Consider the following 72,089-nt stretch of genomic DNA (forward strand, 5'->3'; position numbering starts at 1 on the left):
AAGCGCGAGAGCGCGGAGACTTTTATATATAAGATGTAATGTATACCTTATGAGAGCAGGTTCAAGTTCAAGTTGATTTTATTTAACCAGGTGAGAACTCAAGAAACCAGAATAAGTCTGATTTACTAGAGTAAGCTTCACCATTAGTAATACCAGCAGGGGTGATGACTGCTTTGCATCAACCCAATTTTTCTAATTCAGTCATTTTCAGTGTAATTTTCAAATTTGGCAAACTTAGGTTCATGACACCGGCGCACAAAGGGCTTCTCTTGTGAATGACGCCACAGGCTCTGTAGCATCCACTGTGAGTGATGCGGGTGGCATGGAGGAGCAAAGCTAAAAGCTCCGCCATGCAGGCGAAGCCTTAACGCCACCAACGTTCAGCTTCGTTTCGAACATGGCCGAGCACGTGAATATGAAGGTCCACGGGAGTCCAAGCGCCGGCGACGACCAGGAGGAAGTCAACTACAAGACAATCTTCCCAGTGTTTGTGGTTTGTATCAGGGACAGCTTGTCGACCTCTGAAGACACAGAGAGCTCCTGCTCTGCAGATGAGTTCATGGAGGAATGCCTGCAGAATGGCAAGAAATCTCCGGAGTTCAAGGAGACCTGCGAGATGCTGTGCAAATATTTCACGGTAACTTGCGGATTACATTGCAACGTGTTTTTTTTTATTATAGACCTACAGAAGACAAACACCTCTGAAGATGATTAGGGGCTGCATACACCTCTTTGTAAGAGCCGAGAGTGAACTTCAGTGTCATTTACTTGGCTCGGCAAGTAAATATCACCCTTACAATGTCACGTGTCTCAGACAAAGAAAAAAAATCTAATTTAAAAGTAATGCCTCATTTTATACCAAAAGTTAGGAAGAGCCACTTCAGGACATTCCAAGGTCTTTTTTGGACTCCTCGTTGGAATCAGAATCTTAATTTGAAGGATTTGACACAACTGGACACTGATAAATTGTATGAACATTTCTAGATTTGAAGCTTTCGTGACTGCAAGGATACATACTCTTTGGTTCTATTCGGTAAAGTCACGTAGGTAAAAAAAATAAAAGAACAAAAATCACGACGTTTCGGCCACAACACAAGCGGCCTTCATCAGGTGAAGGGACCAGCCTGTCTCGAAGACAGCCTGTCTCGAATACTCCAGCGCAGTCTTCGAGACAGGCTGGTCACTTCACCTGATGAAGGCCGCTTGTGTTGTGGCCGAAACGTCGTGATTTTTGTTCTTTTATTTTTTTACCTACGTGACTTTACCGAATAGAACCAAAGTGTATGAACATTATTTTGGGAACTGCTGATTGTACAAATAACATGGGAATCACAGAAACGAACACGCAGGCCCTTACCAGGCCCACGATGAATTGGGGGGGCGTCGCCACCCGAGGAGTTGCTTGGCGCAGGGAGTGCCAACCCGGGGTAGCCCCCGCTTCAGACAGTCCCTCGTGCGCCATCATCGCTAGACTCTGCTCGCAACTCCTCTGGGGGCATGTCACGTGGCCTGGTTGCCACGCCAGTGGGCCGGGCCGCGGGCCCAACAGGACCGCCCCCGGGTCAGTCTCGCTCTCTCTCTTGGTGTCATTCTCCCTTGCTTTTGGAGGACAGCCTCTTCAACCAAGCTTGCAGGGGCTGCTAGCCCGGTGGCCGCCGGACAACTGGCGGTGTCTCGCCCCCATGCACGGGGTCTTTCACGAGGTGGTGTTTGTTTGTGACTTCTTGTGTACTCTGAGAGTGAGAGAATATTTTGCGGCGGCAGGGCAGTGTTCCAAGTTGACAATGATTTCATTATTATTGTGCTGGTAAGGACATTTGATGCACGCCCTCCTATCTCATTCCTTTGTTACAACCTAGGAGAGAAAGTGCTTCATGTTCCCGATGCCAGCACGAATGCTCAAATTTACCAAGCTGAAGGATTTACCCGGTGGTAAGTTGAACCCAGAATTCGTGGAGACGCTCAAGGATTTTGAAAACTACGTTCTCGGAGAGGGAAGAGTGAAACACATCAACAAGGCAGTGCTCCGAGGCCCCCGTGAGTTCACTGTCACGAGTGCAAACCTGCCCTGCTACACAGAATGGGCCCACGCACTACATTGCAACATTATGTTCCTCCTCACTAATACAAGTCTTCATCGAGTTGCAATTTTAATAAAGTGTATTGATCAGAAATGTGTTTAATTGATATTGCATTTATATACCCTTTGTAACTCTTGAGCTGCGCAATTTTCGTAACTAGGAATACACGCAGTGCAAACTATCTATTTTTACAATTATATACCATACTGTGCACACGTAGCACGTACCACCGAAACTCCCTCTTCCACGAATGCCAGTCCATCGTTTCATTTGGTCGTTGTGCATGTGTCAGCTATAAAAATAGCGTTCTGAGATGGTTAAAAAATGGTATCAATAGGGTTGGGATCGAACCCACTACCTCCTGCATACCAGGCAAGGTAGTTAACATCTCGCCAACAAGGCGAGCCCTAAAACATGCTTGTATAGTTACATTGTTGGGCGTGATGCGCGATCGCCACTACTTTTAGCCGGTAGTACAGGCCCCGTGTCAACAGGAGGCGGAAGAGAGGCTGAGCCGGCTAGGTAGATGAAGCCGGCCCATTGGGCCCAGGTAATCCCCAGGGAGCATCGTGACCAAGGGGTGCGGACCCCAAAACCCCAAGAAGAGGGGTTTGGGGATGACGTCACACTCCAGGTCCCTCGGGAAGGTTCCAGAAGGAAGGTGTGGCGAGGGGCAGAGTGAACTGGGACCGTGTATAAAAGCCAGGTCCCTGAACGGGCCCGGCAGTTGTCGTCCACTCGAAGACCCAAGAAGCCACTTGGAAGACCCGGAGCTGGGGGCCGGACTCGAGGACCTTGACTGGGTCGGGTCAGAATAGCCTCCCTAGGTCCCGCTAGCCGGAGGACCCTTAGCGGACAGCTCTCCCAGTGTGTAGAGCACGCTAGGGAGGAGGACATACCTCCCCAGAATATCGGGTGAAAGGGGCCGTAACCCCTTTGTGTTAAGCTGTAATCATTTTTGTATAATAAACGTGTTGACTCCAGAGAAGTCTCCCGCTGTTTATACCCACTACATTTGTAATGGAGGAAAGTTTAGCGAGAAACATCCAGAGAGAGACGACATAGAGAGCTAGATAGAGAGAGGCCAGTTAAAACAAGTGGTGAGTGGGGTCTTCAGCCAGGATTCTGGAGTCTCCATCGACTGGGAGTTCCTGACCTCCAAGCAGCAGGGAATTCTAGGGCCTTTGCTCCGTGCAGACAAAAGCCCAGGATCAGATGCTGGAAGGCAGTCACGCGGAGAAGGGCATGATCAGTGGACCCCCAATATTTAGTATCAGACCAGCTGCGAAATGTAAAGCAGTGGTGGCGGTAGCAGCTGCCCTGTTCATAGATTCTCACCTGGCATTAGATTCGCTCGATCTTCCATCAGGTGTCGTCAGGCCTAGTGGGACCGAGTGCTAACGTATGTCCGTATAGTAATCTTCTTTCGCACCATACGTAGCAAAACTGTGCAAACGGAGAGCTTGTGTGTGATCTGGTCAAATAGAGTTGCAATCTCTGTGTGTGTTACCTCTGCCATCACTTGTAACGTTCACCGTCCTGTATTCGCGCTCCGGATTCTTAAATTTGACACATTCCATGCACGCTTCTTTTGCATGGGGTATTGTTAACTCCTCGATCGCGTGGGTTTCTCTGAGTGTTCTGGTTTCCTCCCACACGTATAAACACATTTCACCAATAATTGGCCGATAACATTCATATATAGAGGACGGCAGAGCTTGACCAATTATTGGAAGCTATGTCTCCTTACCACGTGGCTGCTGCTGCCTTCTCACTCGTCTATGATTCATCATTTTCGCCCCTCTTGTGTCGTCCTCTCTCTTGGATAGTGAGCAGCTAATACCGTGCAGTGGCGGCGTGTTGTTACCTGTTGACATAATTGTTGTAATATCTCTCTTTCCATGGCATTCGCGTGCACAGAATTCGTTCAGATAATGGGACTTTACACACAGCGTCGATATACGGTGCTTTTTCTGGAAGACTTTTCTGTTTCTTCCTGGATTTTACTGTTGCGCGTAGTCACTTTAAGATGTTTCTTGTTCATGTTTTTGTATGTTGCAGTTGCACCCGATTCAAGAGCCGTATTGCTCACAGGGCTATACCTAATAAATGAACTGAAACTGAACAGCACTTCTCCCTAAAGTGTCATTGAAGCCTATACGGTGTAGCCCCGCGGTTTACGTTCTGATAAGAGTGACCATCGGGTTAACGGTGTTTCGGTTAACGTTTTCCCGTGGGACCCATCCATGGTGTCGACGAACGTTCAAGCACACGGGGCGCCAATTTCGGCCAATTTGAGCGCTCATGATGTGTGGCTGAGCCATTGCCGTCAGCAAATCAGCGACGCCCATTTATGAGCAGTTTAGACCTCGCGACTGGCTTTGTTAACATTATGATTTTCTGGTTAGGCAGTGGAAACAGCTGATTTTTACTTATTTTCAAATTCGTAAGTGAATTCTATTCACAGTTATTTCGATTAACAGTTAGTTTTCATGGAACGGATTAAAAACGTAAAACGAGGAACTACTATCCAGGGGATTTTTGTGTTTTTTTGTTCATGCGTTTGTAGAAAATGTTCAGCCTATCTTGAATAGCATTCACACGTGAACATTTCCCCCTTTACACCGCAGCTAACGGCTTGTACCCCGCACAGGTGACATTGCAATGGAAACTGAGGTATTAAAATAATGAGACAATAATAAAGAAATATATCATGAATAACAAATAAATAATAAAAGGCTATGGTGATGAAATATATTAAAATCCTGATCACGTTAAAGTTTATTCTGCACTGAGTTGGGCTGAATCCCATCTCTGAGAATTTTAATTCATGGATGCGGCTGTTTCGTAATGAACATTACCGGCGCCTGCCCAGAGCGAGTGGAGACGTCCACGGTGGTTTGGAGATGTTAACTTCCTCGCCTGGTGTACAAGATGTTATGGGTTCTATCCCAACCCTGACGGCTGCTGTATATTTTGATTTTGCGTGACTCTCTCTCTCTCTTTGGTCGTGGGGTTTTATTCTCCGGGTTCCTCTGGTTTTTACCTCCACATTTAGAATCAACGTCACGTGTTCAGAGTATATTTGGCTGCTGTCCACGTGATGATAAGCCGCTTTGTTGAGCTATCATTGGTAATAGCCAGGTCGCTTCTGAAAAAGAGCTATATAGCTCAGTGGGGCCTTACCTGGTGAAATAAAAAACATATATAGTTTATTTTGTAGCAACAGATGTCACTCAACGAGATATGGGAAGGTAGCTCTGCAGTGTCCATTCTCTAACACTTCTGAACTACCCATAGTCTAACACTAAATATAGATTCAACACTACCCATACACTAACACTACCCATATACTAACACTACCCATAGAAGCAACACTAATCATCGACTAACACTACCCATAGACTAACACTGCCCATAGACTACCCATACACTAACACTACCCATAGACTAACACTACCCATAGACTAACACTACCCATAGAGGCAACACTAATCATAGACGAACACTACCCATAGACTAACACTGCCCATAGACTAACTCTACCCATAGAATCAACACTGCCCGTAGACTCAACAGTGCCTATAAACTAATACTACCCATAGACTCAACACTGCCCATTGACTAACACTACCCATAAATTAACACTGCCCAAAGACTAAAACTGCCCATAGACTTACTCATTTTTTTTTTTCGGTAAAGTCACGTATGTAGAAATACAATAAAATTTTATTAAAACAAAACAATCACGACGTTTCGATCACAACACAAGCGATCTTCATCAGGTGTCAAGAACAAATCATGGAGGTAAATACAACAAAAAGATGAGAGACGAGAATTCAACAAACCTGAAAAACATGTGAAGCACAGCTTCCGTTTTGTATGTGTAATATGTGCTTTGTTGAGCTGCCACTCTCTCTCTATGCCCCCCCCCCCAACCGTATTTCCTATTTAAGCTTCTGTTCATCCCTCCGCCCCCCCCTCTCTCTCTCTCCTTGCCTCCCTGCCCATCTTTCCTCCCTCCTTACCTCTTGGTGGACTTGTATATTTATTTCTACTGACCGTGTACCTCGTATTTTTTCACTCTTTCTATGCTGGTATGTGCAATCCAGAGGTTGAACACGATATTTAACACTCTTCTGAAATTCGTGGTCCGCCAGGAAGTGTCTAACTGTGTTGTTGGCCTGACTGGATGTGCTTCACTTAATGTTTTTTCAGGTTTGTTGAATTCTCGTCTCTCATCTTTTTGTTGTATTTACCTCCATGATTTGTTCTTGACACCTGATGAAGATCGCTTGTGTTGTGATCGAAACGTCGTGATTGTTTTGTTTTAATATAATTTTATTGTATTTCTACATACGTGACTTTACCGAAAAAAACAATGAGTAAGTCTATGGGCAGTTTTAGTCTATGGGCAGTGTTAATTTATGGGTAGTGTTAGTCAATGGGCAGTGTTGAGTCTATGGGTAGTATTAGTTTATACGCACTGTTGAGTCTACGGCAGTGTTGATTCTATGGGTAGAGTTAGTCTATGGGCAGTGTTAGTCTATGGGTAGTGTTCGTCTATGATTAGTGTTGCCTCTATGGGTAGTGTTAGTCTATGGGTAGTGTTAGTCTATGGGTAGTGTTAGTGTATGGGTAGTCTATGGGCAGTGTTAGTCTATGGGTAGTGTTAGTCGATGATTAGTGTTACCTCTATGGGTAGTGTTAGTCTATGGGTAGTGTTAGTGTATGGGTAGTCTATGGGCAATGTTAGTCTATGGGTAGTGTTAGTCGATGATTAGTGTTGCCTCTATGGGTAGTGTTAGTGTATGGGTAGTTTTAGTGTATGGGTAGTGTTGAATCTATATTTAGTGTTAGACTATGGGTAGTTCAGAAGTGTTAGAGAATGGACACTGTAGAGCTACCTTCCCATATCTCGTTGAGTGACATCTGTTGCTACAAAATAAACTATATATTTTTTTTTATTTTACCAGGTAAGGCCCCACTGAGCTATGTAGCTCTTTTTCAGAAGCGACCTGGCTATTACCAATGATAGCTCAACAAAGCGGCTTATCATCACGTGGACATTTATAACAGCAGCCAAATATAGTCTGAACACGTGACGTTGATTCTAAATTTGGAGGTAAAACCAGAGGAACCCGGAGAATAAAACCCCACGACCAAGGAGAGAGAGAGTCACGCAAAATCAAAATATACAGCAGCCGTCAGGGTTGGGATAGAACCCATAACATCTTGTACACCAGGCGAGGAAGTTAACATCTCCAAACCACCGTGGACGTCTCCACTCGCTCTGGGCAGGCGCCGGTAATGTTCATTACGAAACAGCCGCATCCATGAATTAAAATTCTCAGAGATGGGATTCAGCCCAACTCAGTGCAGAATAAACTTTAACGTGATCAGGATTTTAATATATTTCATCACCATAGCCTTTTATTATTTATTTGTTATTCATGATATATTTCTTTATTATTGTCTCATTATTTTAATACCTCAGTTTCCATTGCAATGAAACCTGTGCGGGGTACAAGACATTAGCTGCGGTGTAAAGGGGGAAATGTTCACGTGTGAATGCTATTCAAGATAGGCTGAACATTTTCTACAAACGCATGAACAAAAAAACACAAAAATCCCCTGGATAGTAGTTCCTCGTTTTACGTTTTTAATCCGTTCCATTAAAACTAACTGTTAATCGAAATAACTGTGAATAGAATTCACTTACGAATTTGAAAATAAGTAAAAATCAGCTGTTTCCACTGCCTAACCAGAAAATCATAATGTAAACAACGCCAGTCGCGAGGTCTAAACTGCTCATAAATGGGCGTCACTGATTTGCTGACGGCAATGGCTCAGCCACACATTATGAGCGCTCAAATTGGCCGAAATTGGCGCCCCGTGTGCTTTAACGTTCGTCGACACCATGGATGGGTCCCACGGGAAAACGTTAACCGAAAAACCGTTAACCCGATGGTCACTCTTATCAGAACGTAAACCGCGGGGCTACACCGTATAGGCTTCAATGACACTTTAGGGAGAAGTGCTGTTCAGTTTCAGTTCATTTATTAGGTATAGCCCTGTGAGCAATACGGCTCTTGAATCGGGTGCAACTGCAACATACAAAAACATGAACAAGAAACATCTTAAAGTGACTACGCGCAACAGTAAAATCCAGGAAGAAACAGAAAAGTCTTCCAGAAAAAAGCACCGTATATCAACGCTGTATGCAAAAGTCCCAGTGGGATGCAAGTCAAACAATAACAACCATAAGACAATTTAGATTAAAGTTATCAGTCTAACTCTGTGTACTACAACAAACAAATATGGCTAAGCCAAAACGTTTTCGAAATCACCAAAATGAAGCTATAAAATAATGTAACAGTGATCATAGGAACTGTGATTCAAATTTAACAATAAACGATATACATAACATGTACGACCAAACTTTGCAGCCATAGCTGGCTGCATGAGTCACTCCATAACAGCAGGAGTATCAGTAGGAGTATCAAATATTTCCAATGCACCTTTAAAGATCAGCACACTATAATCAAAACTCAAGATCATACTTTGCAGCGGTCATCCAGAGCGATACATTTGATTTCAGGCCACTGAATAGCAGTGGCAGCTAGGGGTGTACAACTCCTCTAGAGCAATTTTGAGTGAAGATCTCACAGGGAGTGATCCACCCAGGGGCTGTTACAACGACCTTTGTCAACAAGTGGGGGTCTGTGCAAGATACACGACTGTGGGGCCCAACCCTCCTTTCTCCCGAATCACTTTTACTGAAATAGCTACGGATGTTTTTTTTATTCCCGTATACAATAATATGTTAGGCTGTAACCAGACATATTTGTTGCACCGTGCATTGTGGTTTAGAGGAAGACAGTCTCACGATGACAGTTATACAACAAAAACACCCAATGATTTTAAGGTAACAATACTCTCAATTAGGTTATCCATGCGTCTTTGCTTCTGTAGTGAATCACGATCCTCGTGTATGAGGGGCTATATGATGGGGGGGGGGGGGGGGGGGCGGGAGGCTCCCGACTTGCGGTGAAGGGTGTGAGCGTTGTCTATGGTGTGAGCGTTGTTGGCGCCACTGAGTGGACAGAGCGCAGCTCCTGCAGCTCGTAGGTGTGAGGTGGAGTGTGTGACAGTTAACGGGCAGCCATGACGCTGTCAGTTGGGGCAGTTAACGGGCAGCCATGACGCTGTCAGTTGGGGCAGTGAACGGGCAGCCATGACGCTGTCAGTTGGGGCAGTTAACGGGCAGCCATGACGCTGTCAGTTGGGGCAGTTAACGGGCAGCCATGACGCTGTCAGTTGGGGCAGTTAACGGGCAGCCATGACGCTGTCAGTTGGGGCAGTTAACGGGCAGCCATGACGCTGTCAGTTGGGGCAGTTAACGGGCAGCCATGACGCTGTCAGTTGGGGCAGTTAACGGGCAGCCATGACGCTGTCAGTTGGGGCAGTTAACGGGCAGCCATGACGCTGTCAGTTGGGGCAGTTAACGGGCAGCCATGACGCTGTCAGTTGGGGCAGTTAACGGGCAGCCATGACGCTGTCAGTTGGGGCAGTTAACGGGCAGCCATGACGCTGTCAGTTGGGGCAGTTAACGGGCAGCCATGGCGCTGTCAGTTGGGGCAGTTAACGGGCAGCCATGACGCTGTCAGTTGGGGCAGTTAACGGGCAGCCATGACGCTGTCAGTTGGGGCAGTTAACGGGCAGCCATGACGCTGTCAGTTGGGGCAGTTAACGGGCAGCCATGGCGCTGTCAGTTGGGGCAGTTAACGGGCAGCCATGGCGCTGTCAGTTGGGGCAGTTAACGGGCAGCCATGACGCTGTCAGTTGGGGCAGTTAACGGGCAGCCATGACGCTGTCAGTTGGGGCAGTTAACGGGCAGCCATGACGCTGTCAGTTGGGGCAATTAACGGGCAGCCATGATGCTGTCAGTTGGGGCAGTGAACGGGCAGCAGTCACGAGGCTGTCAGTTGGGGCAATTTAGGGTGTTGGAGAGTCGATGTGAAAAGGGGTGAAATAGCATTTGGGGGAAGTGAAGCCTGGACAGGAAAGGGAGTGGCTAGGTTGTGAGACCTGCAAACTGTAACAGTTGTAAAGTAATATTTGATTAAATTGCTACCCATTCTGGGTACAAAATATACACGATTATAAGCGCATTCTCTTACTGTTTATATTTATAGTAAAATATAGACATTACATTTGGAGGCAGCATTTTTATTTATTTCATGAACCTTCAAGAAAAGAAGAAGTGATGCCTGCTCGTCCACTCCAGCTCACAAGGCCATCTGGGGAACCTCCAGTATTTGACTTTGCAAACCCAGACTGGGAAAGATTTAGCCAAAGATTTTAAATAGCAGCTCTATCGGCGGGGCTGTCAGACACAATGGCGCTACGGGGATTGCCGATGTATTTGGGTGATGATTCATTAACGGAGTTTTTTAAATTAATTTAAGAGGATAAAATGAAAACATTAACATCTGATTTGCATTAATCGAGTTTACACTACGAAGCATCTCCAAGAGCATCTAACTAAATGTATTTCTATAGTAAAAAGAGGGTAGAGGACGAATCAATATCTACGTATAGAAATAAGTTAGCATCGTTGACAAATAATGCATTCCCATGGCTGAATATTAATGCTGCTGGGGCGAGCAAATGTGGCTCAGATTCTGCTGCTGTGGCAGCCGCTCGTGGCAGTCGCCAGGGGCCAGCGGCGGCGGCGGCGAGACGGTCGCACCTGGAGGTGGTGGAGGCCCGGCGGGACTGCTGCCCGCCCCTGGTGGAGGCGATGGTTCCCTGCTTGGTGCTGCTGCTGGTGGTGGAGGATGGGGGGGGAGACTCCACGTTGACTGCCGTGTTGGCCGCATTGAACGGTGGGAGCAGCTTGGCTGCGATGGTGGGTGCAGGAGCAGTCGTGTCAATAATGAATTATGTAATGTTGGATAAATTATAAAAAAAATGTGGAAAATAAACCCGTGAATTAAAACATCGTAGCAGCAAATGGAAGTAGCTTAGGAATATTCGGATAAATTTAAACAACCGTAGAAATTGACCAACTCAAAATTTCAACATGTTTATTAATATCTTCGAAATTAAGTGTACCATGTATCGTAGGGACATATATTTTGGAGCGTTTACCATTGATCATAGGTACAGTACACCAACAGTTGCTCAGGAAAATATTTTGTTTATTCAACCAACCGAATTATTGACACAGACTGCAAAGGTTCAAGCTGCAACGCTAATCACAGTTTGAATACCACCATACAATCAAATGATGCTACCATGGACTAGTCCGTTCAGAACGGACTAGTCCATCTATGTTGAGAACATAGATGGACTAGTCCGTCAAAATAAACTGCCAAATCGCTGCGCGTGGCGCTAACGTTTTTTTTTAAATAAATAAATACCCCGTTTAAAATAAATAAATGTATGCAAACCGACACACCTGAAGACGACCGTTTGTGTTATGGTCGAAACGTCGTGAGAATTTTTATTGTTTTATATATATTTTATTATTTTGTTGTTTCCCTTCAACGTGACTTTACCGAAAGAACTAAGATTATAAAATCACATTGGCAGATGCCGACCCTCTCCCCAGAATTGACGGATCTAGAGATGCACTCTCTAGAGTCTCATATTGCAGCGCATTGGATCTTTTATCGGGTTACTGGCAGGTCGAATTGGATGGCTCAAAACCAAAATAAGCATTTGTGACTCCAGTTGGTCTAAACGAATGCAAAATTATGCCTATGGTGTTTTAAAATGCTCCTGCAACATTCAAAGGTTGATGAAGCAGTTTTGATCGAACTTAAATTGGAGTCTTGTTTGATTTCGTTGGATGATATATATTTTTTGTAAGATGTTGATGAAGATTAGATCCGATTACAGCAGGTATTTCAAAGATGGAAAGAGGTAGATGGTAAATAATTAGTAGTGGCTTATAGAAGCAGATCATTGACAGATCATGAGATGAGATATTGCGACCAGAAAGGAATTTTTAGTATTAGTGCATTTTACTGAAAATTTTAGACCATATTTGAATGTTAGATTATTCTTAGTATACGCGAACCATGCAGCATTACAGTATATTCTTCATTTAGACCGGCACTCTGGTCAGATGGCTCGTTAGGTGGAGCATTTATAGGAATTGAATGACTATAATTTATTTATCAGGAGTAAAACATACCAATGATGATGCTTTATCTAGAATACCAACGATCTTCTGGCTCCATGTGCTTGTTTCACTGGATGAATGCGATGTGGTTTGCCTCCGCCATCAACGGTAATGGCTATTCAGCAAGGGACGACCTTACCACGTGATTAAGGACGACCATTGAAATATTGGGTTCGCTATAAAAAAAAAGATGAAGAAATATCAAAATTTAAATAAAACATTTCGACAGATGAGACATTTAAGTATGTAGAGGGGCAGAGGCTGATAATGTATATCGATCCGTTGACAAAAGACAGGAAAATGATTGTACCGGAGGCACTGCGCAAAGTTGTGTTGTATCATGGACACAACCAAATTTATACAGGGCATCAAGGGGTACATCGTACAATGCTCACTTAAATAGACATTATTCCTGACCTGTTATGTCGAAAGATGTAGAACAATAGGTAGCACTGTGTACTAAATGTACTGAAAGAATGGGACTTCCGAATTGCGGCGCTGAGTGCGAGCGTTGTTGGACGAAGCCCCGCTCCTGCTGCTCGTGGGTGTGACGTGGAGTTGTGGGGCAGTTAACGGGCAGCCAAGACGGTTGTCAGTGGGGGCACTTAAGAGGCAGTCAAGAGGCTCTCAGTTGGGGCAATGTAAGGATTAGGAGAGTCGCTATAAAAAGGGGTGAACTAGCAGTTGGGGGCAGTTAAGCCTGGAGAGGTATAGGGAGTGGCGAGGTTGTGAGAGCTCCATACCGATTGTTACAATTGTGAAGTAATATATTTTGTAAAATTTGTACCCATTCAGGGTAAAAATATACACGATTATCAGCGTATTCTGTTACTGTTTATGTATAGTAAAATTTAGGCGATGTTACATATACATGTGTTCCGCTTTCTGTCTTTCACTGTAATTCCAAATGTTTACTTTTACATTCTTCTTTACACGGTTTCCAGTCTCTGTTCCTTATTCTTTGTCAGTTTTGCAACAGCACTCCAACCTTCTCTTGTCCTCCTCTAAGGCTGAAACAGCTTTGACTTTGTCTATTTTTACTGCAGTTTTTCCAGAGGCTTTGGAAGAAAACCACCTGTTTTCTGAACAAGTATAAGAACTCTTCAATGCAATAAAAATAAAATCCAACAAATGGGAGCTCATCAAGGCACTACACTTCAACTTGACACCCCTGCTGTCCCAACTACAGCACCGAAAGATACTCACCAACACGAATATACGGGGTTGTCCTTCATCTGGTGTAGTCATTGAAGGGGGATCAGGAACAAACTGACATTTTTAAATTAAAAGGTGAGTGGAATGGTTGTGTGGTATGTCAGTAACATGAAGGTGCGATGATAAGATGATCCATATAGGTGGTCCAAGTATTCCATGAACATGTCTAACCTGCGTTTGTCTTCGGAATTATTTTGGTATAAAATATAAACATCACGTTCCCATCCACACCATGAAATGACCTCACACGGTGCATGATTGGTAACGTCGTGAGATAACCTCACACATGATGACGTCATTGGGAGGTACACGCGCCTTGGTCGCGAGGGCCAGGTGCAAGGGGAATCCTTTTGGCACCAGCTGCCTCCAAATCTACGGTGACGCTTTAATTACTTTGACCACTTTCCATCAAGATGAGTACCTAACAGCGGCACAACTTTAGACTAAACTCCTGTTCATATTGAGTTATCTTCATGAGAGTTTTTGTGCCCCCACATTACAAAACGACGAACAGAGTTAATAGATTAAAGCTTTGCACCTTTATTTGGAAACTGTTAACACCATGAAGGGATTGCATTTTTTATTGATGTACAAGAATCAACCCAAGTCACACCTTTGTCGTTAACACTGCCTTTTAAGCAAAACGCACACAGTTTAGCCTGGCAGTGGGTCTAAGCAGTGGGTCAGAAGAATTTCCGATGCCTGGGACATCAGTCAGTTTTAAGCGACAAGCTTTGTGCTCGTGTTTGTGCAGTAAGTGAAAGAAATGGAGCAATGGTTTGGCAGCGAGAGGCGAATGAACACGTGCTGGAGCTGGTTGGGGTAAAATGACGACCAAAGGTCAAGCAGTTATGGATTGCGCTGTGGGATCTCGGGAGAACCTACCCACACCTGGAGGACATCTTTGAGCAATTTTAAATGGGAAGCAGGGGGAGGTGGCGCAGTAGTTGGCATATTTCGTAAACCATGGCAGTCAACCCAATGCTTTATCTCTCTCCTTGTTTTGTCTTGAGCTGCCTATCTTTGTAACTCCCCACCACGGTCTTTTTTTCTCAAGTTCTTGTAAAAGCCTTGCTCAACCCATTACATCTTATTAACTCAAATCTACTGCACCTTCAACAGTGCAGTTTGTTGCCGGCGCCTGCAACCGGTACGAGCAGCAGGAGCGGAACGGGCAGTGGCAGCAGTAGCAGCAGCAATGCCCTCACCGGCAGCGCCATCACTGGTAGCACCAGCACGATCAGCACCAGCACGATCAGCAGGAAACGGAGCTGGCAGTGGCAGTGGCCCAGGCAGCACCGGCACCAGCACCAGATGAAGCGTGCGCCCGTGTGTGTGTGCAGAGCCTGTAATTGTCTGCGCATTTGAACCCGGATGAAGTCACTACAACGAAGTGCTCCCTCAGTACCGCACAAGAGTCCGAGTGAACAAATAAATAAATGTGTAGCCACCAGTCTGAAACCGAACTCAACAGTCTGGAAGAGCAACGCATCTATCCTATCTGTATGGGATAGAGTGTTGCCCCTCCCCCTTGTGTGGATTTTTACTCCGGGTGCTTTCATTTCCTCCCACGTGCATGAACACGCATTCATTCTCTGAAAACAGCTGTGTGCCTGTGTTTGTGAATTGTGCAGTATTGTGAGATACAGTTGCATAGATGATGCCGTATGACAATTCAACATTATTAGTCCTCCCATGCATCTTGGGGTATTGCATTTGTGTCATGAGTATAACTTACTTCTGTGTCGTTCCGATCTTCTGATTATTCACGGTGGGAGGAAGTGACCATTAGGTCTGGTTCACAACTGCTTCTACAGATATTGCGACTTAATGATTGTGAAGTGTCCAGCTCAGAGACACTCGGAGACGGCGTGGAGGCAACACGTTTATTACAACTTTCCCTAATACACACGAAAGGGTATAGCTGCCCCTGTGTCAGTCTACCCTAGGGAGGTAACTCCTTATCCTCCCTAGCTGCACGGGGTAGCTAGCCACGACCGGACCCTCGCTTGGGTCCAGGTCTCGTCTATCGCCAGGTCTTCTCCTGGCATCACGGCTTCCGGCTTCTCCTCGTCAGCAGACCCCCCCCACCCAATCTGTTCGGGGGTCCGATTTATATTCCCGGCCTCGGGAGCTCTGTACGCCCCTTTTCCACGCCTCCCTTCTCGGGCTTCTTAGAGGGGTCTCGTCTCAGCCCCAGGGCCCCCTACCGTTCAGAGGCTGGCACTGCACGCAGGGCACTGCGCTCTTCCTCCACCGCTGTTGGCGGCGTGAGTGGCGCGTGTCTCGCAATTGCAGTGGCATCCACCGATGCCACTACAATTGTAACAGAGTCCCGTGAAAATAATCACAAAACGCCTCTATCCTCATCATATCGACCACTAAGGTTAAACAATTACAGTCTTTGTGGGAGGGTGGGCTACAGCCCGCATCGCCTTACTTATGGTGATGGTGCATGGCGTGGAGGCGTGAGGTGTAAATATCCTGGGTTGTTGAATATGTAGTTTGTTCATGAAGCCATCCAGACATATATAAACACAGACACAACTTTAATCGAGAAGATGGATTCAGATTGAGCAATCATTGGAAGGATGTGGTAAACCGCGCCAAGTTTTAACTGCTACGATTTTCACTCACCCACCCGGTTGTCGTCGTCCGATCACTAATTCGAGCGCTTTTACTTGCTAATTTCTCCAGCCCCATCCGTCCCTGCACGCCACAAACCTCTCCCCTCTCCTCCGTGAACTTCTAGAGCCACGACTCGACAAAATTCCACCCCCCGCCTTCACCCCCCCACTCCCTCCCGTGCCTATATAAAGCCACAACAGCAGACCATTTTCCCACCTGAAGACGGGCACTTGTGTTGCGACCGAAACGTCGTGTTTTTTAAATTATTTTTTCTATCTACGTGGCTTTACCGAAATAACCAGAGACTATGAGGAGAGACACGTATATTTAGTGTGATATTGCCTTTTTTAATGTCATGGCTCCTTGGAGACATATGCGTTCCCTGCAGGCCGAAGCCAAAACAGCACTAGAATGAGAAGTGGTTAAACAGAACACAAGAGACGTCGATAAGATGGACATGAAGAGAATAACCAGAGCTGAGGAGGGCCTTGAAGCCGTAGTATATTTGCTTCCCAGGAATTAACTTAACTCACGTAGCAATGAAGGATGCGTTCATGACAGGGCATGAAGTAACAACTCTTGCATGGGCAAGGAGTGACCGAGATAATTTCTGAGAGAGAAAGGGAGGACCCATGGCAAAACACTATAAACTCGCTGCTCACCCGAGGGAAAATACAGGGCAAATAGACAAGAATTGTCAATTTTCCACGACCAGAATAATCTGTATTCCAGGGGTACAACCAAAGTCACACCCGACCAACTTTGTCTTCCCAGTGGCTGACATTGCATGCTGCAGCAGGAATTCATATTAAGGATGAGTCGACGTAAAGAGAGATGAAGGCCGTTTCACAATGAGCATGGCTATAGACACACACCACACCTAGGGGCAATTAAGTGGGTCCGTGCCCACACAAATCGTGGGATGACCTCCGGAGGGAGGGGAGTTTCATGAGGGTTATGCCATCAGGCGCCAGGATGCCTGTGGAGCCAGAACCAGGGATGAACTCAGGTGGACCCAATGGATGCACCACGTGTGCAAAGATGGGAGGAGAACGTTGGGCCATAATGTATTTTAGGTAATTAATTACACGAGATAAAAATCCTATATAGACAGCACCTAAAATCATACAAGTCAGTCTTGCACAGACAAACTCTGGGGGCACCCGTAACCAGCCAAATGCTGTGTTTTGCAGAGGCAAAGGCTCTGTGTTGCTAGGTGTCGAGTTCTGCGCTGACAGACTCTCAGTATCGCTTAAAGTTTATTCTACGTTTTCCCTCATGTTTTGAGTCACTTGCAGAGTAAAGGACTTCGAGAAGTCGTACTGTACTAAGCTAAGAGTTGTGAGAAGCTAAGAGGTGTGCGAATGCATTTTCATATACTTACGTGATCAGTTTAACACGTAGGCTTTCGCGACCAATATCATCACACACCTCTATTATGAATACTGTGATCAGCTAAGACGTGTGAGAAGCTAAGTGCAGATATCGAGTGTGCATGAAATGTTGTCCAAGCTATAGTAAAAGTTACGCTGTTCAAATGACTGATATTCTGATAAGAGTTTCGATGAGTTTTGGAGAGTGAGGAGGAGCAGGAGACCTCCCGAGGGAGTGAGGGGGGAGCACCAAGGGTGCTCGTGCAAAGCAGGCAGCTGCCGACAAGGATTGAGGCGTGCAGATAACCTACCAACGTGCAGCGCAGCAATTGATGATTATGGCTGACCAAGAGCGTGCTGACTGGGGAGCCCCGAGCGCCCTCCAGAGTGGGTCGAGCACGATGCAGAGACATCGGCGCGAAGGAGCAGCAGGGCCGTGAGGGCACTACAGCTGTGGACCAAGCCTGCCGTTCTACACATCGTTGTGGGTCTTGAGGTTTTGTTCAGAAAAAAAAGAAAGAAGGAGAATAAAATAATAAAATAAAATAAGACAATAAAATTCTCACGACGTTTCGGCCACAACACAAGTAGCCTTCTTCAGGTGAAAGAACATAACTGTCGGGACGACAGAAGCTCGACAGAAGCTCTGTCGTCCCGACAGTTCTGTTATTTCACCTGAAGAAGGCTACTTGTGTTGTGGCCAAAACGTCGTGAGAATTTTGTCTTATTTTATTTTATTATTTTATTCTCATTCTACATGACTTTACCGAAAGAACCAAAGAAGATGAATCCTTGCAGTCACGAAAGCTTTAAATCGAAAAAGAAAGGAGTAACATTAACTGTACACTCACTCACTATTGTTAAGGTTGTGGGCCAAGAAGAACATCAGCTTGCATGCATCACGCGCCATAACAAGGGAATTGTGTACGGTCACGTTACCATGAGACAGCCTATCGTTGTACTTTAATCACGTGATTGTGAGATCCGATCATTGACGTTTTCTGACTATTCGATACGCATTTTCATGAGAACGCATTCTGTGCGAATATTTCCACTTTGAGGTGTTGTTCTGGTTTAAGCACGCGTTCGTGAGATGTTTTTACGATCATCCAGTACGGATTGATGGCGTATATTTGCATGGGCACTGTTGGAATTTCTGATGATAAGAGTTGTTAGATGTTAGGTTAAGTTAAAATTAAAGTTGCTTAGATGAAAACAAGATTTACGAATGCTTCTTTACTAAATTCGTTCGTCATTGTCGTAATGACGAACTGTATCCTGCGGTGAGATCTGAATCCCGAAGACTTGACACAATTTCACAAGTAACTATTAAAACGAGAATCATAAATGCTGAAGCGAGTATCATAAATTTTGAAGCGAGAATCATTGATATTATCACGATCGGTGATGCATACCCCCAGACAACTAGAGAGCCAATAATAAATCGCACAACGTAATAACGACACACACATAATCACACATACATATCCGTAGACAACACATAATCACACAACAACCGCCATTCGCCACCAAGTGGCGGTGACGTCACCACGACGCTTGTGCTAGGCTATGTGCACGTTGAGGCCACGTGAAGTGTCGAACGCCCGCTGGCAGGAGGTCACGGGGCAGACCCAGGTGCCATGGGTCGACTGACTGAGATAACTGAGATGAGTGGCCGATGCACCACCACCATCACCATCCCCGCCACCACCACCACTATCCACATCACCACCACCATGACTACGACCACCACCATAACCACCACTATCACAACCACCATCGCCATCACCCCGGTCACCACCACCATCACCACCATCACCCAAGACCTCCGGCATACCAGGCGAGGCAGATAACATATTTGTATATCGAGGTGTCTCTGTAAAGGCTTCTGAATGACTCTCCATTTAAGTTCTGTAGATTCCATCCTTTGTTGAATGTTCTTATTTCGTTAAATTTAACCTCAAAACACAAAAACAATAAAAAGACTCTCCGCCACCACGTATCTATCACCTGGGTGGGTGAGTGGGTGCGCGGGTGAGTGAATGGGTGGATGAGTGGGTGGGTGGGTGAGTGGGTGGGTGAGTGGGTGGGTGAGTGGGCAGGTGAGTGTGTGAGTGAGTGGGTGGGTAAATAGGTTTGTGAGTGGGTGGGTGAATGGGTGAGTGGTTGAGAGAGTGGGTGGATGAGTGGATAGGTGAGTGGGTGAGATAATGGATGGGTGAGAGAGTGGGTAGTTGAGTGAGTGGGTGGGTGCATGGGTGGGTGTATGAGTGAGAGGGAGTGTGAGTGGGTGGGTGAGTTGGTGAGTAAGGGGGTGAACAGGTGAGTGAGTGGGTGGGTGGGTGAGCGAATAATGGTGTTACAGTTTGCATATCTTCATGGTCCCGGCGGCGTCTATGACGATAAGGTTAGATTCGTGTACAGTGATGGACAGGAAGTTTCCATTGGGCATTGGCTCAGTCCACTCCGTTTCATTCACAGCCCTGCGAGAAGAACAGAGACACCATAGACTCAGCATTGCACCATAGACTCAGCACTGCCACCCATAAACTCAGCACTGCCACCCATAGAGTCAGCACTGACACCCATAGACTCAGCACTGCCACCCATAGCACAGACTCAGCACTGTCACCCATGAGACTCAACACTGCCACCCATAGACTCAACACTGCCCATAGATTAAACACTGCACCATAGATTTAAAAATACCCATAGACTCAGCACTGCTCATAGATTCAGCACTGAGACCCATACGCTCAACACTGCACCATAGAATTAACAGCACTGCCCATAGACTCAACACTGCATCATAGACTCAGCACTGAGACCCATAGACTCAACATTGTCACCCATAGACTTAACAACACAACTCCAACCTGTGGTAGAGGAGCCCATTCATTCCATGGAGGTAGACTCCACCCGCAGAGTCCACCTCTATTTTCTTGGGCAAAGCCGGAGCGTTTGTACCGCTCGCCCTGACCCACGTCGTGTTGGCGCAGTCAACGTTGGGCTTACGCCACAGCCGGAATGAGGAGTCGCAGGCCCAGCATTCGTTGGGCGAGCAGCCTACGGCGTAGACGTCGGCGAAAATTTTCAGGAGACTTATCGACGTCGTCAACCAGGAAGGGCGCTTGCCGGGTGCAGACGCCCTGGCGCAGACGACGCTCCAATAACCGCTCATGTGGCCGGTGGCGTAGATGTAGCCCGGGGCTCCGCCCGTGAATGACTGTGCGCCGTCTGCACGCACCCGTTCATATATATACATTTGTTTAGATAATTATATATAGGGTGTACATCATGGGACCTCCTTTGCCAGTACCAAAATATGATAATAGGTTTTTCCCCTTTTTTCTGGCAACAAAACAGCTGTGTTAAGATGTTAAAAGACCAAAACTGAAACCTTTTACAAGAAATCACGTCTGCATTAACCACAATAATTGTGGTCAGAATGCAAACACCGTTTGAGACGAGGCTCAAAAGAAAGCTGTCTCTGGTGTGGACCAATCAGTTTCAAGGACAATGCATATATTAGAGTATTTTTTTTGCATTCTGACCACACGCATTGTGGTTAATGCAGACATGGTTCCTTGTAAAAGGTTTCAGTTTGGTTTTTTAACAACATAACACCTGTTTTGTTGCCAGAAAAAGTGGAAAAACGTATTTTCATATGTATAGGGTGGTTAATATGTTAAGAAAGTTTTTGTACGTACTGAAGTGCGGTAGAATATTACCCCAGGAACGTAACCTCCCCCATCAACATTTCTTCCTTTGGAAAAGTGGGTTTAACTTAGCGCTGCTTCACTTAAATTCACATTTCCAGGTTCACATACAAGTTGCAGCTCTGCATGTCCATTGCTGTACTCCAACTGCACGCATTCATTAATGTGTGTATATATAGGGTGTGGTTCAATGTATGTACACAAATATAGAAAAAAACATTCGATCATAAATTTCCCACGGAATGTAACCTGCCTAATTAACATTGTTTCCTAATGGGAAGTGGGTTTGCACTTAGTGTGGCATCACTTGAAGTCATACATCTATAAAGGGTGGTTCGTATATAGTGTGGCCTAAAGTCAGGACGCATAGGAACTCTATGCATCTCTATTAATTCCATGAGTCTCTATGGATCTCTATTCATCTCTAAGAGTCTCTATGCATGTCTATAGGCTTCTATGTATCTCTTTGAGTGTTTATGTATATCTATGCATCTGAATGTATCTCTATTTATCTCTATGAGTCTCTGAGGATCTTTATGGGTCTCTGAGTATTCATATCGGTCTCTCTATGGGTCTCTGTGTTGATCTGTGTATCTCTATGGGTCTCTGCATCTCAATATGTCTCTATGTATCTCTATTTGTCGCGACGTATCTCTATTAATCTCTAAGAGTATAAATGTACCGTTACGTGTCTGTGTATATATCTATCAACGTGCATGTAGCTCTATCAGTCTATGGGTCTTATGTAGCTCTATAGGTCTCAATGTGTTAATGAGTATGTTGATACAGCCAGGCTAACCAAATAAACACGGAACTTAACTCCCACACTAACAATAGCAGTGGGATGTTTCGACGCAGATAGAATATCATTGGTACAGCTGTGTTCATTCAATTAAGTGTGAGCGGGCGGGTAAGTGAGTGAGTGGGTGGGTGAGTGGGTGAGTGAGTAGGTGAGTGACTGAGTGGGTGCGTGAGTGAATGGGTTAATGAGTGGGTGGGTGGGTGGGTGAGTGGATGTGTAGGTGAGTGACTGAGTGGGTGAGTGAGTGAATGGGTTAATGAGTGAGTGGGTGGGTGAGTGGATGAGTAGGTGAGTGACTGAGTGGGTGAGTGAGTGAATGGGTTAATGAGTGAGTGGTGAGTGGGTGGGTGAGTGGATAAGTGAGTGAGTGAGTGGATGAGTGAGTGAGTGAGTGATTGGATGAGTGAGTGAGTCGGTGGGTGAATGGGTGAATGGGTAGATGAGTGGTTAAGTGAGTGGTTGGGTGAGTGGGTAGGTGGGTGAGTAGGGGAGTGACTGAGTGGGTGAGTGAGTGAATGGGTTAATGGGTGAGTGGGTGGGTGAGTGGATGAGTGAGTGATTGGATAAATTAGTGAGTGAGTGGATAAGTGAGTGAGTGAGTGGATGATGAGTGAGTGGATACGTGAGTGAGTGAGTGAGTAGGTGAGTGACTGAGTGGGTGAGTGAGTGAATGGGTTAATGAGTGAGTGAGTGGATGAGTGAGGGAGTGGATGAGTGGATAAGTGAGTGAGTGAGTGGATAAGTGAGTGAGTGAGTGAGTAGGTGAGTGAGTGGATGGGTGGGTGAGTGAGAAAGTGGATGAGTGAGTGATTGGATTAGTGAGTGAGTGGGTGAATGGGTGGATGAGTGGATGGATGAGTGGTTAAGTGAGCGGTTGGGTGAGTGGGTAGGTGGGTGAGTAGGTGGGTGAGTAGGGGAGTGACTGACTGAGTGGGTGAGTGAGTGAATAGGTGAATGGGGGAGTGGATGAGTGAGTGGATGAGTGAGAGAGTGAGTGGATAAGTGAGTGAGTGGGTGATTGAGTGTGTGGGTGAATGGGTGAGTGGGTGGGTGAGTGGATAAGTGAGTGAGTGAGTGAGAGGGTGAGTTGGTGGTTGGATTAATGGGTGAGTGAGTGGGTGGGTGAATGGGTGGATACGTGGATGGATGCATGGTTAAGTGAGTGGTTGGGTGAGCGGATGGGTGGGTGAGTGGATGGGTGGGTGAGTGACTGAGTGGGTGAGTCGGTGAGTGAGTGAATGCGTGAATGGCTGAGTGGCTGGGTGGGAGGGTGAGTGGATGAGTGAGTGGATGAGTGAGTGAGTGAGTGGATGGGTGGGTGGTTTAGTTGATGGGTGGGTGAGTAGGTGAGTGACTGACTGGGTGAGTGAGTGAATTAGTGATTGGGTGGCTGGGCGAGTGGATGAGTGAGTGTGTGAGTGGATGAGTCAGTGGATGAGCGAGTGAGTGAGTGAGTGTGTGGGTGAGGGTGAGTAGGTGAGTGAGTGGGTGATTGATTGGGTAGATGAATGGGTGAGTGGGTGGTTGAGTGTGTGGGTGAATGAGTGGGCGTATTACTTTAAAATAATCTGCTTGCAGTAGTGGTACTAATAATAGTAGCAGCGGCAGATGCAAATCATCATCTTACACATCACGTGGTACCACGCGTATCCGTGGTAGTAGTACACGTTCCCGTTGTCGGTTTTCGCCCACGCGTAGAGGTCTCCGCTCGACGTTGCGGCACCCCGACCTCGGCCTCCGGTCGATATCCGATCAAACATCGCCCCCATCGATCGCCAAGAGCAACCGGACCAGATGCTGACGTCTCTTTTGCTCCCAACGCCGATGAGGATCCCTCCGGGGGACGCCGAAACGTCCTTGAACTTGTTGCTGAATGGAGTGGAGCAGACCATGGTGGCTGTGGGGAGACAAAGATGGGTGGGATGGTGGGTGAGTGAGTGCGTGAGTGGGTTGGTGGGTGAGTGAATGGGTGAGTGGGTGGATGGATGAGTGGTTAAGCGAGCGGTTGGGTTAGTGTGTGAGTGGGTGAGTCAGTGGGTGGGTGAGTGGGTGGATGAGTGGGTAGCACCTTCAACTCCATCACCAACCCCACCATCGCCACCACCATCATCATCGTCACTACCACGACCAGCACACTCACCATCAACCTCTGTTGTTAAGATGAAGAGAGATCCCACCATCATCATCACCACCACCACCATCGCCACCATCATCACGACCTCAAGATGATGTTCCAGAGGGGGCTAGAGAGCTGAGTGATGGGAATGCTATCGATGTTCTAGAAGGGCTAGAGAATCTCCAGACTTATATAGATGCTTACAATGCATGGGAATATGTTAACTGATTCCGTTCATACTGAGTAAATATTAACAATTGAACTGTGTCCAATAGCGCACGTACACATAGACATTTGAACCTACACACACACGTACGTATACAAACAAAGACAAATATCCCTCGTATTGCCTTAACAGACTAAGGGGTTAAGTGCTGTTAGCGAGTAGCAGCTGCCTCTGAAGGCTACCGGAACTCTGGCAAACAGAGGGGGTAGGTGGCCAGCACCACGCCCGTCCGGCCGCCTTTGTCTTCCCAGTGGCGATGTTTACTACACCACCACTGCACGGAGGGGGTGGGGTACTCAATTTAGGCTGAGTCGACTTAGGGGAGGCCCGGTACAGATTCAGATAACACTGTGTATAAAAAAAATGTGATCCTCGGTAGTAAGTGTTATTTCCTAATGGGTTATGCCTCAAAATAATAGAAAATGGCTATTATTTCCCACAAATTTAGCTTTTGTGACTAGGACAGTGATAATTTAAAATGTACATATTTTCAATGAGAAAATGGGCAAATTTGTGTCTTTTTGTTCACATAAAGTCGGAAAACAACATATTAATCAAAATTATCATGTATTTATACTAAAATAATACAAAAAAATACTACACTATGTATTAGACACCAAGGCGCACTACCGCAGGCGGGACTGGACACGAAGGGCCGAGTTCTATGTGGGTAGGAGCAATCTCGACAAAACTACTCACTTCATCTTTTGTAGTCATTTTCTATACTTTTTAAAATTACACTTACTACCCAGGACCAAAAATTGTGTTACATAGTGCAATCATCAACGCCGGCGTTGGCTGTGATCGGGAATCGAAGTCGCCGGATTCGTAGCGCGGTGCAACGCTAACCGCTACCGCACCACTGCTCCCCACGGTGAGTATGGTGAGTACCGTGGGTATGGTGATTACCGTGTCTATGGGGAGTACCGTGTGTATGGAGAGTACCGTGAGAGGTGAGTATGGTGAGTACCGTGGGAATGGTGAGTACCGTGAGTATGGTGAGTACCGTGGGAATGGTGAGTACCGTGAGTATGGTGAGTACCGTGGGAATGGTGAGTACCGTGAGTATTGTGAGTACCGTGGGAATGGTGAGTACCGTGAGTATGGTGAGTACCATGGGAATGGTGAGTACAGTGAGAGGTGAGTATGGTAAGTACCGCGGGTATGGTGAGTTTTGTGAGTGGTGAGTACCGTGGGTATACACTACACTAATATGCACTACACTATATACTTCACTACTATGCACTTGACTATACACTACGCTACTATACACTACACTATTACACACTACACTACTATGCACTTCACTACTATACACTACACTATGCACTACAATACACTACGCTACTATACACCACACTTTTTGCCAGACATGGAACCCACAACACAAGCAACACAAGCAGTCAAAATGCAAACATTTTGACTGCTTGTGTTGTGGTTATTGCAAACATGATGCCTTGAATAAAGGTGTCAGTTTTTGTGCCAGTTAAAGGGTAAAACCTATTACTATATCTTGTTACTGGCAAACGAGGTCTCATAATGTAAATGCTCATCCCGAGCCCTCAATACTCTGATAGTGCGCTGTTTTTGAGTTGTACGCCTTTTGGCGTCATCTGGTCGAACACCAGCGGAGACTAGGCTCTAAGAAAAGCCGTCTCGGGTGTGGACCAATAAAATTCAAGGACAGTGCATATTATTATCAGAGTTGTCTCTTTTGTTTGCATTTTGACTGCTTGTGTTGTGGTTATTGCAAACATGATGCCTTGAATAAAGGTGTCAGTTTTTGTGCCAGTTAAAAGGGTAAAACCTGTTACTATATCTTGTTACTGGCAAAGGAGGTCTCATAACCATAAGACAATTTAGATTAAAGTTATCAGGCTAACTCTGTACTACACAAACAAACATGGCTAAACCAAAATGTTTTCAAAATCACCAAAATAAAGCTATAAAAATGTTTTAACAGTGATCATAGGAACTTTGATTCAAATTTAACAATAAACGATACACATAACATGTACGACCAAACTTTGCAGCCATAGCTGGCTGCATGAGTCACTCTGAATTGAGTCACTGAAAGAAATTCAACAGGCATACAGTAGCACGTTTGGCTATGTACGGTGTGAAAGATGTTCAAGATACATACAGTAGCATGCTTGGCTATGTACGGTGCCACAAATGTTCAACATACATACAGCACCACTGCTGGTTATGTAGGGTGTGGAAGAAGTTCAATGTACACACATTGGCACGGTTGGCTATGTAGGGTGCGAAAGAATTTCAACAGGCATACAGTAGCACGGTTGGCTATGTACGATGCAGAAGAAGTTCAACAGGCATCCAGTAGACACGGTTGGCTATGTACGATGCAGAAGAAGTTCAACAGGCATCCAGCAGCACGGTTAGCTACGTAGGGTGCAGAAGAAGTTCAACAGGCATACAGTAGCATGGTTGGCTATGTACGATGCAGAAGAAGTTCAACAGGCATCCAGTAGCACGGTTAGCTATGTACGATGCAGAAGAAGTTCAACAGGCATCCAGTAGACACGGTTGGCTATGTAGGGTGCAGAAGAAGTTCAACAGGCATCCAGTAGCATGGTTGGCTATGTACGATGCAGAAGAAGTTCAACAGGCATCCGGTAGACACGGTTGGCTATGTAGGGTGCAGAAGAAGTTCAACAGGCATCCAGTAGCATGGTTGGCTATGTACGATGCAGAAGAAGTTCAACAGGCATCCAGTAGCACGGTTGGCTATGTACGATGCAGAAGAAGTTCAACAGGCATCCGGTAGACACGGTTGGCTATGTACGATGCAGAAGAAGTTCAACAGGCATCCAGTAGACACGGTTGGCTATGTACGATGCAGAAGAAGTTCAACAGGCATCCAGTAGCACGGTTGGCTACGTAGGGTGCAGAAGAAGTTCAACAGGCATCCAGTAGCACGGTTGGCTACGTAGGGTGCAGAAGAAGTTCAACAGGCATCCAGTAGCACGGTTGGCTACGTAGGGTGCAGAAGAAGTTCAACATAAATACAGTAGCACGGTTGGCTTCGTACGGTGCGAAATAATTTCAACAGGCATCCAGTAGCACGGTTGGCTATGTAGGGTGCAAAAGAAGTTCAGCGTACACAGATTGGCACTGTTGGTTACGTACGATGCAAAAGAAGTTCAACAGGCATAGTACAGCAACAGAGATGAGGGGTGTCAGTGATACTCAGCGGGTTGCGTACCGTGAAGCGCCACTTGCATTTCACGGTTCGTGAGTTCAAACCCAAAAAGTGGAAGTTTTTTCTAATTGGATTAATTAATATTTGAAAAGTTGCCTTTGTGAAATGTTGTGGGGGTTGACGCCCACCTCCCCGCTCCCCGTGAGCCGGCGGGCGCGACGTCCACCCCCTCCACTCCCCCTTCCTCCATGGCCACTTCTCGCCGGGCCCCCGCCGATTGGGTGATCGCCCCCCCCCCCCCTCGCACCAGCGCCCTCTCTGAGTGACATGGCTAAGTGGCTGGCTCACCAACGCCCGAAGTTATCCCACACACTGCCCACGTTCACTACGACTAATGCGGAGGTGGCTGCGTGCACGCGCGTGCCCGTGCAGGCGCACGTTGCCCACCACGGCTAGCGCTAAAAATAGCCGCATGAATATGCGCACGCCCCTCTCCCCTCCTCGTGGCTAAGCCCTATTCCGCGTGACCGCAATGCTAAGTAAGGTAAACTGAAAAGAAACTGCAGCTGTGTGAATATGCACACCTACCCTCCGGTGGGTGGATCAGTCTTAATCCGCTGTGCAAACAGCTGCCACACGAAAAGAAGGAGATGACCTGCGGGGGGGGGACCATGGGTGCGCGTCTCGCCATCAAGGCTATCGTTGCTACGTAAACACACTGCGTAAAATGCGCTGTGCAAACAAACACGCACGCGAGCTGTCAGCGATCGTTTATGATTGAATACGCGCTGCTCGTGGAGTGTCTGCCCTCGAGGCCCTATCTCCTTGTGCTGTGAGTGTCTCATTGCCGTTAGCCCGGTGAGCTTCGTCGTGCCCATACAATTTTAAGACAATTCACGGGGCCCGCAATGCAATTTGGCCTTGCATTGGGAAACCATGAGACATCCCCGCCAGGGGCCTCTCGGGTAAAAACCCATGGTACCAGGTGACCCACCCCCCCCCCCCCACGAGCCCCTACGTGGGTGCATGTGTGTGTTTCGACACTTCACGTGGCCTCAAGGTGCACATGGCCTGGCACAAGTGTCGTGGTGACGTCACCGCCACTTAGTGGCGAATGGCGGTTGTGGTTGTTGTTGTTGTTGTTAGTGGGGGTGTGCGTGCGTTCGTGGGGAGGGGGCCAAGGAGATGGCGGCGCCGTCGGAGTTGCTCCATTGCTGTGGCACCACAACGAACGTTAAAGCACGCGGGGCGCCAATTTGGGCCAATTTGAGTGCTCATGATGTGTGGCTCAGCCATTGCCCTCAGCAAATCAGCGACGCCTATTTATTAGCTGTTTAGACCTCGTGACTGGCTTTGTTTACATTCTGTTTTTTTGGTTAGCCAGTGGAAACAGCTGATTTTTACGTATTTTTCAATTCGTAAGTGATTTGTTTACAGTTCGTTTTCATGGAACGGATTAAAAACGTAAAAGTAGGGAACTACTATACTCATTGTTTTTTCGGTAAAGTCACGTATGTGGAAATAAAAGAAAATTTAAATAAATAAAATAAAATTAGATTAAAATAAATCACGACGTTTCAAACGTGCAACACAAGCGGTCATCATCAGGTGGAAATGGGGGTAAAACACATATCAAGGGAACACACAGAGGGACTCCAAGCACATAGCTCATAAAGAACGGCAAACTGCACGGAGGCAAATACAGAAAGAAGATGGGAGACGAGAACTCAACAAACCTTAGAAACATGTGATGCAAACCAGTCAGCCAACAACACAGTTAGACACTAACCTTGTTGACCACGTACTTCAAAAGACTGCTAAATCTTTTGTTCTCATCCTCTGGGCTGAACATACGAACGGAAACAGAGGGTTGACTAAATGAGTTCCACTATGCTGTAAAATAAATTCGAACTTATTGTATATGCGATGCTTTAAGAATATATATATTTAAGGAGGGCCACGGTGGCGAGATGTTATCTCCGTCGCCTGATACACAGAAGGTCAGAGATTCAACCCTGACACCTGCTGCTGTATATTTGGATTTTGCGTCTCTCTCTATCTCCATAGTTGAGATTTTTCTCCGGGTCCTCGACTTGCAAATCAATATCACGCGTTTAGAGAATTTGCCTGCTCTAAATTCCCAAGTGATGAGCCACTTTGTTGAGCTATCATTTATGGCCAAGCCAATTATATAAAAGAGCTACATCGCTTAGTGGGGCCTGACCTGGTAAAATAAAAAAATAAAAGTTTAATTTTAGTATGATGTGGGCATGATACGGGCACAGAATAGGTGGCAGGTGGTTCCAGAGCCACAACATTCACATACCGGGATGTCAAGCGTTAGCTAAATACAGAAACACCGTTGACTGCGTACTTATTAACTCTTGATGGAAAACTCTGCCAAATCGCAGAGCGTCTGCAGCCTGGAGTTTGATGCAGACCACCGCTAATTTATCGCAACCAGCTTAAACGATTGTCCAACAAGAGGTCTCCTTCAGATGCTGCCGCTGCTCCTTCTGCAGGGCCCCTCCGAAACGCCCTCCCTCTCCTCCCTCCCACCTTTGTTTATGAAACGTCTTTGCGATCTAGCCCACAACAGCTTAATAATATAATATTGGTAGCGGAAGCCTAAGACGTGTTGAATCAAAGTACTATCGTGCACACGCAAATGGGTGGATTGTTTAAAGCTTACCAATGCACATTCGTCCTTGAAAGTGTTTAATCAGCAGTACGGATCCTGTATGGGTATCTTCCAGAACAAAACACTACTTGCGATTTTGCAATTAATGCTTTTTTTGCTCTGGCGTGTTCTTTAAACGTTTGTACACCACTTTCATACGTTTTATTTTTTTCACAATTCGGTAAGCCCCTAATAGCAACATATTTTGCTGAAGCTTCGTCCCTGTAGGATCATATTTACAAGGGTCGTCGTGTTACAGACAGACAAGCAGAAAGGACGTATGCATTACTCCCTTCAACGTCAGTTGGAGAAAGTTTAATCGAAACAACATTTTTTTTTAATCAGGTAAGGCCCACTGTGTTATGTAATAATATGCCAACCAAAGAGCAACAGTTAGATTAGAGTATGGGGAGACAATATTTGACATTGGGAAAGGAGTAAGACAGGGCTGTATACTGTCTCCTTACCTATCCAATTTGTACAGCGAGCGTATTTTGTGAGAGGCAGGCCTAGATTCCATTGAAGCACGCGTGAAGATTAGAGACAGAAGAATAAACAACTTAAGAGATGCTGATGATACCACCCTACTATCATATAGCAAACCTAAAATTATGACCCTTGGTGAATGTTAAAGACAAAGATAATGGCGATGGAACAACTAAACTCATTTTAGTCTGGAAAATGCATCAAAAGTTGCGAAGAACTTTGTCGTCCTGTGCTTTGACTTCTGAAGACGGAGAATGTAGCCACGAGAACAGAAGGTAGCCAGATCTCGGTAGAATAGCCATGTCACAGCTCAATGAGATATGGAGAGACCAGGGCATTACCATAAACAACGAGAAGAGGCTTGTCAAAGCTCTGGTATTCCCTTTGCCATATATGTGTAGTGACATATACTGTCACTATACTGTAGCGCCGGGTACTGGAGGGGCACGTGACCGGGGCCCCGAGAGCCTTGTCTTCACACAGTAGGGGGCGGGGCCGAGGGCGTGTCGAAGCCAAGGCCAGAAAAATAAAGGGGAAGCTCCGACAGGGATCAGGGTTTGTTTGTGGGGATCATCCTGGAACTCTACGCTCTTCGTTCTTCGTTCGTCAGTTGAAATTTAGCAAGGAATCGTGGGTTAGACAGCGTGTGTGCTGGCTGGCCCATTCGCTAAGGTTAACTCGCACGCACATAGCGACAGTATAGCTATACTTAACTACTGAACCCGAGTAGCTAGTGTTGTGTTAAATAAACGTGTTGCCTCTCAGTTAGGGTGTGCGCCTCAGTGTTAAATAAACGTGTTGCCTCTCAATCAGGATGTGCGCCTCAGTGTATCATACACTGCATATGGATGAGTCGTGGATGCCGAGATTAAGCGAGCGAAAGAGGATCAGCGCATTTGAGATGTGATTCTGGAGAAGGATGCTACATAAAACACGGACAGCCAAATATCAAACAAGTCCGTCCTGAGAGAGATCGGTCCCGCTCTTCCACTCGAGGCCTTTTTCATGAAGAAGAAATGTACAGACTTTGGACATGTTATGAGGACTTCTGGACTAGATGAATCATTCTTGCTTGAGAACTGGCCTTACACTAACCCAGCTACGAGAGGCAGTGAGAGACAGGTTTGGATGGGAGAGTCTGGTTGTGGATGTCACCAGAGGTCGAACACAACCTGACAGCACAAGATGACAAGGTGAAGGCCCACTGTGCTCAACGAAGTGGCTCATCACGTGGAAATGTATAGCAGCCAAATACTCTAAATGGGTTCATGTTGATTCTAAATTTGTAGGGAAAAATCCGAAGGACCCGGAGAAAAATTCACACGACCACCGGGAGAGAGACACACAAACTCCAAATATACAGCAGGCGTCAGTCAAGATCGAACCGACGACCCCCTGTACGCCAGGCGAGGTAGTTAACATATCCTAGCCACCACCAATCGTGCTGTCCCTTTCTCTGCAACAGGTACCGCTGCTACGACGCACGCATCGACATTGCCGGTGCCATCGACGGTGCCATCAACAGTTTCGCCTTCACGCGGCAAAGCGTCCATCGCCATAGCGGCATGGGCTCTGATCTTGTTTCTGTCGCTGACGGTGATTCTCTACCGGTGCTGCCACCGCTGCCACAGCAGGAATTTGTGCTGCTGGAGCAAAATGAGAAGTCATTCCAGCCATGGGGGTGGTGGTTGTCATAGTGGTGGTAGTGTTGATGGTGGTGGTAGAAGGAAAGGAAACTCGGGAGAGACGCAGCACCCTGCTGGAGAGACTCGTCCCTTGGAGGAGATGAAGATGAGTGAGGTGCGTGAAATCTATCGATCTCAATCTTTTGAACACTCAATTCTTCTTCACAATTCTGTTTATTACTTGATGAAGCTGGTTATTGTTATTACCACCAGCGAAATGTTAAAGTGCTCAAATTGTAACATTGTGAGGTTACTTTCCAACACACCGGTGTGCTGAGGTTGTAAATAACACCGTGTAACAATTTTTTTTGTCCCTGGGTAGTGTTATTTTCTAATTGCTTATGCTTCAAAGGTACAGAAAATGGCTATTGATCTCCACAAACTTTGCTTTTGTGACCAGGGCAGTGATATTTTGAAATTTACCTATTTTCAATGAGAATTCCTGATAGATTCAGTGCTGAGTAAACTTGCAGTAACTGCTCGAACATTCTAGAACTTTCCAGTAATATAAATAGTATAAATACAGGGGCCTTGAGCCCACCAGTTCAGTTTAGTTCCAGCTGCCTAAGTGGATACATATCTGCATTTCTCTGAGATGGCATCAAGAGGCTGCAAGCATCCGGCAGACACATTTTGCTATGTTTGAGGCCAATTTATCAAGACAAGAGGGAAGAAGTACTCTGTGGAAGCATCTGCTAAGATGTGTGAGGCCTACAAGGCATATGTCGGCTTGCCTGTCGGGGTTCAAGACAAACCCTGGACGGTAAGATGGAAATTTCATGTTATATAATTTGTAAAAAAAAATAGTAAAAGTTTTTTTAATTGTATTTTTTTTACAATTTTCACTGAGTAGGTGAGTGAGTGAGTGAGTAAATGCAAGGGTGGGTGAGAACCGCTGCTGCGAGGATGAACCCGAGTCCGCGTGATGGGTTATGCTCCTTCACGAGATCGGCAGCGAAGTATTGTGGTTCATCTGCGGCATGCACTTTGCGTGTAATGAGGACGACCTCGTAATGCATCCGTTCGGCAACTGAAAGCCAATGCAGCTCAGTGTACACTGGGCGGACACGGTCGGATCTTGCAGTACCCGTCACACTACGTACCCGGCGATCCGAGTTCTATTCCGCTCATGGCCAACATCAGTGTCGATTGTCTGAACAGGTCCCGGCCCTCCCTTATGTCGACTCAACCTCAAATAAGTACCTGGTGCGTTGTGTAAACATTGCCACTCGGGATACAAAGGCGGCCTGGCATCGTATTGGCCACCCACACCCTTCGTGTGCTGTGCCGGCCTTCATAGGTGCGTGCTAATGTAGTGTTGTGGATTCTGGAGACGTCGGAGACGGATCTTGGAGGCAACACTATTTATTAATACAATATTTGGCAGTACAATCCCGGCACACTCAGGGCAACGGCCCTTCTATCACCACTGGCCTGGGAAGGTTCTGCCTCCGGGCTAACGTGTCCTAACACGGGAACTCGACTCTGGGTCCTCCGGCTATGGGTGCCTTGGGGAGGCTACTCTAACCCGACCTAGCCAGGCTCCAGGTTCCGACCACTGGCCCACTCGGACCCGGCCCTTACAAAGGCGTCGGGCCGGGGGTTATCAGGGTCTCACCACTGAGCCACACAGAGTCCCGGCCCTGACAAGGGCAGTGGGGCTCGGGGTCCCAGGGTACCATCTGGCCGGTCTTCTTGGTTCTGTCTTGAACTGGCCCCGGATGCTTCCAGGGGTCCGGCTTTTATACCCAGCACCGGTGCGTCAGCCCTGGCTCTGCCTACCCTCTAGAGAGTTCCAGAGGGGGCTCCGTGGGGTTTCCAGGACACCTCGCAGCCCCCTCCCACCGATAGGGGTCCCAGGGGATCCTAGGACACCCCGCAGCTCCCTCCCCCCGGGAGGGGCCGCGGGGGATCCCAGGACACCCCACAGCCCCCTCCTGCTCCGAGGCTAAGGATATTGCGACTGCCCCTGCTACACTGTGTCTGCCCCTACAGGTAAGTGTACACAGTCCGTTTACGTCGCTACACATAGCCCATTCACGCCCCTACACTAACATCACTTGCCCCAACAGTCTGTTAGAGGCTATACGTGGTATCTTCGTCTTTGCTATTGTCTGTCCATGGAAAAGGCTCGTGCCAGGCTAGGTGCACGTCGATGAGGCTATTGGGTAATTTGAGGCAGTCACCTTCCAACAGCAGCAGACAGCAGAGGAGCAACACTCTTAAGAGGCCGATAAAACGCAGCAAACTTGCCACAGTAGGGAGCACAGCTGGTGGCTAAACTATCATTCATCTCAGTCAACCCATGGCATCTGTGTCTATCCTGCGACCTCCTATCAACAGAGAGCCTTACATACTTCACGTAGCCTCGGAGTGCACTTGGCCTGGCACAAGCACCGTATGTATGTACTATGTTGAACTTCTTTCGAACCGTATGTAGCCAACCGCGCTAATCGGAGGTGCTGTGGAGATGTTACCGCCGCTTCGTGGCGAACGGCAACTGTTGGAAAATGTCCATCCCGTGTGTTTGTGCGATTAGCGCTGTACTGCGTTCACTATGAAACCGGCCACCCGAGTTCGATTCCCACTCACAGCCAACACAAGTGAGGATTATCTGAACCGGTCTGGGGTCTCCCCTAGGTTGACTCAGTTTCAAATGAGTACTTGGTGAGGTGTTTTGGAAACATTGCCACTGGGGAGAGAAAGGCGGCCGGGCGTGCTGTTGGCCACCCACCCCCTCGTGTGCCACAGTGCCCATCTTCTTAGGTGCTGCTCGCTAGCAGCACTTGCCCCAACAGTCTGTTCAGGCTATAGGGGGGATTTTTGTCTTTGGACAGGTCGTGTACACGAGCCTTCGCCGACCTCCTGGAGAAGACGTCACGGTGTACGCGACGACCGCGGTGGTCGGTGGGGGAGAGCGACCGTCCAGACTGTGAAGGGGAGTCGCGAGAACAAACAACAACAACAAAGTTGGACATTGCCTTAACCACCAAACTAAACTTTGTATTTTACCAGGTATATATAGCTCTGAGCTATAAATCTCTTTTATCAAAAGCGGCCTGGCTATCACAAATGATAGCTCAACGAAATGACGTATCCGGTGGACACGTAATGCAGCCAAATTCTCTAAATGCACGTTGATTCTAAATGTGGTGGAAACAAATCAGAGGCCATGGAGAAAAAAATACACGCAGCTCCTGAAGGTTCTTTCATTCAGGAGACATGGCTCAGTCGAACTTTGATGATTTATGACTGAGTGTGAGTTTATAGCCAAATTGTTTATATACGAGATCTATAACTTCTCAAAAAGCAGCCAGGCCATGACAGCATGAAATTAGTACGCTTTTTTTTTCAAAATCTACTACGCATTGCACAATGTCACAAAAGTGAACGGTGGACACTTGTATATTGCGATAATAATAATAATAAAAAATATGAAATGTAAGTAATAATTTGTCAAAATGATAATTGTGTATACTCTTTGGTTCATTCCGTAAAGTCACGAGGTATAAAATAAAATAAATCACGACGTTTCGGGCACAACACAAGCGTCCATCATCATGTGGGAATACATTGTCTGCTGCTGAGGCAGATTGTTTTAAAAGGTTTGAAAGGGGTGTAGCCCAAGGGTCGTAAAGAAGTGGCCGGGGCTAGTGATGTTAATGTGAGAAATTAGCATACTCTTTGGTTCTATTCGCTAAAGTCACGTAGGAAAAAATAAAATAACAAAAATCACGACGTTTTGGCCGAAACGTCGTGAACACAAAGCAGACCTAAAACACGGCAGGACCAACATCTTGGCTGTGGCAGATCACTGTTATAATTCAGTAGGCTCACATGACATTGACTTCTCCAAGCCAGAGGTTCTTTGAAAGCCATCTGGCTGCCATGAGAGATTCGTTCATGAGGCTATCCACATATACAAACACAGAGACAATTTCAACCGAGAAGATGGATTCTGGCTTAGCAATCATTGCAAGGATTTGATAAACCATTTCGGGTCTTAAATGATTATTCACGCTTACGGTGGCTTTCAGACCGCATCCATTATTTTTTAGTCTCCCTCCTACTCTTTTCTGAACTTAGATGGACTCGTCCATCTTAACAAACTGTCAAATCGCTATCCGTGGTGCTAACGTTTAAAAATAAATAAATAAATCGCTACAAAACGCCACTTCTTTCAAATGTTATTGCCGTTGGTTTTCACACCTGATGATGACTGCTTGTGTTGCAGGCGAAACGTCGTGAGAATTTTATTGTTTTATATAAATTTTATTATTTATTGTTTCCCTTCAACGTGACTTTACCGAAAGAACCAAGAATATGTGAGTGGTTTATTCAGCAGTGCTTTAGCCAAAGGTAAGTGTTGCATAGTGGATAGTCCTACCATGAAAAATTTAAACGAGTCATGACATGTAACACGTGTAAAATATTTTGGGGATATCCCGCACCTCCATATACCCCGCAGGGTCTTGTTTTGTTTGTAAAAAGTGGTATACCCCGCGGGTTATATGCGGGGAACATACGGTAAAGATCAGCTGACACGACTCAACAAACCCTTTCAAATTGAATATTTAGGAAAGACTCCGCAATGTTCGTTGCTAATTCTTCGTTAACTGCACCTGCTGCCACTGCTGCTGTTTCCTCCTAAAGCGTGGAGGCCGTGAGCTGCTGCTCTATTTTGCAGTGCAAGCTCGCATTGTGACGTCGTCATTACAGTCGTGGGCGCCTTTTTCACCGCCCTGAATGGGTCTCAAACGGCGTGGCAAAAATGCGAAGCTAATCGCGATGAATGAAGGAAGATCTCTCACTCTTGACACCTTCACGGCTGCCCGAGACCTCCCAAAGGCACACTTCAGACTGTGTTGTGGCGGTTTCTAATTTTAAAAAAACTTAAAATTTTATCTTCATGAGGCAATTCACGTTGAAGACCAATTATATTTAAATTGTTTTTAACACTACAAAACAATGTATTTAAAAAAAATACTTTTTGAAAAAAAAAATCTCATATCCAGCTGCTTGGGAGGCTGGCGCCCCAACGCCCCTAGTGGACGAACCGCGCCTGCATGCAACTCAGTGGGCAAATCTCGTAGAGTTCCAGAACTCCTCTTCCCCACACACGAGGGGGTGGGTAGCCAGCACCACGTCCGGTCTCCCCAGTGATGTTGTTTACACAACACACCATGTACCCATTTGAGGCTTTGTCGACCTAGGGGAGGCCCAGGACTGATTCATATAACAGTCGCTGTGTTGGCCATGAACAGGAATCGAACTCAGGTTGCTGGGTTTATAGCACAGCGTGCTCACCGCTACACTACCACTCCCCTACTATTCTTACTCTCCACCGACTGATCACTGTCGCCTGTTTTGCAATGCTCTTAGCGAGGGCTTACTGAGACTGTTACAACTCGTGATGGGTGCTGTGACCAGAACTATGCCTTGGCCACCTTGGTTTCGTTGACGCTGATGTTTTCACTCCACACCAGGTACTAAGTTATGAATGAATACCACCCTACAGGAGGGCCAGGGTAAGTTAGGGTATCACTCGAGTAGCACTGTACAAACCACTGCGCTACCGCTCTCCTCCACATACACACACTCTCGCACATATGAGACATACATTTTTATTGTCATAGTACTCAAGTTTATTCATATAAGATATATGTCAAGGTACCGTGTGATTGAACAGACAACTCCAGAATCACAATTACCCAAGTTACATAGACCTACAAAAACCCAGAGACGAAATACACCACTGTATTCCAAGATTAATTAAATCATTAGCAACATGATGAATACATACCAGAAGCGTGTTATCATTAATTCAAATTAAATCATACGTCTGAACACTACGTTAAATCATTAAAAAGCATTACAATTCAAGCAAACTAGTCAAGACAGTCGAGTGATTATACAAAATTCCAATTCACCACGCTTACATAATGTGTGTAATCACCGCAGGACAAACCTCAAGTTATTGTCCTTTGAGGTCCAGCACTGACAAAAACGAATCGGGTTGCCGTGATGTAATGTTTCACGATTGCAATGCAAGACACGGTTTTTCAGATTTACCGATAGCAATCACAATCTCGCACAGTAACAGGGCCATGTTCAGGGAAACTTATTTAGATTGTTTTCAATCGGAGTGGCAACATCTTCTCATTCTAACGAGAGCAGGGTGATAATTATATCCAATCATTGCCTCATATCTATTTTACAGCCTTAAGCCAGCAGCGTAAACTCTACATTCCAATGGCAGAAGCTTGTAACTAAATGTGACAAAGTAGTACTAATTTTATGCAAACTGGATAAGAAAGAAGATGGGTCGGGTGCTTGACTGGTAACACAAGTCCTTTTAAAATATATAATCATGTTTAATACAAGGCAGTTTGTATTAAGACTGCGTCTAAAGGCAATCACATCTCAAGATGCTGTCCAACACAATGGTACATGTGCATCATGAGGAGAACGGAAGGAGTGAGTATTTACTCGCCAATTCCACTCTGCTAGGTAAAGCACACAAAGATAATTGTATCATCTGACTAAACAAAAAGGATCCATAATGTGACATGGTATGCATGGATACGCACTGACTGCTTCACATGGAAAAAGCATTTGGTGCTTATGAACGAGACAAGTAGCAATGTGAACCTTAAGATTTTGACACGAACAAGTTACACATCACAAATGTTTACAATATCATGTTTTCAGAATTGCTAAAATACGTAATGCACTACAAGAAAGTTATTTTCACAGTGCAGGTTCGTGTGTTTAAACTTCACATCTTTTAAAACTACGCATATATAGGTTGAACATATCTCAGACAATGAGCAGGTTGAGCCTGGATGGCGCTTAAATTATAATCAACAACGATGTATGAATTTCGATTTAAAGCTTTCGTGACTGCAATGATTCATCTTCTTTGGTTCTTTCGGTAAAGTCACGTAGAATGAGAATAAAATAATAAATTGATAAAATAAAATAACACAATAATATTCTCATGACGTTTCGGCCACAACACAAGCGGCCTTCATCAGGTGAAGGGACGAGACTGTCTGGTAGGACAGCGCTGGAGTGAAAAGCGCTGTCCTACCAGACAGTCTCGTCCCTTCACCTGATGAAGGCCGCTTGTGTTGTGGCCGAAACGTCGTGAGAATATTATTGTGTTATTTCATTTGATCAATTTATTATTTTATTCTCATTCTACGTGACTTTACCAAAAGAACCAAAGAAAACGATGTATGACATACGTGGCTGTATTGTGATCAGCAGTGGGCAATCCGGTCACATAACATATTCAACCAACTAAGTAATTTACGTTATTTCCTCAAGCAAAGGATGCCGTTTATGCCAATTCCAAATGACTATGAAACACCAGAAGTCCGAGCTACTCAGTGAAATTACCAAGCACTTTCTTCCAAGTTGGGAGAAGTGGTTTTCTTTACAAGCACGAAGCAGCCCGAGATTTTAAGTCCCATTCCGCTGTTGACTAAACTCAGTATTCATCAACGTCATCCCGGCCCACTAACTGAAAATATCTATGACATAGCATTGGCCAAATGATGTCAACCAATGATAACGTTGTAATTGAGTCTTGCGCCAATGTTAATTACGATATCAATCAGAGAACACACAAAGCTACACCATTCCCAAATGATAGTGAAATATAAAATAAAGGATACGTTTGTTTAATGATCAAGATCTAATGGGCTACTGTAAATAAAATGCATTTATAGCACGAAGAAGGCGAATGACAAACTGACGTCGCATTGAGCAATTGTTCCCATTTAGTAACTTGATAATTGTGTTGAAACTATTTCTTCCATAAGTCTGCAATCGCTTCATCCTTTGTAATTTTTGTCCAGCCCTCTGGAATGGTGCCACGGCCTGTAAATTGTAGTTTGTAAAGCCTCTCTAGGTCTGACTTAAATCTGCAGACAAACCATTTCCAATATGGTTGAACGGTTAAGTCTGGCGTGATGTTCCAACTTGCATATTTTGGCCCTGCTGTACGATAATCCTTATATGGTATTTCACTGTCTTCTGAAAGCATTAACCACCAGTCACTTGCAACTAAACTTGTACAAATATCAATGGAAAAAGTATCTGTTTTACACCATTTCCCCCCTGTCACTGCCTCTGGCCGATGAATCGGAATGCGGTGGTTCTCGTCATGACCGGGTATTGTGTTTGTGCAGATGGCTTTACAGAATGGGCACTGCACCCAGCACCCACTCATCTGTTCACGTAGCATGTCTTGAGGTTTGTTCCTTACGTCTTCTATATCCCTTATGGATGCTGTAGAATATTCTTTTTTCAACTCTGCCACCATGGTTTCCAATGTTGTGGCTAGTTCATATCTAAAGCAGGGAATGTCATGTATGTCTTTGTAGTCAGCTCTAATCAAACTGTGCCTTGGGAAATGGATGTTGTCACCAAGCTGTTTACAAAATTCATCCAGCCACGATGATCCATCGCCTTTGTTTGACTGGACGGCTGTGATTGAATTCGTAATTGCAGTGGAAACTTTTCCCGTGTAAAACTCAAGACAGGACTCAAATATTTCTCGAATTTTAATATTTTCTTTTGCTGAGCAATATTCCTCAACACCTTCTGTAATGTATTTTTCAAAATATTGTTTTGGTTTCTGAATGTATTCCTTAAATTCCACGAATTGTTCCTTCTCTGCTAAATGTATCAAAATGTAGTTTTCTAAATTTGATCGATTCCCATTAAATGCCGGACAATCGGACTTCATTTTGTCTACAATTTCAAGGCTGGCTTTGTCACAGACTGCCTGGTGCATGGCTGTTTTAAGTTTTCTAGACAAAATTTCAGCAAATATAGTAATGTTTGCATCTCCGTTACATCGAATCTTAAAGCTGTTGAAGTACTCTTCTTTCTTGCTGCTGAAATATATTAGAGGATCGTTTGCCCTCTGAAAATCATCATCTATTTTCTGAAACCTCACTTCAGCATTTGCCAATATGTGTATTGCTAAATCTAGCATATACATATTTGTGACCTTTAGTCTTGCATGTTGTTTGGAACTTGAATCTACAGCTGCCAGCATAGATTTGATTACGTTATGCAGATCGGTTTGATTGTAACCAAGCTTTCGTTTCTCAAGAGATTTAATAACCTCGCCGGCTACATAGCGTGCATCCTCTGTAATTTTTTGGACGATGGCAGTTTCCTGTAAAATAGTGGAAGAGAAAAATGGATTAACCTGATTCCAGACGCCTTTTCGTTTAACCACAATATGTTCTCCATGACAAAACAAAAATGATTTATTTTCAGACATTTTTATCAATTTTGTGGATAATTTGTCTTCACTTTTAAAATGTGCATAAAGCGTATTTTCTGCTTGCATTCTAAAAGCTATTTTTCCAGGTGGGGTAACGCTTTTTTCACTTCATTTTTCCATTCTTCCCACATTGTCTCAAACTTTTTTTCCAATTGGTCATCTTTCACTCCAGAGGTTTTCAGTTTCGAAGCCAAATCCTTGCTCTTTTTTAAAAGCTGATCCTCAAAGCTGGATCTATATTCATCCAGACAGTTCCATACACTCTTTTGATTCCTCAAAACAGTATATTTTTTGTAACTATCAGTCACAAGCTCGTCCTTAATTGTTTCAAATTTCACGATGAAGTTAGTTTTCCATTGACTCAACAATTCAGCAGCATGTAGTCGATTAAAATATGTTTCAATGTCTTTTCTGATCTCGTTGTATTTTGGGGAAAGGGTTTGCTCAATGTTTGACCTAGTCAAACTAGACAATACGTCTGTCCTGTTATTAATAATATTATACATCTTATTCTCTTCTTTAATAAGATGACTCCTAAGGCTCCAAGTACATTTCCCATACATGTCTTCAAGTTTGCTGTAAGCTGCACTCTCGTGGGAGTTATTGAAGCTAAACACAAAGTCTTCTGAAAGCAATGCATTCCACAAATCTTGGATACGATTTTTCAATTCTGATATTTTTAAAACGTGACTTTTTGTCTTGATGATGCTATCTTTAAGTTTTTTAACATGTTGGAAGTAGCTTTGATTTGACGGAGCCATTGGAGGATCGACTTCCCAAAAGTGAGAAAAGAAATGGATCTGAGAGTTCACGTCGAACCCAATCACCTCGTCAAATGATACAGCTTTGTACTGCTCCTGTTCTGCAGCCGTGCGAGTCATCTCGTCTAACATATCCTGGAAGAGTCTCCTTCCATCCATGACATTTTCTTTTACAGTCACATTCCCGACATTTTGATGGACAAACACACAGCTTGGTGACAATTTCACCTGCTTCATTTTCAGAAATGCCTGCACTGCGATCTGTATAATGTTGTGCATCTCAGAGGGATTCTCTCCAAAAGTATTGATCACGGTCATGTTTGCAAGGCCGATCACAAATGTAGCCAGTTCATTGTCAAGAGTGGGTGTCGCATTTGATAGCTCTGGGGCACAGAGCCCTTCTGTGTCGACTATCAACACAAAGTCATATCCCAGCTCTTTGCTGAACTCTTCGTCCACCTTCAACAGCTGCATCTGGACCCCTCGGGTGCATCTCCCAGCACCCACAGGGAACTGGAGACCGAACATTGCATTCAGCAGCGTGGACTTGCCACTGCTCTGTATGCCCAGTATGGAGAGGACAAATAGTTTTTTGTTCCCAATTTTTTCAATAACTTCGTCCAAAACTGAGCAAATCCAAGTGAGGGGGACATGTGAGGCATCACCGTCCATGAGTTCAAGAGGGAACCCAGAGAGCATCAAATCTGCTGCGATGCCTGGCAAAGCAGCCGAGGGCTTGTCAGCTGTGCGCGGTGTCTGTGACGCTTCATAGATCTGCCCAACTTCCCTGAAAAGGTGATGGATTCCAAAAGAGGATGCCTCACGTTTTTCAGATATTCGTTCCAGCTCTGCTTGTTGTATAGACAGTAACCTACTGCCAATATCTGTTCTCCTGGACTCAAGTATTCCTTTCGGAGCCTGGTGATACTCCTGATGAAGTTGTGATATGCTACCTGCAGACAGGTTATCTAAATAGATTTGTAGCCAATGCAGTGAGTATTGTTTTACTGAGTCTGCATGATGCCCCATATTATCAATGAACGATCTCATTAATTTATTGAGAGGAGATGCTTTGTGAAGCTGGGCTTCCCGTATTGATTGTTTTTCCATTGCAATGTTCTCCCTGTACTCTTCCACGCTTTGGTCCCCCTCTACTCTCAAGCGAGCGAATTCTTTGTCTTTCTTGCACCACTCGTGCAACAATTTACCTTGAAGAGGCAGAAAAGTCTCCTTCATGGAAGACAATGGCTTGTCCTTCAGAAGACTCAATAAGACGCCTGCCATAGACTTGCCTTGTTTACATTGTTCATCATCTTCATCAACACTGAAGCCGCACTGTCTAGCGATGTCTGAGCAATCATTAATTGTAACCGTTTGTTTTGAATTGGCCAACATATATTTGAGGGTTGACTTCAATTCATCCATTAGTTCAGCCTCATTTCTATTCTTGACACCAATTTTTACCTTTGTTTTACAATGTCCACCCAAGATTCGTTCTTTGTCAGCCCAAAGGCAAAGTAAAGGCTTTGGAGAATTTAGACAATCTACCAAAATGCTTTTAGCTTCATCATTGTTATCACAATCTGACATTAATATCACGTTGACAGTGGATATCTCGAGGAGAAACTGCACCTGCTTTTTGTGCTCTCTCGCATCTCCATGGAGATTTGTGAACGCTATGTAGTCATTAAAGACGTCATCATCCCTCCCACCTGGACAGTACCAGGCGATCTCTGTGACTCCTTCCATTAGGAGACCATTCTTGTTGCTGCCTCTGCAGTGTCTATGAAAGAAAACTTCATTCTTTTGCTTTCCAAGCAGAGAGTTCAGCATCTGAGATTTCGATGCGGGTGATTCACCAAACCTAATGAATGACACTAGAGGAGTGTCAGCGTTAACAATCGCACAGAGGTTGGTTTGCTGTGTCTCAGTAGATGCAGCACGGGATTTCCAGCTCTTTTTAATCTGTCGGAATGCCCATAGAGGGAATTCTATTTCTGAGCTACAAGGATTTGGAACTAAAAGCGGCAGTGCAAACTGGCAAAACGAGAGTTTGGTGTAAATGTACTGCCTCACAAAATTGTCTCCACAATGAAAAATTGCCATTTGCAAATCCATTGGGTGAACATGGCTTCGAGTTTCTGTCGTAGACCAATCTTGACTACTCACAATACCATCATGGTTAAAAAACTTTTCATAATTAGAGTTTTCATTCTGCATGGTTTCATTGTTTTCATTTTCACCCAGAACACTAACATACCGTGCTTCGGAGTCAAACATCATCAGTTTCTGCAAATAATGAAGAACAAGTTCTTCCTCTGTGATTGGGGCTTCTTTAAGTATTTCTGACTTAACAACACACATATGCTTTGTGTGCATTTTTTTCGGGTAGTATTCTTGAAGCCCCAGTATTTTACACAGATTCATAAACGTTTTCATCCCCTCTGTTTCACTCTCAACCTTCGATGTCTGCGAAGGAGCCAATGTGATAGTCAGTGTCCCAGCAACAAGAGATTTCAAAGTTTCCTCGAGTCGGTTCCAGTCAATGGGGCCTCCATCATAGACCAGCACCACGTTTGATACTTCGGTGCAGATGTTTGCATCCAAATAGGATTTCATGAACGTCAGATGTTTGAGAGCTGAGTACTCGCTGTGTGCCGCGTCCACTTGGTGCTGAAGGCAGTTAACGTCTTCATAGTCGAGGAGGCGATCGAACGATCTCTCCTTTGTACGGAACCCTGAAGCAGCAGCACATGAAATGAACAGGAGCTCCTCCTCCATCCGCTCCATTTCTCGGAAGCACCGGCAAAGGGAATTGAGGGAAAATGTGATTTCATTGGTTCCCTTCACCTTTGCTTCATTCAGTGCAGTTTCAAAAGAAGTCGGTGCATCCATCGCTTCTTTTAATTGTTTCTTTGTTTCTGTAAATGTCTTGCCAAGGGCATTTAGCTCAGCATCAAGAACCCTGACTGTATCAGACCCATACACCCACTGCGTTATCGAGGAGCGCTTGGGGAAGTTCTCCACTGCATAGATGTTGGGTTCCAATAGGTACCGCATTTTTATTTTTATCCAATCGGTTTCGTCACAAGAAGAGTGCTTGTATGCCGATACAATCCGCGTCAAGAATTCCTGAAGGGCTGGGTGTGAGAGACACGTGTCAATCCAGCTCCTGTTAGTTTTTGTGCATTCATACAACTTCTGTTTTAGATCCGCCAGCATTTCCAGATGAGTGTCATTGTCAGATTCTTTCCACTGCTTCGCATCTTCCATTATCGATTGCGCTTTGACATTTATGTCAGCCAATTCATCCTCTGGATAATTATGTACTTCTTTTTTTGTTAAAATGGTGTAAGCTTTTTGAAGATCACTGGCCAACTTCAGGACATCTTTAAAATCGCATTTATGATTGGACAGGACGATGTCCCATACTGGTATAAACCTGATTCCTCGGTCGATGAGAGACCATGTCCTATTGTTGACAACAATAGCAGATTCCCACTGAGGGAGATTATGTACATCAGGATTACCCCCTGTTGTGGTTACAGTCATCTGTATCACATCGGTGAGCACCGGGCTGTAATGTCCAGAATCACTTGGAGCTGGCTCAGTTGTCATTGCAGTACCTGTATCAGTCGTTGTACTACTGCCGCAGTCGGCACCAATGTTTGGTTCGAATAACTCAGACAAGAGCAGTTTTATTTCATCTTGCTGATGTAAACTGAAACCTTTAGCTGATGCCTTCCTCCAAAAAATTCCTCCAAATTGGAGAGGACCCTCGTTTGCGTGAGAGCCAAAATTGTGGAAGAATTTGCAGCTCATGCTGGAAAACGCGTTGCTTTTAAAATCTTCCTTTGTATTTTCCAACGTATTCTCAATAATTTGTAGCTCCTTCAGGGCTGCTTCAGACAGCCTGAGTTGTGCCATATGAAGATTACCTGAGGCTAGGGGCAGGTACGTAAACTCTGTCCTGGAAAGATAGGAATGATCAGTCTGAGTATTTTGCATTTCCTTAAGATTCATTGATTTGACTTGCATTAAGGCTGGTTTTCTACTCAAGGACGAGACGCATCCTTTCTCGGAGACAGTGCTACTGAAGCCCATGACTTCCATGGTCTTCCTGAACATGGATTCATCATTGAAAGAAATAAACTCGTGTTGTTTTGTCTCTGACCTGCCGACCAGACCCACGAGCCGGAATGTTTGTGGGATCGTCAAGAGTTTTCCTCTCTTTTCTAATGCATCCTCTAACTTTCCACTCATATAAACCCCCTCTAGAGCAAGACCCCCTGATGCGTTTTGTAAAATCTCTGTATCTGACAAACAATGTGTTGAAACAGATGGACATATTTCTTGGGCAGGCTCGTGAATTCTCTCAGACACGACAGAAGGCAACAGATTATCAATTTGTATATGTGGAGCCAAGCTCACTGCCTTTTTAGCACTGACAACACCATTAGCAGCAACAATTCCAAGCATTTTATACAATGCCCGCTTTTCCCACTCTTTACGGAAATGTGAGTCCAGTTCTCTGCTGTCCTGCTGGTCGAGGTGAAGCAGGGCCTGTGCATTAGAAATGAGCAGAACCTCACGCAGTTTCTGTTTCCAGTAAACTGTGTCAAGACCCACATCTCTGAGCTTTTGTGCAAGTTCATCGTCAGCCTGGCTTCTGCATTCCTCTTCGTCCTCTCCAGACATCGCCTAGGGAAAGGCACGTTATTACAATTACAATGTTTTAAAACAAAAACTTCGAAATAGTAAAAAAAAATAAGAAACTCGTCAGAGAAGTACGTTCTAAAAACATAAATGATAAGTGCATGCACATCATGGCAAGGGTACACAGTTGCTGTACCTCTCGTTGCCCAGGAAACAGATAAATAACATTGTGAGCACATACTCTTTGGTTCTATTGGGTAAAGTCACGTAGGTGAAAATAAAATAACAAAAAATCACGACGTTTCGGCCACAACACAAGCGGCCTTCATCAGGTGAAGGGACGAGACTGTCTGGAGGACAGCGCTGGAGTGGAAGCTTTAAATCTAGAATTGTGAGCACAATGAGCCATCGATCAGCCTCCCATATGTACATTCCTGTGGTACAGCGATGGAAAGCGTGTACACTGTACGACGTACAACTGTCTTTGACCATTAAGTATGTATGTGTAATGAGTCCACCGGATGAAAGTTGAGATGAAACACTCCTCTTTATTTTCAACATCAGCTCACGCTGCGTGTGACCACTCAACTCAAAATCCCAACAGGAAGCGCCCCAATCGCCCTGCCTCTTTCAGTGACGTCACCACTCCCCTGCTGGGCGTTTCTCTCACACTCCGCCTTCTCTCGGATAGCTACGGGTCCGTTCTGTGTTGCTAAAGTTGAGGGTAAGAATCCACCCATTTTTCGCCATATAGCATTGTGATATATAACGACTTATTGTTGGTAGCTTAGCTGATTGGAGAATATAGAGTTTATTGATAACATTGAGGTAATTTATATATTCTAGTATTTTTTTTATTGGTTCACTATATAGTATTCATTATATATTGTATTGTATACCCAGTTACTGTGAATAGCTCAGATGTGTAGGCCTTAACTTCAACATAGCCTTTTCTGTGACCAGTCACAAGCAAATTCACTCAGTTATTTCAATGCTAAATTCGCCTAGTTATTTCAATGCTAAATTCTCCTGTTTGATTTGTACTAGGTGCCTCGGTGAATGTATATGCTCTGACTTTAACATAGCTATTTCTGTGACCAGTTACAAGCTAATCACTCAGCTATTTTAATGCTAAATTCTATGCTAATTCCTTTGTCAAGGAGTGCCTCTGCGGATGTGTATACTTTAACTTAGCTATTTCAATGCTAAATTCTATGCTAATTCCTTTGTCAAGGGGTGCCTTTGCGGATGTGTATGCTTTAACTTTAACATAGCCTTTTGTGTGACCAGTCACAAGCTAATCACTCAGCCATTTCAATGCTAAATTATATGCTAATTCCTTTGTCAAGGCGCTTTGTTTCTTCTCACACAGCTTAAAGGTCGTGATCTCAGCGTGGCTTTCTCACTCCAGCGCGGTCCTCCAGACAGTCTCGTTCCCTTCACCTGATGAAGGCCGCTTGTGTTGTGGCCGAAACGTCGTGAGAATATTATTGTGTTATTTAGTTTTATCAATTTATTATTTTATTCTCATTCTACGTGACTTTACCAAAAGAAACAAAGAAGATATCAACAAGGTCTCAACAGGGATTGGTCAGGAGGCAGGCTTTTGAAGTGATTGTAGGGAAAGTTTTTAATGAGAATAGGCAGGAAACAAAGCAGAACCCAGAGGCGACGGTTTGGCTCCATTAGAGGGAAAGTTCAGGGATTTGCCGAGAGAAATAGGATGAGGGAACATTTGAGAAAGGGGGCTGAGGGATATATAAGGGGAAAGCACGAGGAGTAGGGTCGTTCGGAGGAAGACACAAGCTGGAAGACACCAAAGAAGCCAAGGGTCCCTTATTGAGTAATTCCGTAATAGGGTTCCTTATGATGTCAACTCAATAAAAGTGGCTCTTCTTATTCCTAGTCGTCGGAGTCATTCAGTAAGTATTAACACTACATATGTATGTATAACTTATTTTGCACCATATGTAGCCTACCATGCTAATAGACGTGTTGATGGACAACTAACCACAAAAAGCAGTTCTAAAGAAATCAGTTTTAATCTATATTTGAAAGTGCATAGCTCCAGTGGCTTCCTAATATTTGAACGAAGGGCGTTTCAGATGACCACAGAAGCACATCTGAAAGCACACAATGCAGTGACCATCTTTGTTCGATCACTCACCAAAAGCCTCTTCGAGGATGACTGGAGTTCGAGTGATTAATTAGGTTCCTTGACAAGCTCAGAAAGGTATTGTTAATTTATGGCAAGCACTTTGTGTATAATGAGTGTGACCTTATTTATCATTTCGGCAACAGGAAGCCAATGCAGCTCGGCGTGCACTAGATGGACATGGTCGGATCTTATAGTACCCATCACAACACGTTGGAATGAATTCTGATTTTGAGCTCTAAATCGCCCTACACACTTTCGCCACGGATGACACATTATCCAACCAATCGCAAGGAGTGGCTGCTTCCGCCAATATTTGATGCAGAATATGTACTGTGTGCGTCAGTACGTACGCACAGTCGCTGCTTCTCGCAGTGCTGCAGGCCGACGCTGCTCGGCCTGAGCCGACGCTGCCCGGCCCGCACAGTCGCTGCTCCCTGCAACACCGCTCAGCGAGGCTGCTTGGCCTGCACAGCCACCGCTCCTGCAGCACCTGAGTGGTGGCCATTCCCGGCGGCACCGTGGGCTGGCGCTGCACAACCTGGATTGGGGCTGCTCCCTGCACCACCACTCGCTGAACTGGCCCAAGCACTTGCTGAGCCACCGTGGCCACCAGCTGAACCACTGTGGGTGCTCGTTGGCCGCAGTGGGCCCTTGCTGGGTGAGCAGGCCGGCTGGAGCCAGTCGGGGAGTTCACGGCCAGTGGAGGCAGCCTATGTCCGGACCTTCAGGGCTGCGATAGAAGTCGATGGGTGGAGGGAAGGGGAGGTGCTCCAGGTGCTGCCCGCTACGCTGGGTGGCGATTTCTGGTTTAGTGGGGAGTGGGGGTGCTCTTGGGCCTGCGGGTTGCCATTCCAAATAGTGTTGCAAGGAGGGCCTGAAGACATCTGCCCCAGAAAGGTGCTGCTACTATGCTCTCACCCTCTCCTCCTCCGCAGACACGGCCACAATGAAGATAGAGGAGGTTCTGCCGGTTTTGAGTTCTGGCAGGATGGGGGGTGTCGGGCGGACTCAGGGTCATCCAGGCATGCGCTGGGGAGCTGTGTCACCAGGACAGGCATACCGTTTCAACCACACGCGGGTGGACTAAATGCATAACAATTTTGTGGAGGCAATGCACCTGGTTGTGTTGGCAGGTTGTGCATGGGTGTTTTCCTTAATTTGGCACTAAGCGCAGGGGTATTCTAATTTAGTTGGGCTTGCAAAATGCAGTCCATAATCAGCCGTGGTGCCTTTCCCCCTTTTCGAGGGCCTGTGTTTGGCATTGACCAAGGATGCTGAGAGTTGAATCTCATCACTTTTGGAGGGTTGAATTCCATGACCCCTGGCCTTGTAGCCTTGTGCTGTTTGAGCCTTTTTGTACTCATGCTTCAGGGTGAGTTACCCCATGGCAGTCAGAGAGAAGTCTTCCTTCTCTCTTGTGCATTCCCATGGCCCAGGGGCTTATCAATGTCTTGCGTAGGTCCAAGATTGTTGTCTTTAAAACATTTATTGGACGTCCTATATTATAACAAGCGTTTATAGCTGGAATCCTGGGCTTATGGCGGTTGGGGCTTGCAGTAACCGTGCCTCAGGGTGAGCAATCCCATGGTGGACAGAGAGAGGGGTTTCTTCTCTCTTGTGCATTCCCATAGCACACAGGCTTATTCATTTATTGCGTTGGGCCAAGACTGTTGTCTTAAAAACAATTGGACATCTCCTACCATTGGAGGAAATGTTATAGCCGGGACGGCTGTTTTTTCGCTGGGGGGAGGGGGGTGATGAGAACCGTTACACATAGCTACTAAATATTTTGGAAATATAAATAACAGGTTTTGGAAAGATTATTAATAACACGGGTGGCTGGATGTCTAACATCCGGAGATGAACGAACCTGTCGCAAGCGACTACAGATGGTAGCTAATTAAGGATGGGGAGAGAGATATAAAAAGGGAGCATCGCCAAAAGTTGAGGCGCTTGCCTGGGACGAAGACGAGTTGGTGGCTACGCTCGATTAGTACTCGTCGAAGAGATTTGAACTCTCACACATACGAAAATAAAGATCATAACTTCGTCTTCATGAACGTCTCGTCGGAGCATCTTTATACATGTTTATGTACAATTAGATATATATTGTATTCGTGTGTACATCCGTGGATGCAGGCAAGGCCGATGAGTCAGATGCCTTCTATGACCTCCTGTCACAGGTGCTGGCTAAAGTGGCCCCTCGGGATAGAGTCATCTTGTTGAGTGACTTCAATGCCCCAGTTGGTCATGATGCTGGCACCTGGTCTGGAGTGATTGGTAGGTATGGGCCAGATCATCTGTAAGATGCACCTGCCATTATTCCACTTCAGTGGTGGGTGTACACCCAGGACCCCATTCCAACCTAAGGTGGTCTGGTCTCAGCTAGCTGATGGAAGTTGCAAGTGAGAATTTCATCATCGCTTGAGGCTGGGGTTGGCATCGTCCCCCACTCCTCCTGTTGTCGAGGGTAAATGGGCGAGGTTTAGAACTGTGACGCATGCAGCTGCAATGGCTGCTTTTGGTACGCGGTCCAGACCTCCCCAGAGACCCTGGCCGACAGAGGAGGTGTTCCGGATGGTTGAGAAAAAGCGACAGGCTCACTCTAATCGTCTACAGCATCTCATGTCAGAGAATGAGGAGGCTTACCGCAGCCTTCGCTCGGAGGTTCGGAGAGCCGTGAGCCACTGCAAGGATTGGTGGTGGTCGCGAATTGCTGAGGAGATGGATTCTGCCTCAATGGCCCGTGATCACACATCCCTATATAACTCCATCAAAAAAGTAACTTGCAGTGCCACACCTATTACCATCAATAAGGGAAAAAACGGAGATCCAATCTCCGACCCCCAGGAACAGGTTTGCAGATTTGCTGAGCATTTCTGTGAGGTCCTGGGGGAGGGTAAATCCCTCAGCCTGGAAAACATCATGGGACAAAGTGGAGATGACCCTGCTGAGGCTGCGGGGCCTCAAATATTGGAGGAGGATGTCACCCCCTGTGAGTAGCTGGCTGAGGTGTCATCCATTGAGGAAGTACTGAAGGCGATCCAGAGTCTGAGACTAGGAAAGGTGAAATGCTGAGGGAGGGTGGCGATTGTGCGCAGACTGCCCTAAATGACATCATAACAAAAGTCTGGGCCACTGGACGGGTTCCGCAGGATTGTAAGAATGCCCTGATGGTCACCCTCTTTAAGAAGGGGGGCCGCACAGATTGTAACAACTACAGGGGCATCTCACTCCTCAGTATGCCGGAAAAAGTCCTAGCAAGGATTATTCAACATCGCCTTGCTAGGCACGCTGAGGAGAGGATTGTGGAGCCCCAATGCGGTTTCAGGAAAGGGCAGTCCTGCACAGATGCCATATTTTCTGTCCGTCTGCTACAGCAGAGGTGTAGGGAATTCCAACAAGACCTACATCTCTGCTTCATTGACCTGGTCAAGGCCTATGATACCATCAGTAGGCCTGGGCTCTGGGTTGTTCTTTGTGCTTTAGGAGTCCCTGACCCACTGCTCACGATCATTAAGGACCTTCATGATGGTGAGCAGGCCCGGGTAAAACTACGTGGCCGGGAGTCAGAGCCATTCCCTGTACACCTTGGGGTTCGACAGGGGTGTCCTCTGGCTCCAATATTATTTAACATCTATTTCGCCCACGTAGTTCGTGAAGCCTTCAGTAGCTGTACCGGAAGAATTTCCATCTGGTACAGATACAACGGGAGGCTGATCGATGCCCGGGTGCAGTCAAGGGATGGCTCCCTATTGGTCAACCACGTTATGTATGCCGACGACCTGGTAATTGCAGCTCACTCAGAGGAGGAGTTGGAGGCGTTGCTGCTGAAGGTGGAGTGTGCCACTAAGAGGTGAGCCCTTACCATCAGCCCCACCAAAACTAAGCACCTGCCTGGGTATTTTGTACCATCGAGCACTGCACCCCCACATCTCCGAATCGGTGATGGGGCAGTTGTGGATAGTGGACAGTTTTCCATACCTGGACAGTGTGCTCATGACAGACTCCGGTTTGACAGCAGAAGTCTCACTCCGAACCAGCTGAGCGGCATTATCTTTTCATCGGTTGCGTAACGCTGTGTGGAAGCTACCTGGTCTGTCACTCTGCACGAAGCTTCAGGTCTTCTCGGCCACAGTCATTCCCTCCCTTCTCTACGCTTGCGAAACGTGGTTAGAAACATTTAGGCTGGCCTGCCTACGATCAATCTTGGGTTTAACCAGGCTGAATTGTGTGAGGTGCTCACAAATCCTCGAAAGATCTGGACAAAGTCCCATCAGTGAGCACCTCTGGCAGGCAAGGCTGCGTTGGCTGGGCCATGTAGCCCGCATACCCAATCACCGCATGCCAAAACAGCTTTTGTTCGGATGGATCGAGGGGGCTAAACGGGCGCGGCACGAGCTAGAGAAGAGATGGAGTGACGTGGTACAGGAAGATGTGGGGCTGAGTGGACTTGCCGATGACTGGTACCAGCGGTGTCAAGATCGGCCTCTGTGGAGGAGGCTCGTGAAGGACGATACTGGGCAGTTGAAGGCAGCCGCCCTCCAACAACAACAGAGAGCAGAGGAGCGACGCTCACAACAATGAGCGGAGCGCCGGGTGGCTAAAGCACAGCAAGTTGGCACAGTAGGGGGCACAGGTGGTGCATCAGCCAGTCATCTCGATCATCTCAGTCAGTCGACCCGTGGCACCTGGGTCTACCCCATGACTTCCTGCCAGCGGGCGTTCGACACTTCACGTGGCCTCAAGGTGCACATGGCCTGGCACAAGCGTCGTGGTGACGTCACCGCCACTTAGTTGCGAATGGCAGTTGTTGTTGTGTATAAGTCGATGTGTGTGCGAGTCCATGTGTGTGCGCGTGAGTTGATATGTCTGTGTGTCGGTCGATGTGTGTGTGTGTTAGTCAATGTGTGTGCGTGGTGTGTGTGTGTGTACACAACTAATATTTAACAATTAGGTCATTAAATAAAAAAAAATAACGTGTGTGTCTAAGTCCATGTGTGCGTGTGAGTCCATGTGCGTGTATGATGTGTGTGTGAGTTGATTTGTCTGTGTGCGTGAGTCGATGTGTGTGTGTGTCTAAAGTCGATGCCTGTGTGTGTGAGTCCGTGTGTGTGTGTAAGTCGATGTGTTTATATGTGTGTGGGTCGATGCCTGTGTGTGTGTAAGTCGATGTGTGTGTGTCTTTTTCGCCCAGGCAATGCCGGGAACTTCCCGCTAGTATTATTAATCGGAAGCTTGTATCACGTTTACACGTAATTTATAGGTAAGTTAGCACTCAGAAAGCAGCCAACCAGCCTGTGTGATGGTGCTAAGTATAAAATTATGTTAATGAGTCCCATTTGGTTGCAGTGCATGACCTCTTATTAGTATTATTATAGAAGATGAATCTAAAGGTTAGAGAGATAGAGTGGCCAGGAGTTTATACCATGGGGCTTGAAAAGAATTACATTTTTTTTCCCGGTTAAATATTTGTAAATTGGCATATGATTAACTACATGTTAGAAGCAATTGAGTAATCTACTAATGTTGAACTTCTTTCGCAACGTACATAGCCAACCGCGTAAAGAAATGAGTTTTCAATCTTGATTAAAAAAAACATAGAAATAAAGAGACCTGTTTCCTTTAAACTGAAAATTTAAAATGCTACTGGCATGTTGCATTATGGTTGTAACACTAAATTATGTGTAATTTTAGTGGTGGAGTATATGTGGAAAGGTGTGGACAGTGTGTGATTATGTGTACATCAAGTAACAGTGTGAGTCTGATGGTTTTAATTGACAGATATGGGTAGTTTATCATCTTGGATAGATAGTCTGATGTCCTGAATGGAGAGGGCTGTTTTCTGTTATTAGTTGATTGTGGTGCTGGATAAACATTGTGAACAAATTTAATGATGGCATTAATTTACTATCTGGAAAACGTGGCAATGCTAAGACATTCATTGATGTGTCTTCCAAAGAAGTCAAGTTCGGAGCCTGTATAGGATTTGTTGTGACAAATGCCCTAAAAAGAGGTTTGCATAGCTAGGTTACATGCATGTGCCCATGTGCCACAACAATAGTTTGGATCCTGTCACATCCACTGGAGGGGAAATTAACAAGGGTGAATCGGCGATTGGTCAACCTAGGCAGTTTCAGTTGATGGGGTTTGTTTGCCACGGTGTCAGCACTCCTAAACCATGATTATTGGGACTCATGCAGTGGATGGAACGTTTGTCCATTATGAAGATCAACGTTAACGTTAAGAACCTGGAAATATATTGTTCTTGAGGAGTCGTGAGGTAGGGCATGGTTGGTGTCTTGAAATTAGGTCGGTAAGGAAACTATTGTTCTAATCAATATCAACACGTACAGCACGAACACTTTTGATGATGACCAGACTTACCCGGAGCCCCTTCGCTTCGTCTTTCAATCTGGATCTCTGGGGTTTTCGTGTAAACCGCTAACCCCTTTTTCCCACCTTCCTTGCTAGGTTATTTCTATGGGCGTAGTCTCTTGTCCTTTTCGCGACCCCCACATTCAATCCTAACCGTGTCCCCACGCGAACTTTACATGATGTACAAACAGAGGAACTGTATTATCCAAACAGCTCGAAACTTGCTCAGCAAATCAACTACAAGATAATTTAACCGAGTGGCCTGGGTTGTGTGCTGCTAATTTGGTAGGAAATAGGTGGTTGGTTGAATTTGAGGTTTTTGGCAGGCTCCGGGTGGATGGCAGCCTGCCTAGTAATGGTTAGCAGCGTGTCTCAGGCTCCCTGTTGATGACTCGCTTTCAAGTTATGGTCAAATTTCTGTAAAAAGTAAATATAACTAATCTGTCTGAATGCTTCATCTCTACAGAGATCTGTCCACGAGATCACCACCGATCCCCATTTATAGTCCAGCTGAATAACGATATTATAATGCACCTTGAGAGTTCTGAGCTTAACTTGGCTCGGAGTGCGGTAGAACTTTGGATTGTTTGGTAAAGTGGTGTTTCTGTACACAGTTACTTATTTGAGCACTAATAGAAATAAATGAATCCATAGACTGTGTCCCGGTTCTTTTTTATTTCTATCACTATCTTAATCTGTTTACTGTAACTTTCCCTCTTCCTATGTCCCTGTGTATCTGGGTGCACATTTCCTGAATCTCTGTATCAGTCGATTGCATGTATGGATAAAGAAACATGGAATGAATTAAGTAATTATTGATTAATGCATTGATGGATGAATGTAATGGTATAAATTAATTAATGCATGGATAAAATAAATGAATTAATCAATGGATAATCAAATGCCTGTCTGTAAGTGTAATACACGTGTATATAGAATGTTTTATTTTATTTCACAATGTTTTAATAGGATTCACAGAATAAGGAAGATTGCAAAATAATTCTCAACCGACCTACTTTTTGTAGAAGTTGGTTTGAAATGGTGACGTTTGCCAATATTGAATAATTATGGAATTTCCAATCAACTAGACCACCTTATCTCTTGCCTTGTTAGACAGTTTGCGTGTGGCACATACCTGTCTTGTGAAATATTTAGTTTTTCAGGGAAAAACGAAACTTTTCTCACCACTTCCCTGTAAAAGAAATTGCCTTCAGTGAAGATCTCAATTATCACACGGAACCACAATTTATACACATTGGCAGATGAAGATGAACCATTTTGTTACGAGCTAAACAATCAATATCCATTGCTATACTGCACTTCTATGCTCTCATATCTACACTCCATTAGTGACCAGCGTGGTGAAGGCTAAACAACTCCCTACAACCTGCACGGCGTTGGACGGTCTTCATCCAGCATTGGATTGACAAAAGCGACGCACAAGTACAAGACATGAATATTACACAATCCTCTCCATATCTCCCGGTTTAGTAATGCATACGAACACATTCTTTGTTCAATCACTTTAAATGTGTGTATACCGTTAGGACATGTGCTGAACACATGCCACTCCAGCACGTGTCGTGCTATGATTTTGTTTTACTTTGAAACTAAACTATTTATAATTTAACAAGCAATGCCCACTGAGCTATATAACTATTTTTCAGAAGCGACCTGGCCACAAATGATAACAAAATAGTCTAAGCCAATTTTTTTTAATATGGGGGGTAACGGGAGACCTGGAAAAAATCCTACGTGAAAACGAGGTGATCATGCAAACGCCAAATTTAGAGGTGTCAGGGCTGGGATCAAACCCACAACCTATTGCACACGAGGTGAGGTAGTTAACATCTCGCGACTGTAGTGCCCCTTTACCTTTACAATTCATCAGCCATGAGCGATCCACTGCTGGATGAAGGCTTCCCCGAGCCGTCACGGTTCTGCAGTGCAACAATCCTCTCAGTACCTGCACACGGGATGATTTCATCGCTCCATCTCCTCTCAGACGATTCGGTTCTTGGTTGCTTCACGAACTTGGGAGTTGTACGGCGCTGCAACACTCAGCGACCCTCGCAGTGCAGAACGCTGCTGCTGTGAAGAGAGACGTAGAGAAACGACTGCGACCCTCGACCCTTCAATGGCCAAACCGGTTCTGTGGGATTGCGGGTGTGGGCGAGTGCCAATGCGTTGAGTAAACATTTTTAAATATTCTCCAACGACGCTCATGATTATTTTGAGTTGTATATAATTATTTGTTAAACGAGGATCAAAATATTAATTTAGGTTCCTTCCCTTCAACATCCAGCGGTCCACCAGCATTGGTACAAGCAAAGCCTGACTCTGCTGATGAGACATTCAATGCAAGTACAGGTACGGAGTTTTGCTTGTGGTAAATCAGAGCTACTGAAATAATTTACTCTCAGAAGGTTGACGCGAATAATTATTGTGTTCAGTTCATCTTTAGATAAAGGGCGATTTCAAAGTAGCTGATTCACAACTCTCATCCCAGCCTCACGTCCTCCACTGTTGCATCGTTGTGCTGACATATTCCGTTGTTGACGGGGTTTGTTCACCCCACGTGTTGAAGAAATGTGTCAGCACTCCTCAACCATGATTTTTGGGAAACGTGCATGGAACGTATGTCAATTATGAAGATCAACGTTAAGGACTTGGGAATATATGGTTCTTGAAGAGCCGTGAGGTAGGGCATGGTTGGTTTCTTGAAATTTAGGTCGGTAAGGAAACTATTGTTTCAATCAATACCAACACTTACGGTAGGAACACTGTTGTTGATGACCAACCTTACCCTGAGCCCCTTCGCTTCGTTTCCTCTACATTTATCTCTCCTGCCAATCTGTATTTGTGGGCTTTTCTTGTAAACCGTTAACCCCTTGTCCCGCCTTCCTTGCAAGGTTATTTCTATGGGCATAGCCTCTTGTCCTTTTCGCGACCCCCACATTCAATCCTAACCGTGTCCGCACACGAACTTTACATGAGGTACAAACAGAGAAACTGTATTATCCAAGCAGCTCGAAACTTGCTCAGCAAATCAACTACAGGATAGTTTTATCGAGTGGCCTGGGCTGTTTGCCGTTATTTTGGTAGGAAATAAGTGGTTGGTTTAATTTGAGGTTTTTGGCAGGCTCCGGTAGGATGACAGCCTGCCTAATAATGGTTAGCAGCGTGTCTCTGGCTTCCTGTTGATGACTCGCTTTCAGGTTATGGTCAACTTTCTGTACAAATAAATACGACTCATCTGTCTGAATGCTTCATCTCTACAGAGATCTGTCCACCAGATCACCACCGATCCACATTTATATGACAGCTTAATAACGATATTATAATGCACCTTGAGAGTTATGAGCTTAACTTGGTTAGGGGAGAGGTAGAACTTTGGATTATTTGGTAAAGTGGTGTTTCTGTACACAGTGAGTTATTTGAGCACTAACAGAAATAAATGATTCCATAGACTGTGTCCCGGTTCTTTTTTAAATTTCTTTCACTATCTTAATCTGTTTACTGTAACTTTCCCTCTTCCTATGTCCCTGTGTATCTGGGTGCACATTTCCTGAATCTCTGTATCAGTCGATTGCATGTATGGATAAAAAACATGGAATTAATAGAAATAATTACGAATTAATGTATGTGTAGTGACATAGGATGGGTCACTACAGTGTGTAGTGCTGGTTACTGACAGAGAGAGGAAATGTGGGCGTAATAGCCATTCTGCCAGCAGAGCATGCCACAGAGTGGGTCACTAGGGTGCGTGGCGCTAGCTGCTGGCAGAGGGTGGCATATGAGGACATGACACCCCGGCTGGCTGGCGGAGCACGTGATCATCCGGAATACAGGATGCATGGCAAAGGTGACCGAGGGGAGACGTGAGGTATAGCCCAGAACCTCCTGCTGGGTTTCAGAAGGGTGCGTGGCTGAGGGCGGAGCCAGGCCACGCCGGGGGGCACAAAAGGGAAGTCCCGAGGCTGGATAAGTGCTGTCTGTCGGTGGAATGGAACACAATGTGCTACGTCTTCATCTTCATCTCTGGCGCCGTGGGTCAGACAGTGTGCCAGCTGCTCTGACCCGTTTATAGTTATTTTGTGTATCAGTGTTAAAAGTGTAGAATAAAACGTGTGTTGCCTCCTACTATTAGTGTCTCAGAAGTGACTCACTACATTTGGTGGCAATAGTGTTAACGATATATGATAAAATTGGGAAAATTATACTTAGAATGTTGATGTTTATACGGAGGAAGACACTCACCGTGGTGTCTTTGGACGAGGAAGCCAGCGGGGAGGTTATTCCCCAGACAGCCCCGGGACCTGGGACCCCGGAGAATAATCCCGAGGAGGCGCTCCTGGCAGAGCATCAGGGGGAAGACGGCAATTCCGCACTGCGGTCGTCAGAAGGAGGACGCCGTATACGAAATACGTGGCAGCGCTGGTGGCGGAGCTGGACGTGGAGGAGCCGGAGGAAGATGTGGTGGTTCGCGAGAGGCTTGTGGACAGCCCCGCTGCCGCCATTAACCAAGCGCGGGAAACCGCGGAGCCCCAGCCAACGCGGACGGCCGCCATTTTGTCGACTGGGCAGGAAATGGCTCCCACCACATTCGACCCGCTGCCGAATTTGCGTGCGGAGATGCACACCCTCATGAAGCGGTTGCCATTTGTATGGGAGTTTGCAGCCGTGAGGGGCGATTGGGCTGCCTTTCAAAGCTGGTTTGCTGCAACGTGTGAGCTCACGGGATAGATTAAAGTTGAGGCGCTGTGAGTGCTGCCTACGACTTTGGATGATGATGCCTTGGCGGCATTTTATGCGATTCCCAATGGAGAGGACGACGCTGTCACAGGCGTATGCCCATCTGACAGCTATCTTTGATCCGCTGTCCAATGTTTGACAAAAATTTATAACGCAAATACGAGGGGAGGCCAAGACACCTCTCGCCTTCCGGAACACACTGATGTTGCTGGCCCAAGCCGCATACCCCAAGATGGATCAAGCGGGGTTGAACTTCCTGGTGTTGGAGTGATTGTTGGAGTTGGAGTGGGAAATTAACGTTTTTCTGCCTGCCACAGAAGAGGACGACCTGACTTCGATTAAGGTAGCTTGATGCATACAGGCACATTGTAAAAGGCGACGGTGAGTCGGAGTGCATCATAAAATGGCCTCCACAGTAATTTCAGGCCTCTTCATCGCAGACCATGTCAGGTTCGCACGTCTCTGCTCCTTGTCGGGTCACGGCGCGTGATAGTCGGGTTTTAGAGGGTGGCAGATGGCCGCGGCGTCCAGGGCAGTGGACCGCGTTGGCGCATCGTGTCGTGGCGGTGGCGGTGGGATTGTCTGCGGTTGTGGGGACCATGCAGGGTGTTGAGGTGCGGGTGCTCATTGATACGGAAGCATCCGCCACCATCATTTTGGAGTTTATTTATAGGTCCTTGCCACCAAAATTGGGTTGTCTTAGTCCAGTGGGTCGTCCATGTGTTGCCGCTAATGGTGAAATTATTGTGGGCCAATCATCGACAGTACGGTTTGGTGATATTGAAATGACAGGCCCAGTGTTGGTTTCGAAGTCACTGGTGGTGCCTTGTTTGTTGGGAACTGTTTTTTTTTAAGAAGATGCCCCTCAAGATTTTGATTGACCAGGGGTGTGTTGAGCTGCCATCGGCGCGTCGATTGGCATTGTTGTCTTCCCCAACTCAGTTGCATATGGCTAACGCTATGGTTTAGACCCTGGTAAGCGAAACTGTTCTAGTTCCCCCGGGTGCACAGATGCTTGTGCCCTTGTGACTGCGGAAACAGCTCGATCAGGAAGTTACTGAGGTGGGGGTTATTTTAACCCCTTCGAACAGAGCGGTTCGTGGTTTCACTTTGGTGGGGGCCCAGACAATAGTGAGGGGGGATCAGGAGCCCTTCCTCCAGGTGATGAATGCTGGATTGAGTCCCGTGGTTATACAGGTGGGTACGGTTTTGGCCCACGCAACGGCCATGTGTTGTCGAGATACCAGTGACGTGACTGCTCAGGTTGTGGCTTCAGTGGAATGGGGAGCGGTGTCGGATGAATCATGGATGGATGCGTTCTGTTCGGAAAATCTGGATTTGTCGTGGTAGCAGAGGGTCAGGTTTCGTATACTGTTCCGGGAATTCTCTGATCTGTTTAGTAAGAATAAATTTGATATTGGCCGCACGTCCCTGATGCATCATCATATTGATATGGGTAGCGCTGCTCCCATATGTCAGAATTCGTTTTGGTTTAGTCCTAAAGAGAAGGACCATGTGTGTCAGGCGGTCGGCGAGATGTTGGCGGCTGATATAATTTCCCCTTCCACCAGTCCGTGGGGAGCGAACATTGTCCTGGTTAAAAAGGAGAGGAGTTTTAGATTGTGTGTGAATTTTCGGAAATTAAACAAGTTCTCTGTTGCAGATGCGTACCCACTTCCACGGATGGACGATTCATTGGATGCACTGTCGGGTGCGCGATTTTTCTCCAGAGTTTTGGCAGTTGCCTATGGATGAAAGTTGCAAGCAAAAAACAGCATTCTGCAAACCGTAGGGGTTGTTTCAATTTAACTGACTTCTGATGGGACTTCACTCGGCTCCAGCCACGTTCCAGTGACTTATGGATTTAGTGGTATCGGGACTCGAATGGGATTTGTGTTTGATTTATTTGGATGACGTAGTCGTCTTTGGATGCACGTTTCAGGAACTTGTTATGTATGTTGGGTCTTGTAAAATTAGTAAAAATAGTGAAAGTTAAATGTAAACGGAAAAATATCCGAAATTATGTTAATGTATGTAATTATGCAAGTAATTTATGCGAATTAGCGAGGTGTAATTGTATTGAGTTATGCAAGTGTATGTACTTATGCTAATGTATGCAATTATGATAATTATGCTCTGCTTCGTTGTCTAGGGTTGTATTATCAATCGGGATAATACAATGATTGTCACTTTAACATTTACTGATTATGTTTTAGTGTGTTGATGTCAGGTCTCCAAATTAAAATTTCACCGCAGGATACAGTTCTCATAATCAAGATTATTATGCATGAACTTTGGAAGGCACCACACTTCTGTGTTAAGCAACTTTAATTTCTAAACAAAAACATAACGCTCTAATATGCAAACTCTTATGTCTGGAATGTCAACACAGTACTCCTGGAGATGTCCTCCTCATTGATCCGTACATTTAACCCTAAACGATTACGTTTGTTAAACTGGGTAACAGAACAATATTTTAATTCCTCAGAGTAAAGCGGGCATATAGGAAAAATAAAACATATCCCGAAGCAAAAGTAGACCTCAATGAATTGATTGATAAGATTATGCAATTAACGAAATGTCTTGGAACAATGGTGTGCGGCAGTGTGCCTGCTTCAGCAAATGCTTCTCAATTGGCTAAGGCTTCAATAAATTAGCCGGCAAGATTCTGTGATCAAAAGAAAGATTTTAACACGATAGTCTCCCTGTGAGTGTGTAGATTCGTAACGTAGTTTTTTTCTAAACGTTTAGTTTCATCAATGAATTCATTGGTACAATTAAGCAATTAACAATAAGAATGACTAAAATACTTCTAAACGACCGTATCCACGTTCTCAATGGGCAGCAATATTCTTCATCATCAGCTAATAGTTGGCACACTCTTATTATTAGTCTTCTTATTATTAGTCCCGATATGTGCGTTATGTGCGTTATGTGTTTGTTGGTGGTTTTGTCTCCTTATTCAACTCTTTGCGTTAAGCAGATGCCGGGCGATGCGTTGTAGGTGTGTGAATGTGGGCGTCTCATACAAACAGCTTCCTCGCTCTCTTTGAGGCGGCAGCTGCAGCTGCTTGTCCACTGCTGGATGAAGAGAGTCGGCACAACGCTTGTCTTTGAAGGTGCTCGTAGTGCTCGCCGTTTGTCCGCTGGCCGCTGATACCCTTGCTCGGTGGCGCTGGTGGTGCTGCTGCGCGCTCTCTACTGCTCCGTGCTATCTCGAGATGCACGATTGCGCGTGCAGCTGGTCCTCTGCGATGCTGGCTTGGTCGCTGCTTGGCGCTTTCCGCCATTTCTCCCGATTGATTGCTTGTCGTTGCTCGTCACTCTATCTCTCTCCTTGACCGTGCAGCTGCCGGGTGGGAGTTGGCACTCAGTGTAGAATAACTTTGAGCGATACTTCTTCTGTCAGCACCGAACTCGTACATGGTGACACATCGCTACTCGGCAAGCCTCGCCATCCTTGGTCGATTGCAGGGCCCACCCCGGAGCTTGCCGCTTGCCGTACTGAATTTTACGTGTCGTGTCACTGCATATATCTGAAATTCTCTCCCCTCCACGCGTCTCTTGCGAGGGGGAAAATGTGTTGTGTCAAATTGTTGGAAAACAAAAGTGGCTGGGGAGGCTCTCATTCCATGGAATACATATTATCTGGTCTTGTGTGTTTGACCTATTTTTCTTGTGTCTCTTTTGAGTTACCCCCCGGTCTACCTCGTGATAATTATTTGATTTATGTTTAACCAAGATTTGTAATGTGCCCTCGTTGTTACCACCACTATTCCGAGGGTTTTGCTAAGCTTTGTTCTCAGTCCGTGTCGCCAGGGATCGGTGTTTTATTCTCGAGTTATATTTTGATATCCTGAGGTTGGAGATATAGCTTAGTTTGGACTTAAGCTTTCGTGATTGCAGGAGCTCACGTACTTCGGTTCAATTGTTGAAGTTACATATATAGAAAGAGGTAAAACAAAAACAAGGGGCATATGTTTGGTCGCTTCCCCCCCTCTCCTCTTGGTGACCCCTGACTGGCTGCTTTCCATCACATTGTATGTTTGTTTGCATTCCACCCCCCCCCCCCTTTTTCCTGCCTCCGTGGTTTCTGCTAAAAGGGAGGGAGGCACTCTCCCTTCATACGTATTTTATGGCTACTCTGTGTTGTGTCAAATTGTTGGAAGACAAAGGCGGCCAGGGAAGCTCTGATTGCATGGAATACATTATCTGGTCTTGTGTGTTTGACCTATTTTTCTCGTATCTATTTTGAGTTACCCCCGGTCTAATCTTTTTATTTATTATTATTTGGTTTATGTTTAACCAAGATTTGTAATGCACCATTAGATGTTACCTCCGATATTCCAAGGGTTTTATTAACCTTTGCTCCTTTTCTGTATCCAAGGATCCGTGCTTTTTATTCTCGAGTTATATTTTGATATCCTGAGGATGGAGATATAACGAAGTTTCCACTTAAGCTTTCTTGACTGCCGGAATTCATATTCCTTGGTTCTCTTGGTAAAGTCACGTAGATAGAAAGATACAATAAGAAATAAAATAATGAATACTGCAGTCTATAATGTCGACTAATTCTTATACCCAAGCTTCGAACTTTTACCGTATGAAACAAAGTATATCAGTTATAATGTTCGTTTGCCCTGTGCTCTGCGTCCGTGCCAGTGAGTCTGGCTATTTGTTTGTGAACTGTCCACAACGTCGGCGGGGAGGTCATGTCATGTGGTCCTTTGACAATCTGGAGATTTCCAAGATCGTCGTTAACCTCCCTTTGCCCCGGAGTTTATTATTTAATGGCTCTTCATGGCCTCCACCCTCGAGTTGATTTAAATGCTGTAAGGCAGTGGGTGTGAGGGGTGGGATGTGCCTCACCCTTTCATGCCCCATGCTCACCCCGATCAATAATAAACAAACATATTGGCAGAATTATTCTAATATGAATCTTTGGAAAAAGGCCTATATATACAACATTCGGCAGCGGCTGCGTTCGGTGTTTGTCAAAATGCGGGCAGCCAATTCTAAGTTTAAGCCTCAAAAATGTCACCTCTTGCAAAAGTCGGTTCACTATTTGGGTCACATTGTTAGCGAGGCCGGAATTGCCATGGACCCTGATAAAACTGCATGCGTGCGAAAGTGGCCAACCCCATCGTCAGTGGGTGAAGTCCGCAGTTTTGTTGGGCTCGCGTCATACTACCGAAGCTTTGTGCCCGGGTTCGATACAGTCGCGAAGCTGCTAAATGCTCTCACTGCAAAGAGTCAGAGGTTTCCGTGGGGGAAGGAGGAGGAGGCCGCATTTGTTGCGTTGCGCAATGGCCTCGTTAATGCACCTCCCCTTCGGTACCCAGATTTCTCCTTGCCATTCATGCTGGACATGGACGTCAGCGACACTGGAATAGGCGCCGTGTTGTCACAGGTGGAGAACGTGGTGGAGAGCGTAGTCACTTACGGGAGACGGGTACTATCCTCCGCAGAGCAGCGGTATTGTATTATACGCTGCGAGTTGTTGGCTATCGTGAATTTTATGCAGCAGTACTGTCCATACCTCTATGATAGGCAGTTTGTGGTACGCACGGATCACGCGGCCCTGCAATAAGCGCTGTGAATTGACCAGCCGTCCGGACAGCTCTCATGATGGTTGGAGGTTTAACAGGACTACTCCTTCACAGTCACCTACAGGAAAGGGTTGCGCCACTGTAATGCGGACGCTTTGTCGCGATTGTCGCCCAAGGGCTACTGTGCATGTTTGGTGGGTGCCAGGCGTTATAAACCGGTAGGTGAATGACAGCCTTGCGCCGTTGTAGCGTCAGTGGACTCTCCACCATCCATAGTGATGGTCGTGTGCGACAACACCATTGGTCTTGCACACGAGGAGTGGGGGTGCCTCCAGGCAGAGGATGCCTCCCTTCTAAAAATATGTCACCATGTCGGTACAACGAGCAGTAGGAAGGGTCCAGGGTGTATGTCCCACGTGGTCCTCCGAGATGGGCTGCTCATGAGATGGGATGCAGAAGTGCAGTGTTACCGCATCGTTGTGCTGACTGCTCTGCAGGGTAGAGTTAGGAGAGCTGCCCCATTGTGCAGTTTATGCACCTTGGGGTGTGTGGAATGTGCTCCCCGAAAGCCCCAACCGAGGCTGGCCCGATCACGGTTGCAGTCTATTGGGGTAATACATTTTTACTTGTGGGGATGGAGTACCTGTTACGGTGGCCAGTGGCATGGCCCCTGGCAGATAAGTCGGCTGCGTCTTTAACGGATGCTTTCCTTCATGGGTACATGTTCGATAAAGGGGCCCCAGAACATCTCCTTATGGACCAAGGTCGGAATTTTTCTTTGAAGTTGTTGAAGTGTGTGATCTGTTGGTTAGAAAGAAAATTCGTACTTTGCCCTACCATCCCCAAACTGACGGGATGGTAGAGCACCTGCACAGGACTCTTACGTCCATGTTGTGCCAACAAGTCAATGAGGCACAGTCCGATTTGGACCTACATGTTCCTGATGTTTGCGCGGCCTATAGGATGGCCCCTCACGCCTCTACCGGGTTCTCCTCTTTTTTATGTACTGGAGAGAGTGTGACCCCCCCCCATGGAAGCCCAGTTAAATATTGAGTCGGGTAAAAAGAGAGTCGCTGTGCCAAGACTTATGCACCTCACCCTTAAACGATTGATGAAAGCGCAGGAGGCATCCCGCCTCCCGCCTCCTGCACTTTCATGGCCAATGAGAAACTGGCAGGGCTTTGGGAGTCCGGGAACCCATGGAAAACTGGGAAGAAGGCATGGCTGCATTGTCCCCATGTGCCCTTGGGCACGTCCCCTAAATTGTATAGACCATGGCATGGCCCGGTTGAGCTGATAGAGGTCAGGAGGCCGCAATGTTTTCGGATCCAGGTTGGTCGCAGGCAGGGGTGGAGCCAGGATTTCAGGCCGGGGTGACATTCAACAAATTTGTATTTCAAGAATTATTAGAGAGTCAGGCTGTTGAACTAGAGACCATCGGTTGGCGACACACTCTGACAATGCAGTTGCACGGAGTCCACCAGACCGAGTGTCATACACTTATACGCAGAATGTCACCCCTGTCACCCCCCCTGGCTCCGCCCCTGGTCGCAGGCGTTGGAACGTGCACCCATCGCGGCTGAAACCTTATTTTCCTCCTTGCCAGGTTGTTTCATCCTCACTACCCGAAGGCAGGGTGTCTGATGTGGCCGACGAGCCTGGGCGTGCGACCATGGAGGTTAGGCCTCAGCAGATTTTTGTTCCTCCGCCCACAGGAATCCAGCACTTGACAACCGCGGAAACCACCCGTTGAGCCATCTGAAAGCCATCCAAGGAGGGAGGAATGACCAAAACCCGCTTCCCCCCCCCATCTTCTTTCCGGGAGGGGCCGTGCCCGTTAGACCATTTTCAAGTCGTCCCCAGGGAACCCGCCCTTGTCCCACCAGGGGGTCCAACGACGAGGACCCGTTCAAGAACTGTTCGTTTTAAACAACTGCCCCAGTCATCCTATTTATTCCGCCATCGTCTGGCAAGTGGGCACAGACACGAGCCGGGCTGTGTTTGCCGGTTGAACTGAGTTCTACCTGTGTTCGTGGGCTGTGGCGTGCCAGCAGTCGTCGGGTGGTGTGTATGAAGGTTGTTGTTGTTGCTGTTGTTGTCGTCGGAATTGTTGTTGGTTAATTGGGTAGTCGTCCCGCTGCACGAGATATGGAGGTCAGCTGGCACGGCTGTGTTTTTTGAGGGGGGGGGGGGGGGTGATGTAATGACAAAAAAATGGTCACTACGGCGCATAGCGCTGGTTACTGACAAAGAGAGGAATTGTGGGCGTAACGGCCGACCTGCCAGCAGAGCAGGGTGTAGCAGCCGTTCTGTCAGCAGAGCATGCAAGGCCACAGAGTGGGTCACTAGGCTGCTGGCAGAAATGTACATATGAGGACGTAGCACCCCGGCCAGCTGGTAGAGCACGTAATAGGCCGGGGTAAGGGATATGGGGCAAAGGTGACAGAGGGGACACGTGGGGTATAGCCCAGAACATTCTGGTGGGTTCTAACAGGGGGCGTAGCCAAGGGCGGAGCCAGGCAAGGGACACGTGGAAGGTGGCCCAGAATCTTCTGGTAGGGCGGAGCCAGGCCATGCCGGGGGGCATAAAAGGGAAGTCCCGAGGCTGGATAAGGGCTGTCTGTCGGTGGAATGGAAACCTACACACTACGTCTTTGTCTTCGTCTCTGGCGTCATAGGTCAGACAGAGTGCCGGCTGCTCTGACCTATTTGTAGTTATCCCATGTGTGAACAAGTGTTAAATGTGTTGAATAAACGCGTGTTGCCTCCTACTATTAGTGTCTCAAAAGTGACTTACTACACATAGGCTAACACTACACATAGACTCAACACTTCCCATAGAATCATCACTGCCCATAGAAAAACAATAAATAATGAAAATATAAAACAATAAAATATTAAAAATGTAAAACAATAAAATAATAAAAATATAAAACAATCATCATCATGATGATTGCTTGTGTTGCAGTCGAAACGTCGTGAGAATTTTATTGTTTTATATTTTTATTATTTTATTGTTTCCCTTCTACGTGACTTCACCGAAAGAACCAAGAATATGAATCCCTGCAGTCACGAAAGCTTTAAATAAAAACTTGCCATAGACTTAATACTGCACCTCCGATTAGCACAGTGGGCCATGTATGGTGCGAAAGACGTTAAACATCATACACGCATTACCGCAGAGGCCCCCACGTCCTTTTCCAGGAACTGAACCTCCCACGGATTTGCGAGGGATTGCTGTATATATGTTATCTTTATTTTTTACAAACGCTTTAAAATAAATAAATTACATCTCAGGGAGTAAAGCAGCAGGTAGCCATGACGTCTCCGAGCGATCTGAAGGTGTACAGTGTGCCACAGACCACTCCGCTTTATTTGTGAGCTCGCGGTTTTCAGTGGAAGCCTGGATTCAGATTTTTTATTTTTAAAGCCACCTTATCGCTTCCATACAGCCTTTAGTAGGCTCCCCAGTACGGTCACCCACTCCCTTGCCTACAGATTGGACCACTCTGGTAAAAAATCCACTTCTCTACAAAGGTAACATTTCAACGAGCGCACTACTGATTGAATGTGATGCTCTGTACCAGGTCGTTTGAGAAGCTGACAATGGGTTGTGGAGGGCCTTCATCATCCCAATAGTGGGTTAACCAAGGTTGCCCATTGATGATAATCATCATCGTGTCCTTTGAGCTAGCAAGTTCTTAAATGCCCCTTGCGAGTTGTTGACCACAATGTCTGCTTTGATCACCTGGGCCGCTGGTTGGCTCAGTGTCCCACCGACACACACAGAGAGAGAAGGTAAGTCGCTGTTTTAACTTCACCAGGTAAGGCCCATTGAACTATGTAGCTCTTTTTCCGAAGCGACCTGGCCACAAATGATTGCTAAACAAAGTAGCTCGTCATGTGGAAGTTTATCGCAGCCAAACACTCAAAAGCATTTTTCTAAATGTGGAGGGAAAAACAGGAGGACCCAGAGAAAATTCCAGGTGACCACTATGAGAGAGACACGCAAACTCCAAATATACAAGCGTCACGGTCGGGATCAGGATCGAACCCACGATCTCCTGTATACCAGGCGAGGTAGTTAACATCTCACCACGGAGAGAGAGAGATATGCAAACTTAAAACGCACAGCAGGCATCAGGGTCGAGATCGAACCCACGACCCTGTATACTAGGCGAGGTATATAACATATCCTAGCCACTGTGAAGTCAGGGTCGGAATCGAACCCACGATTTCTTGCATAGCAGGCGAGATAGTTAACATCTTGCCACTGTGGGGCCTAGCTGACTCAGTCTGTGAGCGAGGAGTTTAAGTCCAATTATAAATATTTCAATGAGTCAAAGTGTGGGCTGCCATGACCAAAATCATGATTCATACTTGATTTTTTGGATCAGACCGCGTAAGTAAAATGTGTGTCGTACACACCCCTCCAGCCGGCATAGCCAATTAATATAATTGTCATGTGAACAAACAATGTAAGCGCAATACTGCTTCAATACACCGTTGTATTGGAAAGTAATCTCACAACATTCCCGGTCACAACTAACACCACTGACAATCATCTGAATGGGTCTCTGGGCATCCTCTAGGTCATCTCAGCCTCAAATGTGCACCTGCTGCGGTGTGTAAACATCGCCACTGGGGAGTCAAAGGCGCCCGGGCGTGGTGATGGCCACCTACCCCTTTGTGCGCAGTGCCGGCCTTCATAGGTGCTGCTCGCTAACAGCACTTGCCCCAACAGTCTGTAAGGCTACACGGGGGGGTCATTGTCGTTCTGTGTGTGTGTGTCTGCGTGTGTGTGTGTCTGTGTGTGTGTCTGTGTGTGTGTCTAGGCCTGGGCTCTGGGTTGTTCTTCGTGCTTTTGGAGTACCTGACCCTCTGCTCACGATCATTAAGGACCTTCATGATGGAGAGCGGGCACGGGTAAAACTACGTGGTCGGGAGTCAGAGCCATTCCCTGTACACATTGGAGTGCGACAGGGATGTCCTCTGGCTCCCACATTATTTAACATCTATTTTGACCACGTAGTTTGTGAAGCCTTCAATAGCTGTACTGGCGGAATCTCCATATGGTACAGATTTAATGGGAGGCTGATCGATGCCCGGGTGTGGTCAAGGGATGGCTCCCTATTGCTCAACCACGTTATGTATGCTGATGATTTGGTAATAGCTGGTCACTCAGAGGAGGAGTTGGAGACGCTGCTGCTGAGATTGGAGCATGCCACTAAGAGGTGGGGCCTTACCATCAGCCCCACCAAAACTAAGCACCTGCCTGGGTATTTTGTACCATCGGACACTACACCCCCACAACTCCCAATCGGTGATGGGGGAGTTGTGGAGCGAGTGGAGAGTTTCCCATAACTGGGCAGTGTGCTTATGACCGGCTCCAGTTTAACAGCAGAGGTCTCACTCCGAATCAGTCGAGCGGCAATATCTTTTCATTGGTTGCGTAACGCTGTGTGGAAGCTTCCTGGTCTGTCGCTCCGCACTAAGCTTCAGGTCTTCTCGGCCACGGTCATTCCCTCCCTTCTCTACGCTTGCGAAACGTAGACCCCCCTAATGGAAGATCTTCGCCGGTTAGAAACATTTAGGCTGGCCTGCCTACGATCCATCCTGGGTTTAACCAGACTGGATTGTGTGAGGAGCTCATAAATCCTTGAAAGATCTGGACAAGGTCCAATCGGTGAGCTCCTCCGGCGGGCAAGGCTGCGATGGCTGGGTCATGTAGCCCGCATGCCCAGCCACCGCATGCCGAAATAGCTTTTGTTCGGCCGGATTGAGGGGGCTAAACGGGCGCGGCACGGGCGAGAGAAGAGATGGAGTGACGTGGTACAGGAGGATGTGGAGCTGAGTGGACTTGCCGATGACTGGTACCAGCGGTGTCAAGATCGGCCTCTGTGGAGGAGGCTCGTGAAGGACGCTACTGGGCAGTTGGAGGCAGTCGCCCTCCAACAACAACGGAGGGCAGAGGAGCGACACTCACAGCAACGAGCGGAGCGCCGGGTGGCTAAAGCACAGCAGGTTGGCACAGTAGGGCGCACAGGTGGTGCATCAGCCAGTCATCTCAGTCAGTCGACCCGTGGCACCTGGGTCTGCCCCGTGACCTCCTGCCAGCGGGCATTCGACACTTCACATGGCCTCAGGGCGCACATA

General features: G+C 46.1%; 3 protein-coding genes across 3 annotated transcripts; all 3 read right to left on the bottom strand.

Moving 5' to 3' along the window:
• Positions 1 to 18,284: 18,284 nt before the first annotated feature.
• Positions 18,285 to 28,488, bottom strand: LOC142907773 (uncharacterized). The gene is made up of 4 exons (XM_076057558.1): positions 28,107 to 28,488; positions 23,641 to 23,910; positions 20,369 to 20,729; positions 18,285 to 19,975 (listed from the first exon to the last, which is right to left on the bottom strand). The coding sequence occupies exons 1-4, from the start codon at positions 28,207 to 28,209 to the stop codon at positions 19,852 to 19,854; spliced, it is 858 nt and encodes a 285-aa protein (XP_075913673.1). The 5' UTR covers positions 28,210 to 28,488; the 3' UTR covers positions 18,285 to 19,851.
• Positions 28,489 to 37,586: 9,098 nt separating this feature from the next.
• LOC142907775 (interferon-induced very large GTPase 1-like) lies at positions 37,587 to 41,743 on the bottom strand. Its single transcript, XM_076057560.1, has one exon. The coding sequence runs from the start codon at positions 41,740 to 41,742 to the stop codon at positions 40,183 to 40,185; it is 1,560 nt and encodes a 519-aa protein (XP_075913675.1). The 5' UTR covers position 41,743; the 3' UTR covers positions 37,587 to 40,182.
• Positions 41,743 to 47,842, bottom strand: LOC142907774 (interferon-induced very large GTPase 1-like). Its single transcript, XM_076057559.1, has one exon. It carries the CDS (start codon positions 47,133 to 47,135, stop codon positions 41,751 to 41,753), a length of 5,385 nt encoding a protein of 1,794 aa, XP_075913674.1. The 5' UTR covers positions 47,136 to 47,842; the 3' UTR covers positions 41,743 to 41,750.
• Positions 47,843 to 72,089: the final 24,247 nt, after the last annotated feature.

The sequence above is a fragment of the Petromyzon marinus genome, chromosome 83 (genome assembly GCF_048934315.1).
Source record: "Petromyzon marinus isolate PM22_M1 ecotype Great Lakes invasive population chromosome 83, UKy_Petmar_22M1.pri1.0, whole genome shotgun sequence".
Lineage (NCBI taxonomy): Eukaryota > Metazoa > Chordata > Hyperoartia > Petromyzontiformes > Petromyzontidae > Petromyzon > Petromyzon marinus.

Coding starts and splice junctions, on each gene's coding strand:
- LOC142907773 (XM_076057558.1), bottom strand. CDS start 28,209: ATGGCGAGACGCGCACCCATGGTCCCCCCCCCGCAGGTCATCTCCTTC. Junction 23,911..28,106: donor ACTGATCCACCCACCGGAGG/GTAGGTGTGCAT, acceptor GTCTCCCCACAG/CCACCATGGTCTGCTCCACT. Junction 19,976..20,368: donor AATGGGCTCCTCTACCACAG/GTTGGAGTTGTG, acceptor TTCTTCTCGCAG/GGCTGTGAATGAAACGGAGT.
- LOC142907775 (XM_076057560.1), bottom strand. CDS start 41,742: ATGCAAGCAGAAAATACGCTTTATGCACATTTTAAAAGTGAAGACAAA.
- LOC142907774 (XM_076057559.1), bottom strand. CDS start 47,135: ATGTCTGGAGAGGACGAAGAGGAATGCAGAAGCCAGGCTGACGATGAA.